We start from the raw sequence: 72,089 nt of genomic DNA on the forward strand, positions 1-72,089 counted from the left end.
ACACAGGGAAAGAGAAAAACACTGGATAGACACAAAGGGAAATACTCAGCTCTGACTCTGCTGCTAAGCTCCAAAGCAGCAGAGATAACAGCAACAGGATAGCAGAACTCCCACAGCAGCAACATCACCATCACACACAAGCTCCACACACCAAGTTGGTCGTTATACACAAAAACTCTATAACCAACAATCAGCTGATGGGTCATGTGACTATTTAAAGGGAGATGGGAGTGGTTATCAACCAACATCAGCTGACCAACCTAAAAGAGCAGCCAGCAAGATACTGACATTAACTCTTGCTGGACCAAAAGGAAAAAACAACATTTAAATTTCACAAATCCCTTAATGATACACCCCTTTTTATAAGGGGCCTCTGGACCCTTAAGACCAGACTTCACTGGAAATGACGTATGGCAAGAACGCATCATTAACAATTCAAACGATTAGAGAGGTATATATAATGAAAAAAATACAATGACATCTTTTATATTTCTAAACAATAGTTCCAAATTTGCAGCATTTAGGAGGAGAAAAAAAAAAGAGCTCTACTTAAATGGACAAGAACCTGTAAGAAAAGGAACTATTCCTGTTCAGAAGCAAATGCCTTACAGATGAACTACCGTGTGGAATCAACAAGCTGCTTTTTCTTATCGAAAATCCATTGGAATCTTTACATTGAATGTGGAATAAAATCATGTTTTATTATTTTACATTAAAAAATATAAATATATAAGAAGATTAATTTGTGGTAGTTTGTGGTAATCTAAAATTACGAAAATTAAAATTAGTGAGTTTAAAATTGCGTCATGTACATAAGAGTAACAATTTAAGCAGCAAACCAGCGCTTAAGGTGAGTGCAGAAACAAAGTGAAAGTAACACTTCACCTGTCCAAGGACCAATGATAGATATCATATGTAACAAGAGACAATTTAGCATTGCCAAGGGAGGGGAATGAATGAATACACAGCACTCAGTGACCACAAAGAACAGCAGAGTAAAGGTACCTTCACACGAAACGACTTTGTAACGATATCGCTAGCGATCCGTGACGTTGCAGCGTCCTGGCTAGCGATATCGTTTAGTTTGACACGCAGCAGCGATCAGGATCCTGCTGTGATGTCGCTGGTCGCTGAATAAAGTTCAGAACTTTATTTGGTCGTCCGATCGCCGTGTATCGCTGTGTTTGACAACAAAAGCAACGATACCAGCGATATTTTACACTGGTAACCAGGGTAAACATCGGGTTACTAAGCGCAGGGCCGCGCTTAGTAACCCGATGTTTACCCTGGTTACCAGCGTAAAATGTAAAAAAAACAAACAGTACATACTCACATGCGTCCCCCGGCGTCCGCTTCCCACACTGACTGAGCGCCGCAAAGTGAAAGTGAAAGCACAGCACAGCGGTGACGTCACCGCTGTGCCCTGCTACTGCCGGCGCTCAGTCAGTGCAGGAAGCGGACGCCGGAGGACGCATGTGAGTATGTACTGTTTGTTTTTTTACATTTTACGCTGGTAAACAGGGTAAACATCAGGTTACTAAGCGCGGCCCTGCGCTTAGCAACCCGATGTTTACCCTGGTTACCCGGGGACCTCGGCATCGTTGGTCGCTGGAGAGCGGTCTGTGTGACAGCTCTCCAGCGACCAAACAGCGACGCTGCAGCGATCAGCATCGTTGTCGCTATCGCTGCAGCGTCGCTTCATGTGAAGGTATACCTTAAGGCAGGTTTCACACATCAGTGGCTCCGGTAAGTGTGGTGTCAGTTTTCTCACGTACCGGAGACACTGACTCACGTAGACACATTAAAATCAATGTGTCTCTGCACATGTCAGCGTGTTTTCGCAGACCGTGTGTCAATTTGGAAAACACGGAGACATGTCAGTGTTCGTGGGAGCGCACGGATTACACGGACCCATTAAAGTCAATGGGTCCGTGTAAAACACGTACCACACACGGATGTTGTCCATGTGCCGTCCGTGTGCCGTGCTGGAGACAGCGCTTACAGTAAGCGCTGTCCCCCCTGTGTGGTGCTGAAGGCTTAATTCATCTCTTCTCCCCCGCAGCGTTTGCTGGAGAGAAGAGATGAAAGATCAATTTTTTCTAATTTTTTGTGAAAAATAAACTTTGCTGGTGTCCTCCCATCCCCAGTGAGCCGCCCGGCCCCTTGCAGATGCAGAGAAATACTCACCTAGCTCCCGCGATGTCTCCTCTCTCCTCTCCGTGCCGCTGCTTCTCCTGTATGAGCGGTCACGTGGTGCCGCCCATTACAGTGATGAATATGCGACTCCACCTCCCATAGGGGTGGAGCCGCATATTCATCAACTGTAATGAGCGGCACCACGTGACTGCTCATACAGGAAGAAGCTGCGGTGCGGAGAGGAGAGAGGAGACATCGTGGGAGCTAGGTGAGTATTTCTCTGCATCTGCAAGGGGCCGGGCGACGCACTGGGGATGGGAGGACACCAGCAAAGTTTATTTTTAACAAATAATTAGAAAAAAATTTATCTTTCATCTCTTCTCACCAGCGAACGCTGCGGGGGAGAAGAGATGAATGCAGCCTTCAGCACCACACAGGGGGGACAGCGCTTACTGTAGCACTGTCTCTCCTGCATGGTTCTTGTGGTACCTGGGCGGCACACGGCTGCCGCACGTGTGCCGCACATGTGCCACATGGATGGCCTATGTGAGCTCACGGACACACGGACACGGATAACTCCGGTACCGATTTTTCCGGTACCGGAATTATCTGGACGTGTGGGACAGGCCTAAAGGAGGATTGAGTTACTCCTGTGGGGAGGGGTCATTACACCCTGTGAAGTTGCCACAATTAGCACTATCTCCCAGGATTTGATCCCAATAGTAAATAAACCATTGTTCAGGACACAGTTGTGATGGAGACAATTTGTATGGATTAAAAGAGTGAAAGCTCAGACTATGCAGACATGAGGGCAGAAGAAAAATAATTTTCTTTTAAAAAATATAAAAAAAATAAAAAAAAGGAATTACATGGATTAAAGGCAGAAATTACAACTAAACATATCAATGAATGACTCCAAGATAATCCTAAATGTAAATATATATTTAAATCTTAAATGGCTCAAAGCACAAAGGATTAAAAAATCAATTATAACTATACAAATAAAAATATAAATATAGAAATATCAAATTCATAGAAAAAGGGGGGGAGGGCTGCGCATTCAGATAAAACCTTGGTAGTTTCTCAATATATATATATATATATATATATATACACTCACCGGCCACTTTATTAGGTACACCTGTCCAACTTCTTGTTAACACTTAATTTCTAATCAGCCAATCACATGGCGGCAACTCAGTGCATTTAGGCATGTAGACATGGTCAAGACAATCTCCTGCAGTTCAAACCGAGCATCAGTATGGGGAAGAAAGGTGATTTGAGTGCCTTTGAATGTGGCATGGTTGTTGGTGCCAGAAGGGCTGGTCTGAGTATTTCAGAAACTGCTGATCTACTGGGATTTTCACGCACAACCATCTCTAGGGTTTACAGAGAATGGTCCGAAAAAGAAAAAAAATCCAGTGAGCGGCAGTTCTGTGGGCGGAAATGCCTTGTTGATGCCAGAGGTCAGAGGAGAATGGGCAGACTGGTTCGAGCTGATAGAAAGGCAACAGTGACTCAAATCGCCACCCGTTACAACCAAGGTAGGCCTAAGAGCATCTCTGAACGCACAGTGCGTCGAACTTTGAGGCAGATGGGCTACAGCAGCAGAAGACCACACCGGGTACCACTCCTTTCAGCTAAGAACAGGAAACTGAGGCTACAATTTGTACAAGCTCATCGAAATTGGACAGTAGAAGATTGGAAAAACGTTGCTTGGTCTGATGAGTCTCGATTTCTGCTGCGACATTCGGATGGTAGGGTCAGAATTTGGCGTAAACAACATGAAAGCATGGATCCATCCTGCCTTGTATGGAGCATCTTTGGGATGTGCAGCCGACAAATCTGCGGCAACTGTGTGATGCCATCATGTCAATATGGACCAAAATCTCTGAGGAATGCTTCCAGCACCTTGTTGAATCTATGCCACGAAGAATTGAGGCAGTTCTGAAGGCAAAAGGGGGTCCAACCCGTTACTAGCATGGTGTACCTATTAAAGTGGCCGGTGAGTGTATATATATATATATATATATATATATATATATATATATATATATATATATATATATATATATATATATATAAAAATAGGGGAAAAAAAATTGCACTATTCAGATAAAAACCTCAGTTATTTCATTTAAGCCTTGTGGTTTTAGGCTACCTAATTTGTAGATCCGATATACTTCTTTCCTATTTAATTTAATGGATCTATTAGGTACATGCTTAGGTATATGATCGATAGGGCTGATTTTTAATAGTTTAAAGTCCTTATTATGCAACAGGGCATAATGTCTGGACAGACCATGAGTGAGTAAGCCTTTTTTTATATTGTGACGATGGGAATTCAGTCTGAGGTGTAGGGACTGTGTAGTTCTCCCCACATACTGTTTACCGCAGGGACATTCAATAACATATATTACAAAGTCAGAATTGCAATTCAGAAAAAAAGGAATCATAAATTTTTCTTTAGTTGAGCAGGAGATTATACAATCAGATTTATGATTTATGCTGGAACAGCATAAGCAATTTTTTGTGCCACATTTAAAAATTCCTTTGGTGGAATTACTGGTGAGAAACCCATTGGCCCCTGTATGGGATCTCAGGCGGCTAGGGGCTATTAAGTCCTTAATTGTGGGGGCTCTTCGAAATGTGATCCCCGGATTTCTCGGAAGAATTCTATTTAAAATAGGATCATTTAGCAGTATGTGCCAATTCTTGTGGAACATTTTACGGATTTCCTTGTGTTCGGTGGAGAATTGTGTTATGAAGTTCAGTGCATAATTATTATTAGCTAGTCTTTTTTTTAATTTAATAGAGTTTTTGAAGGCGTTTTTAATTAAATGTGAAGGATAGTTCTGGGCACAAAATATTTTCTTTAAAACATTAGACTGCTCTTTGAAGTCTGTGTCTAATGAACAGTTCTTTCTGATACAGTTAAATTGGTTGCTGGGGATATTATTTAACCATTTGTTGTAGTGTCCACTGCTGTAATGGATGTAACCATTGGTATCTACTTTTTAAAAAAATGTTTTGCTACAAATCTTTTCTTCTTTAACAAAAAGGGTGACATCTAAAAATTGTTTGAAAAATTATTATGGACTACTGTAAAAGAATATGATAGGGGTGGAGCCGCATATTCATCACTGTAATGAGCGGCACCACGTGACCGCTCATACAGGAGAAGCTGCGGCGTGGAGAGGATGCATCGAGGGAGCTGGGTGAGTATTTTATTTCCAGCGAGCGGGCGCACAGGGGGTGGGAGGGGGGTGGTGACAAAGATCTTTATTTCAACCGCAAAAAAAAACAAAAAACAATGATTTTTCATTTATTCTCTCCAGCAAACGCTGCTGGAGAGAAGAAATGAATGGCGGCTTCAACACCCAAAGCAGGGGACAGCGCTTACTGTAGCGCTGTCTCCTGCACGGTCCGTGTGGTACCCAGTCGGCACACGGGCGGCACACGGCTGCCGCACGTGTGCCACACTGATGTGCCACGTGAGCTCACGGACACACGGACACGGATAAGTCCGGTACCGGAATTATCTGGACGTGTGGGACAGGCCTAAAGGTACATTTACACTAAGCGACTTACTAACGATCACGACCAGCGATCGTGATGGTTGGTAAGTCGTTGTGTGGTCGCTGGGGAGCTGTCACACAGACAGCTCTCTCCAGCGACCAACGATCAGGGGAATGACTTCGGCATCATTAAAACTGTCTTCAACGATGCCGAAGTCCCCCTGCAGCACCCGAGTAACCAGGGTAAACATCGGGTTACTAAGTGCAGGGCCGCGCTTAGTAACCCGATATTTACCCTGGTTACCATTGTAAAAGTAAAAAAAAACAGTACATACTCACCTTCTGATGTCTGTCACGTCCCCCGGCGTCCACGCGCTGCTGCAGGGAGCTTTCCCTGCACTGAATGTGTCAGCGGCGCCGTCAGTAACAGCGGTGACATCACTGCTGTGCTCCGCTTTATGGCTGGTGCTCATAGTCAGTGCAGGGAAAGCTCCCTGCAGCAGCGCGTGGACGCCGGGGGACGTGACAGACATCAGAAGGTGAGTATGTAGTGTTTTTTTTTACTTTTACAATGGTAACCAGGGTAAATATCGGGTTACTAAGCGTGGCCCTGCACTTAGTAACCCGATATTTACCCTGGTTACAAGTGAACACATCACTGGATCGGTGTCACACACGCCGATCCAGCGATGACATCGGGTGAGCAGTGACGAAATAAAGGTCTGGACTTCTAGCTCCGACCAATGATATCACAGCAGGATCCAGATCGCTGCTGCGTGTCAAACACAACGAGTTCGCTATCCAGGACGCTGCAACGTCACTGCAACGTCACGGATCGTTGTCGTTCTCGTTGAGTGTGATGGTACCTTTACTCTGCTGTTCTTTGTGATCACTGAGTGCTGTGTATACATTCATTCCCCTCCCTTGGCAATGCTAAATTGTCTCTTGTTACATATAATATCTATCATTGGTCCTTGGACAGGTGAAGTGTTACTTTCACTTTGTTTCTGCACTCACCTTAAGCGCTGGTTTTCTGCTTAAATTGTGACTCTTATGTACATGACGCAATTTTAAACTCACGAATTATAATTTTCGTAATTTTAGATTACCACAAACTACCACAAATTAATCTTCTTATATATTTATATTTTTTAATGTAAAATAATAAAACATGATTTTATTCCACATTCAATGTAAAGATTCCAATGGATTTTCGATAAGAAAAAGCAGCTTGTTGATTCCACACGGTAGTTCATCTGTAAGGCATTTGCTTCTGAACAGGAATAGTTCCTTTTCTTACAGGTTCTTGTCCATTTAAGTAGAGCTCTTTTTTTTTTCTCCTCCTAAATGCTGCAAATTTTGAACTATTGTCTAGAAATATAAAAGATGTCAGTGTATTTTTTTCATTATATATACCTCTCTAATCGTTTGAATTGTTAATTGTGTGTTATCATTGAACTTTGACACTGAGTCATCTGGCCTGTTGGCGCCCTTTTTTTTGTAATCTAGCAAAACTATTTATACCTGTGATGCCTGTATATTCTGTGTGGTATTTCCTGATGAAGGGGGCATGAGACCCCTGAAACGCGTTGAATAAAACCACTGTGAATCAACTATACTCTCCTGAAGTTCATCTTAGCGGCAGCGCAGAATTTTAACTACAAATCTCCCTTTGAAGACATTATTTTCTCTGGTCGGTGAAGACCTGAGGATCTGCAGCAGCCGCTATCTATATGCTCTAATCTCATCCTAACCAGGTGAGCAAATTTGGTGTATATTCTCCTCTATGTAACGTGGATAAGACCCTATTGCGCTCTTTGTCTCCCCATTGTTTTGCAATAGTTACCTACTAGCAGGATCTGGAAAATCCTTCTGGCTCAAGACTTTACAGCAGCAGAGGGTTCGTTACATTCTCATCTCCTTCTACTATGGAATACTTTCAAAATCGCTTGGTTTCTAGAGAACGCCTGATTAAACAGACAATTGGTTTTGTTGAACCCAGCTCCACTGTGGAACTAAATCAACAAGTTTTCTCTGATGAAGAAACAAAAAATATCTGAAAAATCTTTTACAATTTTAAAGAATCACTTAAAGAAGAACTCCATTTTAATCTGGACGCCCAGTTTCTTGATATCTATTTGAGGGAAAATATTTGCCCCAGGGGGCTTAGAATAACACATGACTCTCCCTTTCCTGGGGATCCGGCATTTACAAGTGACTGGTATAATATTTTAAATAATTGCATGACAGAGATGTTGACATGCCTTTTTAAAAAGAGATCTCAGCTGTGTGATATAGCAACAATTAAGATCAGACAAATTCATAATGATCTGTTACCGTTTTTAGCACACCCTGAATATAAGAAAATAAACTCTAATGTCACGACATTTATAATGCAGCTAGAAAATGATACTATAACGAGAAAATAAAAAAAATTACAGAGGGACAGGGAAGACTATAAACTGAAAATTAATACCAAAAATAAAAATAAAAATGTTAACAATACAAACACACCTACTATAGATAATCCTGTTTCATGTAAGTCCACTACAAAGCAGCTGGACACTGATCCTCATATAAAACGATCCCTCTCAGTCAAGACTCACATTACAAACGTGAATAATAATTCTATCTCCACTATCCCTCCAGACAATATGAGCACTCCCAAAACCTCTTCTAAAACGCTTAATAAGAGTTTTATTAATCACTCCCAAACCCTGCTTGAGGCTAGGGAACATCTTGAAAAAATTAAAATACAGATTAACCAAATAAATGGCGATACATACCTTCAGATGATCTGTGTTGTCCCACGAAGTAAATCCATCTGAAGGGGTTAAATCATTTGACAGCCAGGAGCTGTGTTAAAGCACTCGCTCGTGCCTGTAAACCCCGGGTACTGAAAGGAAAGCTGGGTGATCTGTACTTACCTTGAGTTGCGGTGATGCGCCCTCTGCTGGATGTCCTCATGAACTGGAGCCTTGGAAAAGTTCCCACGCTCGAGTTCATATGAGGACATCCAGCAGAGGGTGCATCACCGCAACTCAAGGTAAGTACAGATCATCCTGCTTTCCTTTCAGCACCCGGGGTTTACAGGCACGAGCGAGTGCTTTAGCCCAGCTCCTGGCTGTGAAATGATTTAACCCCTTCAGATGGATTTACTTCGTGGGATGTGACAGATCATCTGAAGGTATGTATATTGATGGTTTATTATTTTTCAGAGCGAGGGTCTTCAGGTGGATTGAGAGCAATAAAATATTAAAACAACCTGTGTGTTTATTTCATTAAAATACTTTTTAATAATGTGTGTGTGTTTTTTTAACCCTTTCATACAATTGGATTAATAATGGATAGGTGTCATAATTGACGCCTCTCCATTATTAACCTGGCTTAATGTCACCTTACAATAGCAAGGTGACATTAACCCTTCATTACCCCATATCCCACCGCTACACGGGAGTGGGAAGAGAGTGGCGAAGTGTCAGAATAAGCGCATCTTTCAGATGTGCCTTTTCTGGGGTGGCTGGGGGCAGATGTTTGTAGCCAGGGGGGGCCAATAACCATGGACCCTCTCTAGGCTATTAACCCCTTCCCGACCCATGACGCCACGTAGGCGTCATGAAAACCCGTGCCAATCCGACCCATGACGCCTATGTGGCGTCATGGAATGATCGCGTCCCTGCAGATCGGGTGAAGGGGTTAACTCCTATTTTACCCGATCTGCAGGGAGAGGGGGAGTGGTACTTCAGCCCAGGGGGGGTGGCTTCACCCCCCCGTGGCTACGATCGCTCTGATTGGCTGTTGAAAGTGAAACTGCCAATCAGAGCGATTTGTAATATTTCACCTAAAAAAATGGTGAAATATTACAATCCAGCCATGGCCGATGCTGCAATATCATCGGCCATGGCTGGAAATACTGAAGTACCCCCCCCCACGCCCACCGATCGCCCCCCCCGTCCTCTGTTATGGGGTCCGGTCCCCTCCGTCCGCCTGCCGGCTCCCCCGTCCTCCTGTCCGCTCCCTCCTTGCCCAGACCCACCCCCCCTGTGCTCCGTTCCCCCCCCCCGTGCTCCGATCCACCCCCCCACCACCCCTTCATACTTACCGATCCTCCCGGTGTCCGTCCGTCTCCTCGCTGGGCGCCGCCATGTTGGAAAATGGCGGGCGCATGCTCAGTGCGCCCGCCGAATCTGCCAGTCGGCAGATTCCTTACAGGTACATTTTGATCGCTGTGGTAGGTTCTATCACAGCGATCAAAATAAAAAAATAATAAATAACCCCCCCCCCCCTTTATCACCCCCATAGGGACAATAATAAAATAAAGAATTTTTTTTTTTTTTTTTTTTTCCTCTAGGGTTAGGATTAGAACTAGGGTTAGAACTAGGGGTAGGGTTAGGGGTAGGGTTAGGGTTACGGGTAGGGTAATTAGGGGTAGGGTTATGGCATGTGCACACAGAGCGGATCGGCCGTGGATCCGCAGCGGATCGGCCGCGGATCCGCAGCGGATCGGCAGCGGATCGGACGCGGATCCGCAGCGGATCGGCCGCGGATCCGCAGCGGATTGGCAGCGGATCCGCAGCGGATTGGCAGCGGATCCGCAGCGGATGGGCCGCGGATCGGCAGCGGATCCGCAGCGGATTGGCAGCGGATCCGCAGCGGATCCGCAGCGGATCGGCAGCGGATCGGCAGCGGATCCGCAGCGGATCGGCCGCGGATCCGCAGCGGATCGGCAGCGGATTGGCAGCGGATCCGCAGCGGATCGGCCGCGGATCCGCAGCGGATCCGCAGCGGATTGGCAGCGGATCCGCAGCGGATGGGCCGCGGATCGGCAGCGGATCCGCAGCAGATTGGCAGCGGATCCGCAGCGGATTCGCCGCGGATCCGCAGCGGATTGGCCGCGGATCCGCAGCGGATTGGCCGCGGATCCGCAGCGGATTGGCCGCTGCGAATTCGAAGCAGTTTTCCATCAGGTTTACAGTACCATGTACACCTAAGGAAAACCAAATCCGCTGTGCCCATGGTGCGGAAAATTCCGTGCAGAAACGCTGCGTTGTATTTTCCGCAGCATGTCAATTCTTTGTGCGGATTCCGCAACGTTTTACACCTGTTCCTCAATAGGAATCCGCAGGTGAAATCCGCACAAAAAAACACTGGAAATCTGCTGTAAATCCGCAGGTAAAACGCAGTGCCTTTTACCTGCAGATTTTTCAAAAATCGTGCGGAAAAATCTCACACGAATTCGCAACGTGGGCACATAGCCTTAGGGTTAGGGTTGGAATTAGAGTTAGGGTTGGAATTAGGGCTAGGGTTTGAAATAGGGTTAAGATTAGGCTTGTGGTTAGGGTTACGGATAGGGTTAGGGGTGTGTTGGGGTTACAGTTGTGGTTAGGGTTGGGATTAGGGCTACGGTTGGGATTAGGGTTAGGATTAGGGTTGGAATTAGGGTTACGGGTGTGTTGCGGTTAGGGTTGTGGTTAGGGGTGTGTTGGGGTTAGGTTTGTGATTAGGGTTATGGCTACAGTTGGGATTAGGATTAGGGGTGTGTTGGGGTTAGTGTTGAAGTTAGAATTGAGGGGTTTCCACTGTTTAGGCACATCAGGGGTCTCCAAACGCAACATGGCGCCACCATTGATTCCAGCCAATCTTGCATTCAAAAAGTCAAATGGTGCTCCCTCCCTTCCAAGCCCCGACGTGCGCCCAAACAGTGGTTTACCCCCACATTTGGGGTACCAGCGTACTCAGGACAAACTGGGCAACAACTGTTGGGGTCCAATTTCTCCTGTTACCCTTGCAAAAATAAAAAATTACTTGCTAAAACATAATTTTTGAGGAAAGAACAATTATTTTTTATTTTCACGGCTCTGCGTTATAAACTTCTGTGAAGCACTTGGGGGTTGAAAGTGCTCACCACACATCTAGATAAGTTCCTTCGGGGGTCTAGTTTCCAAAATGGGGTCACTTGTGGGGTGTTTCTACTGTTTAGGCACATCAGGGGCTCTGCAAATGCAATGTGACGCCCGCAGACCATTCCATCAAAGTCTGCATTTCAAATGTCACTACTTCCCTTCCGAGCCCTGACGTGCGCCCAAACAGTGGTTTACCCCCACATATGGGGTATCAGCATACTCACAACAAACTGGGCAACAAATATTGGGGTCCAAATTCTCCTGTTACCCTTGTGAAAATAAAAAATTGCTTGCTAAAACATCTTTTTTGAGGAAAGAAAAATGATTTTTTATTTTCACGGATCTGCGTTGTAAACTTCTGTGAAGCACTTGGGGGTTGAACGTGCTCACCACACATCTAGATAAGTTCCTTCGGGGGTCTAGTTTCCAAAATGGGGTCACTTGTGGGGTGTTTCTACTGTTTAGGCACATCAGGGGCTCTGCAAATGCAATGTGACGCCCGCAGACCATTCCATCAAAGTCTGCATTTCAAATGTCACTACTTCCCTTCCGAGCCCTGACGTGCGCCCAAACAGTGGTTTACCCCCACATATGGGGTATCAGCATACTCACAACAAACTGGGCAACAAATATTGGGGTCCAAATTCTCCTGTTACCCTTGTGAAAATAAAAAATTGCTTGCTAAAACATCTTTTTTGAGGAAAGAAAAATGATTTTTTATTTTCACGGCTCTGCGTTGTAAACTTCTGTGAAGCACTTGGGGGTTGAACGTGCTCACCACACATCTAGATAAGTTCCTTGGGGCGTCTAGTTTCCAAAATGGGGTCACTTGTGGGGGGTTTCTACTGTTTAGGCATATCAGGGGCTCTGCAAACGTAACATGAGGCCCGCAGACCATTCCATCAAAGTCTGCATTCCAAAACGTCACTACTTCCCTTCCGAGCCCCGGCATGTGCCCAAACAGTGGTTTACCCCCACATATGGGGTATCAGCGTACTCAGGAGAAACTGGACAACAACTTTTGGGGTCCAATTTCTCCTGTTAGTCTTGCAAAAATAAAAAATTCTGGGCTAAAAAAATATTTTTGAGGAAAGGAAACACATTTATTATTTTCACGGCTCTGCGTTATAAACTTCTGTGAAGCATTTGGGGGTTCAAAGTGCTCACCACACATCTAGATAAGTTCCCTTGGGGGTCTAGTTTCCAAAATGGAGTCACTTGTGGGGAGTTCCTACTGTTTAGGCACATCAGGGGCTCTGCAAACGCAACCTGATGCCCGCAGAGCATTCCATCAAAGTCTGCATTTCAAAACGTCACTACTTCCCTTCCGAACCCCGACGTGTGCCAAAACAGTGGTTTACCCCCACATATGGGGTATCAGCGTACTCAGGAGAAACTGGTCAACAACTTTTGGGGTCCAATTTCTCCTGTTACTCTTGCAAAAATAAAAAAATTCTGGGCTAAAAAATATTTTTGAGGAAAGGAAACACATTTTTTATTTTCACGGCTCTGCGTTATAAACTTCTGTGAAGCACTTGGGGGTTCAAAGTGCTCACCACACATCTAGATTAGTTCCTTGGGAGGTCTAGTTTCCAAAATGGGGTCACTTGTGCGGGAGCTCCAATGTTTAGGCACACAGGGGCTCTCCAAACGCGACATGGTGTCCGCTAATGATTGGAGCTAATTTTCCATTCAAAAAGCCAAATGGCGTGCCTTCCCTTCCGAGCCCTGCCGTGCGCCCAAACAGTGGTTTACCCCCACATATGGGGTATCACCGTACTCAGGACAAACTGGACAACAAAATTTGGGGTCCAATTTCTCCTATTACCCTTGGGAAAATAAAAAATTCTGGGCTAAAAATCATTTTTGAGGAAAGAAAAATTATTTTTTTATTTTCACGGCTCTGCGTTATAAACTTCTGTGAAGCACCTGGGGGTTCTAAGTGCTCACTATGCATCTAGATAAGTTCCTTGGGGGGTCTAGTTTCCAAAATGGGGTCACTTGTAGGGGAGCTCCAATGTTTAGGCACACAGGGGCTCTCCAAACGCGACATGGTGTCCGCTAACGATTGGAGCTAATTTTCCATTCAAAAAGTCAAATGGCACGCCTCCCCTTCCGAGCCTTGCCATGCACCCAAACAGTGGTTTACCCCCACATATGAGGTATCGGCATACTCAGGAGAAATTGCCCAACAAATTTTAGGATCCATTTTATCCTGTTGCCCATGTGAAAATGAAAGAATTGAGGCTAAAAGAAATTTTGTGTGAAAAAAAAGTACTTTTTCATTTTTGCGGATCAATTTGTGAAGCACCTGGGGGTTTAAAGTGCTCACTATGCCTCTAGATGAGTTCCTTGGGGGGTCTAGTTTCCAAAATGGGGTCACTTGTGGAGGAGCTCCAATGTTTAGGCACACAGGGGCTTTCCAAACGCGACATGGTGTCCGCTAACGATGGAGATAATTTTTCATTCAAAAAGTCAAATGGCGCTCCTTCCCTTCCGAGCCTTACCATGTGCCCAAACAGTGGTTTACCCCCACATGTGAGGTATTTGTGTACTCAGGAGAAATTGCCCAACAAAATTTAGGATCCATTTTATCCTGTTGCCCATGTGAAAATGAAAAAATTGAGGCTAAAATAATTTTTTTGTGAAAAAAAAGTACTTTTTCATTTTTACGGATCAATTTGTGAAGCACCTGGGGGTTTAAAGTGCTCACTATGCTTCTAGATAAGTTCCTTGGGGGGTCTAGTTTCCAAAATGGGGTCACTTGTGGGGGAGCTCCAATGTTTAGGCACACGGGGGCTCTCCAAACATGACATGGTGTCCGCTAAAGATTGGAGCCAATTTTTCATTCAAAAAGTCAAATGGCGCTCCTTCCCTTCCAAGCCCTGCCGTGCGCCCAAACAGTGGTTTACCCCCACATATGAGGTATCAGCGTACTCAGGACAAATTGGACAACAACGTTCGTGGTCCAGTTTCTCCTTTTACCGCTGGGAAAATAAAAAAATTGTTGCTAAAAGATCATTTTTGTGACTAAAAAGTTAAATGTTCATTTTTTACTTCCATGTTGCTTCTGCTGCTGTGAAACACCTGAAGGGTTAATAAACTTCTTGAATGTGGTTTTGAGCACCTTGAGGGGTGCAGTTTTTAGAATGGTGTCACTTTTGGGTATTTTCAGCCATATAGAACCCTCAAAATGACTTCAAATGTGAGGTGGTCCCTAAAAAAAATGGTTTTGTAAATTTTGTTGTAAAAATGAGAAATCACTGGTCAAATTTTAACCCTTATAACTTCCTAGCAAAAAAAAAAATTGTTTCCAAAATTGTGCTGATGTAAAGTAGACATGTGGGAAACGTTATTTATTAACTATTTTGTGTCACATAACTCTCTGGTTTAACAGAATAAAAATTCAAAATGTGAAAATTGCGAAATTTTCAAATTTTTTGCCAAATTTCCGTTTTTTTCACAAATAAACTCAGAAATTATCGACCTAAATTTACCACTAACATGAAGCCCAATATGTCACGAAAAAACAATCTCAGAATCGCTAGGATCCGTTGAAGCGTTCCTGAGTTATTACCTCATAAAGGGACACTGGTCAGAATTTCAAAAAACGGCAAGGTCATTAAGGCCAAAATAGGCTGGGTCATGAAGGGGTTAATATCTGCCCTCAGTCACTGGCTTTACCACTCTGGCGGAGAAAATTGCGCGGGAGCCCACGCCAATTTTTCCGCCATTTAACCCTTTATTTTAGCAGCTACAGCGCCCAAATTTTGCACATACACACTACTAACATTAGTAGTGTGGAATATGCAAAAAAAAAGGGGATATGAGATGGTTTACTGTTATGAACTGGTGGTTTAGGAGCAACATGGGATGTGCTCTGGAGGAGGTGGTACCTGTACTGACCGCAGTTCCTGAGCTTAACACAACACAAGAAGTAGCCGTGGGATGTTCCTGTCACTCCCTAGACACCTCGTCACAGCCGGAGGACTAACTACCCCTAAAGATAGAAACAGGAAAGCTATCTTGCCTCAGAGAAAATTCCCAAAGGACAGACAGCCCCCCACAAATATTGACTGTGAGTGGAGAGGGAAATGACATACACAGAATGAAACCAGGATGTAGCAAAGGAGGCCAATCTAGCTAGACAGATAGTACAGGACAGAATACTGTGCGGTCAGTATTAAAAACTAGAAAAATCCACCACAGAGTTTACAAAAATCTCCACACCTCACTAAAGGTGCGGAGGGTAAATCTGCTTTCCAGAGCTTCCAGCTTAACTGAACAAAACATACTGACAAGCTGGACTAGAAAAAACATAGAAGGTGCTGAACGATTAAGTCCACAACAAGTGAACTGCAAAAGAACAAAGCAAGGACTTATCTTTGGTGAACTGGACAGAATATCAGGGAAATCCAAGAGAGATGTAAATCCAACCAGGAACCATTGATAACTGGCACAGGCTGAAGGACAGAGCCAGGATAAATAGCCGAGCCAGAATAGACGATCAGTGGAAGCAGCTGCTGAATGCTAAATCCAAGAAGCAGCAGTTCCCGCACGGGGCTGTGCCCACCATGTGGGAAGTAAGCGGAGACTCTCCTCCACGGACTGGGCACCATATATTTGGTAAAAAAAAAAGAATTAAAATAAAAAATAGTGATATACTCACCTTCTATGGCCCCCGCAGTCTTCCCGCCTCTCAGGTGCATGCTGCCACTTCGGTTCCTATAGCTGGTGTGTGGTGAAGGACCTGCGATGATGTCGCGGTCTTGTGATTGGTCGCGAGACCGGTCACGTGACCGCTCACGTGACTGCGACGTCATCGAAGGTCCTGCACACACACACCATCTATAGGAAAGGACGCCGCTGAGGAGATCAGCTGTCTGCAGGTGAGTATAATCATTTTTTAAATTTTTTTATTACTTTTAAACATTCTATCTTTTTCTATTGATGCTGCATAGGCAGCATCTATAGTAAAAAGTTGGTCACACTTGTCAAACACTATGTTTGACAAGTGTGACCAATCTGTCAGTCAGTTTTCCAAGCGATGCTACAGATCGCTTGGAAAACTTTAGCATTCTGCAAGCTAATTTCGCTTGCAAAATGCTAAAAAAAACGCGAAAAAAACGGGAAAAAAACACACAAAAAAAATGCGTATTTCTTGCAGAAAATTTCCGGTTTTCTTCAGGAAATTTCTGCAAGAAATCCTGACGTGTGCACATACCCTTACTCTGCTGTTCTTTGTGGTCACTGAGTGCTGTGTATTCATTCATTCCCCTCCCTTGGCAATGCTAAATTGTCTCTTGGTATATATGATATCTATCATTGGTCCTTGGACAGGTGAAGTGTTACTTTCACTTTGTTTCTGCACTCACCTTAAGCGCTGGTTTGCTGCTTAAATTGTTACTCTTATGTACGTGACGCAATTTTAAACTCACTAATTATAATTTTCGTAATTTTAGATCACCACAAACTACCACAAATTAATCTTCATATATATATTTATATTTTTTAATGTAAAATAATAAAACATGATTTTATTCCACATTCAATGTAAAGATTCCAATGGATTTTCGATAAGAAAAAGCAGCTTGTTGATTCCACACGGTAGTTCATCTGTAAAGGCTGAGTCACACATAATGATATTGTTAACGATATCGTTGCAATGTCACGCTTTTGGTGACGTAGCAACGATCCCGCTAACGATCTCGTTATGTGTGACAGCGACCAACGATCAGGCCCCTGCTGGGAGATCGTTGGTCGTTGGGGAATGATCAGGACCATTTTTTGGTCGCTGATCACCCACTGTCATCGCTGGATCGGCGTGTGTGATGCCTATCCAGCAATGTGTTCACTTGTAACCAGGGCAATAAAAAGTCCTGTGCTGACTACAGATTGCCACCTGCAGTAAATGTTCCAGATGAAATACTGGACCAACTGAATTATGCTGTAATAAAGCCGGAGGCTGAGCAATTGAAAGCTATGCTTAATGAAGCTCAGAAATCAGCTTTCGATGCAATTATGCAAGCAGTCAATGCTGCATCGCAGCCGGACGACACTAGATCACACTATTTTTTTCTGGATAGCCCAGGAGGCAGTGGGAAGACATTTTTGTACAACTGCTTGCACAAGACACTACAAGCAGAAAATAATTATTTGCTCAGTAGCCTCCATTGGATTGGAGGCTACATTACTACAAAACGGTAGCACCTACCATTCCAAGTTTGGCCTTCGAATGACAACAAATGAGTGTCAAAAATTAAGCCAACCTCACTTCAAGCAAAGGAGCTTAGGGGGTCATCTGTCTTTATTTGGGATGAAGTAACAATGACCCCCTGCTTTAATATGAATGCTGTGGATAATTTGTTCCAAGACATATGTGGAAAAAAAAGACCATTTGGTGGAAACATTTTCATAAAAGGTGTTGACTTTCGTCAAACCCTACCAATAGTGGAATTTGGAAAAAGAGCCCAAATTGTACAGTCCACCATTAAATACTGAAAATCCTGTAATGGAATCAGTTTTCATGGTTCCAGTTACAACAGAATATGAGAACATCTCAGGACGAAGTTGAGTACAACTCATGGTTTCTGAAACTTGGCAATGGAGAGTTGTCAAATGTATATGGTCTACCAGAAGACAGAATTGAAATCCCGAATTCTGTTATTGAAGAGGGTGATTTAATTACAACTATTTTTGGCAACTCAATTGAGATTACCGATGCAACTGTAGAAGCAATTGCCAATAAAGCAATTCTTACGCCATTGAATGATGACGTTCACGCCTTGAATGACAAAATTCTTAGTCAAGTTCAAGATGAACACTTAACATATCGCTCCATCGACACAATTGTGGAAGAGGAGGGTGTGATTCTCACACATTACCCTCTAGAGTTTCTTAACTCTTTGAATCCCACTGGGCTGCCTCCTCATGAACTAAAGCTGTAACCAGGAGCTGTAATTATGCTCCGGCATAATCTTAACAGAAAGCGTGGCCTTTGTAATGGCACAAGGCTTTATGTGAGAAGCTTAAAAGCAAACGTTATTCATGCCATTGCTTTAAATGGAAAAGCAAAGGGTCAGACAGTTCTTATTCAAAGAATTAGGCCATGTTCACACTTTGCGGTTTTTACCGCGGACCTGCAGCGATTTTGATGCTGCGGGTCCGCAGCAGTTTCCATAGCGTTTCCATTTACATGTAAACCCTATGGAAACCGCAAACCGCTGTGCACATGCTGCGGGAAAAACCGCGCAGAAACGCAGCAGTTTAAAACCCGCAGCATGTCACTTCTTTGTGCAGAATCGCTGCGATTCTGCACCCATAGGAATGCATTGAACCGCTTACTTCCCGCATGGGGCTGTGCCCACGTTGCAGGAAGTAAGCGGTTAATGTGCGGGTGGTACCCAGGGTGGAGGAGAGGAAACTCTCCTCCAGGCCCTGGGAACCATATTTGGGGTAAAAAAAAGAATAAAAATAAAAAATCATGTTGTACTCACCTCTCAGCGCTGCACGCGGCCGGCCAGTCAGAGTTGCTGTGCGAACAGGACCTGTGGTGACGTCGCGGTCACATGACCGTGATGACGCCCGGGTCACATCTTTGGAACCGGAGCGCCGCGTGCAGCGCCGAGGATATCCGGACATCGGAGGGTGAGTATAACCAATTTTTATTATTTTTAACATTACTATTGATGCTGCATATTGCTGCATATGCAGCATCAATAGTATAGGAGTAATCCCGCAGCGGAAACCGCGGAACAAACCGTGATAAATCTGCAGATTTATCAATTCCGCTGTGGGAGAACCCGCAGAGGGACGCCGCAAAGTGTGAACATGGCCTTAACCTGATTTCCAAAGATAAAAACTTGCCAGTCCAGATGAGACGGCATCAGTTTCCTGTCATCTTGGCTTTTGAAATGACCATCAATAAATCTCAGAGACAGTCCTTGGATACTTGGATATTGTAGGAATTTATTTGCCTCTCCCAGTGTTTTCACATGGCAGTTATATGTGGCTTTCTCCAGAGGAAGGAAAAGCCAACAAATAAGGGTTAAAGTATTTGAGACACAGAAGCAAGGTAAACTTATTCCTAACATTGACAAATGGTTTACTGTCAACTGTGTGTACAAATAAGTCTTTTATTAAGCTTTTTAACAATTGTAAAAGCAAAAAAAGTTGTACACAAAAGCGGAACTAACTCCTACTCGCGGTCAGCTGACCAAACATTGCGCATGGGCAGGGCATAAGGGGCAGGGCATTAGGGGCAGATCCCAAGTGCGCTCAACCACGTGAAATAACTTACGCTCAGGAACATTGAGGAATAGCGCTATGGGATAGCTCTACCTGTTCATTTCCTTTAGGAATAGAGCTATGGGATAGCTCTACCTGTTCACTTTCTTCATGGATAGCGCTATTGGATAGCTCTACCCAAACAATATTAACTACAGAGCTTTTTCATACACAAGGTAGGAGTGGCAGGAGAGGTTTACCAGGTATTTATGTTTGCTATTAGTCTGCACATATGTCAGTCTGGTGCGTGGGTACACCCCATTGCGAGATCAGTCTGCTGCGTGGTTACACCCCATTGGGTGGTTCGTAATCACAGCGCACGCCCAAAGGGCACGCAATCACTCGTGTGTTACTAATCATTTACTTACTGCAGTCAGCCTATGCATTGTTCTTATACTTAGTACAATATTTGAGCTCCAGAGTTGTAGCTAGGGGTTAAGCTCAGTGGGCCCCTAACCAGGTTTTAAACTATAGTAGAGCACTCTATTCGTGAATATAGGGGAACCTCAGCAGATGACCATACTGTTACTAAATTTAAAAATCTCTGGATAACAACCAACCCAACCCTATATTGCCATGGGACTGTGTCATGCAGGAGACTGGATGCAACACACAGATAACGCAAGGCAAGAACTCTGGATCTTCTTGAAAATAGTCTGAACCTTGATTGTGCTACTGGTGGCGCAGACTTCTCGTTGAGGCCTGTCATGCTGGCCTCAGTGCCATCCCCGATTTGCTTTTGTTCCTCTCTCTTTCTTGATGCTAAATCTGCCTGCGGTTTGGCACTCTGGGCTTTTATATACCAGAACTCTGTCCTGCGAGTCACTTGACCAGGTCCAACACACAAATCTGCTCCCCCCTGCAATTCTTCTGGTACAGATTGGTTCCCCCTGATTGCAACCGTCCAGCAGGGGGCATGTTTTCCAAACTATGGTCCTGCAAGGGCTCTCCAGGGGTATCACTGCTTCCTCTTACAACTGTACTGTTTTACAGTGGTAAATACCAGTTCTGCAGAACATATTAAGAGTCTACAGTACAGTTAAGCTAAGTGACTTACAGCTGACATTCATTCTGAAGTTGCTCACTTTTTACATCTTTCTACCCTGCTCATGCAGTGGCATGTAAAAGTTTGGGCTTCCCTGGTCAAAATTCCTGTTATTGTGAACAGATAAGCAAGTTTAAGATGAAATGATCTCTAAAAGAAAGTTAAAGATGACACATTTCCTTTTACATTTTAAAAAGTAGAAAATGGAAAATGGGCCAATGCATGGTTAATACCTAGTAGTACTACCTTTTGCACATATAAAAGCTTGTAAAAAAAAATTTGTAGCCAGCCTAGAGTCTTTCAATTCTTGTTTGAAAGATTTTTATTAATTCTTCCTTGGAAAATTCTTCCAGTTCTGTGAGATTCCTGGGTCATCTTCCATGCACTGTTATTTTGAGGTCTAGCCTTAGATTTTCAATGATGTTTAGATCAGGGGACATTGAGGGTCATTGTAAAACCTTTAGCTTACACCTTTTGAGGTAGTCTATTCTGGATTGTGTTTAGGATCATTATTCCTTTTTAGAAGCCATCCGATTTTCAACTTCAGCTTTTTTACAGATGGTGTTACCGTTGCATCAATAATTTGCTGAAATGTCATTGTAACCATTCTTCCCTCTACCTATGAAATGATCCCCATGCCACTGGATGCAACACATCCCCAAAGCGTGATTGATCCACTCCCATGCTTAATGGTTGGCGAGATGTTCTTTTCCTGAAATTCTGTGCTCTTTTTTCTCCAGACATACCTTTGATCATTGTGGCCAAAAAGTTCTATTTTAATTTCATCAGTCTACAGGACTTGTTTCCAAAATGGATCAGGCTTGTTTAGATGTTCTTTTGCATACTTCTGACACTGGATGTACCCCAACTCCAGAGTCTGCTAAATCTTTCTGAAGGTCTTTTGCTGTAAAACGTGGATTCTGATTTGCCTCTCTAGCAATTCCACGAGCAGCTCTAACTGAAATATTGCTTGGTCTTCCTGACCTTATCAATGACCTTATATCTAACTGAGGAAAGGGTAGCTTGAAAACATTTTGCTACCTTCTTATAGTTTTCTCCTGCTTTGTGGGCCTCCTCCATTTTACTTTTCAGAGTGCTAGGCAGCTGCTTAGAAAAACCCATTAGAAGAGGCTGGGTTTTTCTAAAGCTGGTAAATTTGCATCACATTTCCTAATGACGATAGTGAACAATCCATAACATAATAATTAAGGTCTGAAACCTTGGACAAAGTAATCTGATTAATTTCCAAGGGTGCCCTTTGCATCGGACCATTTTTCTTTTTGTAATATTTAAAATGTAAAACATTAATATACATATTAATCTTATTATTATATTATATATATATACAGTATATACACTCACCGGCCACTTTATTAGGTACACCATGCTAGTAACGGGTTGGACCCCCTTTTGCCTTCAGAACTGCCTCAATTCTTCGTGGCATAGATTCAACAAGGTGCTGGAAGCATTCCTCAGAGATTTTGGTCCATATTGACATGATGGCATCACACAGTTGCCGCAGATTTGTCGGCTGCACATCCCAAAGATGCTCCATACAAGGCAGGATGGATCCATGCTTTCATGTTGTTTACGCCAAATTCTGACCCTACCATCCGAATGTCGCAGCAGAAATCGAGACTCATCAGACCAAGCAACGTTTTTCCAATCTTCTACTGTCCAATTTCGATGAGCTTGTACAAATTGTAGCCTCAGTTTCCTGTTCTTAGCTGAAAGGAGTGGTACCCGGTGTGGTCTTCTACTGCTGTAGCCCATCTGCCTCAAAGTTCGACGCACTGTGCGTTCAGAGATGCTCTTAGGCCTACCTTGGTTGTAACGGGTGGCGATTTGAGTCACTGTTGCCTTTCTATCAGCTCGAACCAGTCTGCCCATTCTCCTCTGACCTCTGGCATCAACAAGGCATTTCCGCCCACAGAACTGCCGCTCACTGGATTTTTTTTCTTTTTTGGACCATTCTCTGTAAACCCTAGAGATGGTTGTGCGTGAAAATCCCAGTAGATCAGCAGTTTCTGAAATACTCAGACCAGCCCTTCTGGCACCAACAACCATGCCACGTTCAAAGGCACTCAAATCACCTTTCTTCCCCATACTGATGCTCGGTTTGAACTGCAGGAGATTGTCTTGACCATGTCTACATGCCTAAATGCACTGAGTTGCCGCCATGTGATTGGCTGATTAGAAATTAAGTGTTAACAAGAAGTTGGACAGGTGTACCTAATAAAGTGGCCGGTGAGTGTATATATAGTAGCATTTTGCCTACTACAGGTGGGAGTTGTGTGTGGGAGTTGTGTGTGTGGCTAGTTTGACCCACCCATCTCTCATAACTAGCCCTGTCAGTCTCCCTTGTTAAGCAACACAATTTACTTGTAGGACTACAGGTCCCAGAACATCCTTACTTCAGGTTGACCGTGCAGAGTATCTACCTCTGTGACACACACACCGGCCATTCACAATAGCGCCAGACTTTGTCATATCACCACAGTTATGCCAGTGACTGCCATGCATTCCTATGGCCTCAATACACCTCCATGCATATTCTGGGGAGACCATACAGCGCCCCCTACCTGTAACAGGGGTCACTGCGCTACATATTCCCCCCTCTCTGTTCAATCTTGTGGGGCTGAACATTTATCACACAGCCGGGATCTCGAGACCGGGTACCCAAGTCACCTTGCCCAGTCGAGAGGTCCCTCTCAGTCGGGTTTGAGCATCCTTCATCACCATACCCTTGTTAGGCCTCCCCTGCCCCCAATGGTCAGTATGTAAGTCTTGAGTTTTGGTCCTCAAGTCACAGTCCTTCTGCGTTACCAGACCCTTAGTCACCACATTTTTGCAGTACTCCCCTTTACCCGACCTTTCTCTCCATGGCTGCCACCCATGGTTGGTGCCGTCATGAGACCCACTTACAGTTGAGCATGCTGTCTGGTCTGGGTCTGAGTCTGGCCCATCTATCATTTGACAGAGGCTAGTGTCCAGGTCTCTGTCTCGTACTGGGAATAGAACTGCCACTTGCAGATTCTCAGCCTCCTAGTCTTGCTGAGCATCTTTGGCTGTCAACATTTCCATCAATTGGGTGCAACAGTCCTGTAAGGCACCGTTTTTCAAGCCTTAAGTGCTTCATCTCTCTTAAATACACCACACGATACTCCAGCAGAGTCCGTACTTCGCTAAGACTCTCCTCTGTTCCCACAACGAAGAAGGGAAACATACCCTTTTCCCGGGGTAACTGGACTTCGTGGACACCAGATATTCTCAACCTCACCACTCCAGATTTATCCACCATCTCTTGCATGGCTTGACCATTCCTTCCAATTACTTTCTTCACCATAGAGATGGGTAACTGTATTACATCTTCCTGAAGATTTCACGCTTTGCTCACATGCTCCAGCCACCTAGCAGCATCAGTACTATGGAGCCTTCCCCACACTCCGCTACTTTATCCCTCTTTGTCACTGCAGACGTGGGTCTGCAACAGGTCAGTCCCCCATGACCTCTGTGGATTCTCACTCCACCAGTGCTCTCCAGTTTTTCTTCGCCTCCAGCGCTATCATCTCGTCGGTCATCCAACTCCAACCTAGCGGTAGCTACAAGCAACATGAATGCATCCTTCTTCTTGGTACAGTCTGGAAGAGAATCCACATCCCGAAAAAAAGCACAAGATAATGTTTTTCCTTCATTCACTTCTTCACAAGGTGCAACTGGTACAACTTCTTTGCACCCTTTACGTCTCCGGCGACGGGAGGACTTTCCCTTCTTTTAGGGCTCTTTTTTACTGTACTCCCTTATGTCCTCAGAGTCATGGTCACCCCCGGAGTCTGTGTCACACCCCACAGTAAGGTGAACCCCCAAGTCACCCTCTATCTGGGTGTCAGCTCCGTTCTTCTTCTACCGCATCATTTTCAGTCACATTGTGGTACCCTTCAGGTGACGTCAGGTCTGTAAGATGGGCAGGCGAATCCTTATCAGTCACCCCCCTTTCCTCCCACAAGTCCCGAAACTTTTCAAAGTCCTGGCCTATTACTACAGGGAATGGCAAGTCTGGGACTACAGGGACATCATGGCTGGAAATAATAGTGGGCATCTCAATGATTACCCTGGACATCGGATAATCCCTAGCGACCCCATGAACGCAGTGAACTTCCATCTTCCTTCCGGGAATCAGATAGACAAGGAGTGTGGCGCTCACCAGTGTCACCAGGCTCCCCGAGTCCAGAAGTCCAGTCACACACTTTCCATTAATTTCTACAGAACAGCTCTGTGAAATCTTGTCAGAGGAAAAGTCAGTACAACATCCTGGACATGCGCTGTTCGAACACTGAACCCGGCAACAGTCCATTGTTGCATTTGCCGCAGCCCCTTTTTTGACCACCACCCCTGTTTGGGTCACCACCCCCTTTTGGGTCACCACTCCTTTTTGAGCAACTACTCCCTTTTGGGATACCGCCCCTTTTTTGGCAACCATCCCTATTTCGGTCACCGCTCACTGTTAGGGACACCACCCCTTCGCTGGGGTACACCCCATGGACTCCCCCACGGTATTTTCAGGCCCCAGTTCGCACAGTACACAAAATATATACATATATATATATATATATATATATATATATATATATATATATATATATATATATATATATATATATGTCTCTGTGCTTGCACTGGCCCTTTAAGAGTCTGCACGACCTGGAGCACAATGTCTTTGCAAAACCTCACCAATTCATGCTGGTACTGCCACAGCTCCCGCTGCAGTCACAAACCACTGGCACCTCCGGCTGCCGATCCCCAGCCGCGGCTGCTGCAGAACCTCTTGCTGAACCTGCAGCTACACTCCACAATGCTCTGTATGGCTCCACCGCAGACTTTGTGGACCCGCCGATCCTCAGCAAGACACTTGTCACCTTCATGGACCTGCCGATCCACAGCAAGATGCTTGTCACCTTCGTGGACCCACCGATCCACAGCAAGTTTGTTTGAGGGACGAAAAAAAAACACACTCTCACTCTCTCTCTCTGTCCCCGGTCAGTATAACACAGATCTCTTTCCGTTACCTGTTGGTGCCGACTACACAGGTTCCCAGATACCTCTTATCCTCAGAGGTATCCCACAGACATCTCTCACTGACCCCGGTCAGTATAACAGACTCCTGTCTGTTACACACTCGGCTTTACAGTGTAAACACAGTTTCTCACTGACCCCGGTCAGAATAACACAGACTCCTGTCTGTTACACATTCGGCTTTACAGCACAAGCACAATTTTTCACTGACCCCGGTCAGAATAACATGGACTCCTGTCCGTTACCTGTTGGTGTCAGCCAAACAGGTTCCTGGATCCCTCTTCTCCTCAGAGGTATCACACAAACAGTTCTCACTGACCCCGGTGAGCATAACACACAGTTGTCAGACCGTCGACTCTGCTGGCTCATACCAGCCAGCACTGCAATATGTGCTTCTTGGACCATTGCCCGTAGTCTAGCACCAATTGTAGCATTTTGCCTACTATGTGTCTTGGGGACACTCGCTTGGCACGGGATTCAAGCACTCAGGCATGGTTTCCTCATATAAAATCAGTCTCTTAGGTTTGTTAACCATCATAAACCACATAACATAAAATTCATTTCAATACATCCACGAATATGTCATGACCCCCAGTCTGTTCATGTAGCAGATAAACTTCTCTTAGGTATATCACAATCACTAGAATAAATTATAAATCAGATACCAATCTGTACGAGGTAGAAACCATCAAAATCCTATGAAAAACCTCAATACTAAAAACACTTTTATTGATTAAAAACAAGGCAACCAACACCACTTAAACGTGATAAAAAAAACACAAACAAAAAACAACATGTGCTCAACTTAAAATATATAAAAAGAAACTAATGGGGAAAACTATAGGACCCTAATCAAGGCACCTATACTGCCCCTACCTGGCTGCGGAGGTAGACGCCCTAGGGGGGAACGTGTTGACGCCCCCGCTCCATGACGGCTGACCCTATATGGATAGCTATCCATTATCGTATGTGACACAGAACATCATGATATCTGGCCTCCTGATGAGCCTATACAGGCGAAACGCGTTGAGGCGTACATTGTTAGATGGCGGTTGGTGAAGCGTGGTGGCACAGATGAGTATAAATGGCTTTAATACACTGCTATACGTGGTAAATTGCCCCACAGCTGGGGGTGCTCATAGAAATTGGAGTGTGGTAGAAAGGGACACATGATTAGATATGTGCCCATGTTATCTATATAGTTCACCCGACCAGCATTACTATTGATGACAATATCCACGTTGTATAATGAGTTAAATATGTCTTCTGTTGCAAAGTGAGCATTATCCAGCTTACGCCTGCTGCCATCTGTGTTCATATTTATATGCATATCAGCAAGTTTCTTTTGGGGAAGTAGGTCATCCCTAGTATAGTGACTCATTGTCTAGTGTAGTGGAACCTTTAGTGTGTGGGTAGAGGTTCTCACTAGTGGCTGCAGGGCGTATCAGGACCTATAGGGTCAGCCATCGTGGAGCGGGGGCGCCAACATGTTCCCCCCTAGGGCGTCTACCTCCACAGCCAGGTAGGGGCAGTATAGGTGCCTTGATTAGGGTCCTATAGTTTTCTCCATTAGTTTCTTTTTATATATTTTTGGTTGAGCACATGTTGTTTTTTGTTTGTGTTTTTTTTATCACGTTTAAGTGGTGTTGGTTGCCTTGTTTTTAATCAATAAAAGCGTTTTTAGTATATCACAATCACCTTGTCCAGGGTTACCTTCCAGGAGCTCCTGCTCCACAGGCTGACTCCTCGTCAGTCCAAGGTCCTCAACAGGATGGTGTCTTTCTCAGCTTAGGGCCATCCCAGGCTCTACACACACATGTGGCCTGTCCTGGTGATATTCAGGACGCTCATCCAACACCCAGGCCACCAGGTCCGAAGCCCCACCACGTGCTATTCAGGGAGACGGCACTCCCAACACATAGGCCTTTCCAGGACCTACAGCACAGACCATTCAGGTCCAAACACTCTCAACTATGTGACCCACACCCTGGTCACATTACATACTTGTAACCACTCCCATAGGTGGGAGTTGTGTGCGTGGCTAGTTTGACCCGCCCATCTCTCATAACTAGCCCTGTCAGTCTCCCTTGTTAAGCAACACAATTTACTTGTAGGACTACAGGTCCCAGAACATCCTTACTTCAGGCTGACAGTGCAGAGTATCTTCCTCTGTGACACACATATCGACCATTCACAATAACGCCAGACTTTGTCATATCACCATGTTATGCCTGTATAAAAAAGTAGGAGACAAAAAAAGCGCAAATAGGGTCTTATCCTCAGGATTGCTTCTAATCAATTATGAGAGAACTGCTCACCTGGTGGTACACAGTAAAGGCGTGTAGTTAGCTGCTGCAGATCCACAGGTCGGCGCGGATTTTATCCACATTTATCTATCTATTATAACATGTTATGCCTGTGACAGACTGCCATGCATTCCTATGGCCTCAATACGCCTCCATGCATATTCTGGGGAGACCATACAGCGCCCCCTACCTGTAACAGGGGTCACTGCACCACAATATATACAGTATATATATATATATATATATATATATATATATATAACAAGCCTACAACCTGCAGTAACCACCGACCCACCAAACCGCTACACGACCATCTCTGCCCTCACCTATTGTATCCTCACCCATCCCTTGTAGATTGTGAGCCCTCACAAGCAGGGTCCTCTCTCCTTCTGTACCAGTCATGACTTGCATTGATTAAGATTATTGTATTTGTTCTTTATTATGTATACCCCTCCTCACAGGTAAAGCGCCATGGAATAAATGGCGCTATAATAAATAATAATATATATATATATATATATATATATATATATATATATATAGTACCTAAGATGCAAAAGAAATGTGACATCTCTAACTTTGGACCTTTTAGAAATAATTTCATCTATAATTTGCTGCTCATAATAACAGTAATTTTGACCAGGGGTGCCCAAAAATATACATGCCACTGTACCTCCATTACAACTTCTTCCAGGAAAGTTTACAACAAAGGCACATTAAACTTATCACCTTTCTAGCACTGTCCCCATCTATTCCAAAACCCCAGAAACACTGTCTTACACTCTCCCCAATGCTGAGCCTACTGCTGCGATTTGTGTCCTTATAACTGCACATATTGTGTGGCACAGAATCAGTGACAGTACTCCTCCTAATGTCCCACATTATAATGTCCACCAATGTGCCCCTTACAAGGCAAAACATATCTTTTATGCCTACTTTATGGTAAAATACATAGAAAATATTACTATCCTGTGCAACTGCTCTTGAAAACAGTGCACACATTTTGCCCCCTAGAAAGTATTAATTCCCCCTCTGCGTAATTTATACAGTCACACTACCTCGAGGGCTACTATAGCAATAATGGTTCATAAGTGACCACTTAACATTTAATAATCTCCCCTGAATTTCCCCATTTATGGTAATGATGTCCTCTCTGTCCTCCCTATAGCTCCCTATACACAGTATGATGGGCTCACATCTTCCTCATGTACAATATAATGCCCCTAGAGCTCCCTTATATAAAGTGTGATGCCCCCATAGCATGGTAGGCCCATAGCTCCCCTATGAACAGGGAGAAAGGCCCACATTTTCCCTCTACACAGTATAATACCCCCACAGTTTCCTATATACAGTTTAATGCCCACAGTATGTATGATGCCCCCCACATTGTATGACGGCCTGAACAGTAGCCCCATACTGTATCATGGCCTCCACACTGTATATTGTCCCTCACACTATATACTGCCCCCCATAGTAGTTCCCACACTGCATTATGATCCCCTCGGCAGCTCTACCACTGTATAATGGCCTGCATAATAGTCCACGCACTGTATGATGGCTCCCACACTGATGCTCCTACAGTAGCCCCCCACTCTATAATGGCCCCCATATTAGTGCCCTCACTATCATGAACCTACAGCTGACCTCTCACTGCATGATGATCCCATGGTAGCCACCACACTGAATGATGACACACAGTAGTCTCCACACAGCATTGTGTCCAACACACAGTAGCCCCCACATTGTATATGGCCCCAACAAATTATGATGTTCCCCTCACTAGTCCCCACAATGTGTTTAGGTCACTACACTGTATTGATGCCTCCATAGGCCTGTTACATGTATTATTAACAAAAATATGCATCATATACAGTGGGGGAAATAAATATTTGATCCCTTGCCGATTTTGTAAATTTGCCCCCTGACAAAGACATGAACAGTCTATAATTTTAAGGGTAGGTTAATTTTAACATTGAGAGATAGAATATCAAAAAAAAATCCAGAAAATCACATTGTATAAATTTAAAATTAAATTTATTTGCGTTTTGCAGTGAGAAATAAGTATTTGATCCCTTACCAACCATTAAGAGTTCTGGCTCCTACAGACCAGTTAAAAGCTCCTAATCAACTCATTACCTGCACTAAAGACAGCTGTCTTACATAGTCACCTTTATAAAAGACCCTTGTCCACAGATTCAATTAATCAGTCAGACTAACCTCTACAACATGGGCAAGACCAAAGAGCTCTATAAGGATGTCAGGGACAAGATCATAGACCTGCACAAAGCTGAAGTGGGCAACAAAACCATAAGTAAGACGCTGGGTGAGAAGGAGACAACTGTTGGTGCAATAGTAAGAAAATGGAAGAAATTCAAAATGACTGTCAACTGACACCTTGTGGGGTATCCTTTATCATGAGGAAGGTGAGAGATCAGCCTAAAACTACACGGGGCCACAGTCACCAAGAAAATCATTCGTAACACATTACGCAATAAAGGTTTAAAATCCTGCAGTTCCCACAAGGTCCCCATACTCAAGAAGGCACATGCGCAGGTCCATCTGAAGTTTGCCAATGAGCACCTCCCAGGTGCGAAGATCAAGGATGTGACTGATAGGATACCAAACTCATCAGTTCCAAGTACATCCACCCATTTCTTCTGATACATGTTGGCACCAATAACACGGCAAGGGAGGACCTACCAACAATCTGCAAGGACCTTGAAGAGGTGGGGAAGAAAGTAAAGGAATTGGACGCACAGGTAGTTTTTTCTTCTTTCCTTCCAGTAGTCGGGCATGGCACCAGGAGATGGAACAGGATCCTTGATGCAAACAACTGGCTTAGGGTACCGTTACACAAAACGATTTACCAACGATCACGACCAGCGATACGACCTGGCCGTGATCGTTGGTAAGTCGTTGTGTGGTCGCTGGGGAGCTGTCACACAGACAGCTCTCCAGCGACCAACGATGCCGAAGTCCCCGGGTAACCAGGGTAAACATCGGGTTACTAAGCGCAGGGCCGCGCTTAGTAACCCGATGTTTACCCTGGTTACCATCGTAAATGTAAAAAAAAAAAAACGTACATACTCACATTCCGGTGTCCGTCAGGTCCCTCGCCGTCTGCTTCCCGCACTGACTGAGTGCCGACCGTAAAGTGAAAGCAGAGCACAGCGGTGACGTCACCGCTGTGCTCTGCTTTTACTTTCCGGCCGGCAGTCAGTCAGTCAGTGCGGGAAGTGTTGTGAGTTTGGTTTTTGGGCTCCCCCGGTGGTCACTGGTGGTACTGGACTTGTGTGCTTCACTTTCTCTGTTCACCTGTTTCCATCAGGATATGGGTGTATCCTATTTAGCCTTGCTGCTCAGTTATTCTAGTGCCGGCCATCAATGTAACCAGAGCCTTTCTGTTGCATGTTCCTGCTTCTAGACTACTATCAGCTAAGTTGGACTCTTAGTCCTAAGTTTGTTTTGCATTTTTGTTCCAGTTCACAGTTATGTTATTTTTCTGTAGCTGGAAGCTCTTGTGGGCCGAAATTGCCACTCCGGTGTCATGAGTTGACACATGAGTCTTAAAGTAATTTCGGGATGGTATTTTAATAGGGTTTTCAGCTGACCGTGAAGTTCCCTATTGTATCTTCTTGCTATCTAGTAAGCGGACCTCGCTTTGCTGAACCTACCTTCATACTGCGTATGTCTTTTCCTCTGAACTCACCGTCAATATATGTGGGGGGCTTCTGTCTCCTTTTTGGGGGAATTTCCCTAGAGGTAAGCCAGGTCTGTCTTTTCCTCTATTAGGGTTAGTTAGTCCTCCGGCTGGCGCTAGGCGTCTAGGGATAAAACGTAGGTACGCCACCCGGCCACTGTTAGTTGTGTGGTAGGTTTAGCTCACGGTCAGCTCGAGATTCCATCACCCAAGAGCTGTTCTGTTATTTATGTTCTCTGACGTTCCCTTGCCATTGGGAACCATGACAGGGAAGCAGACGGCGAGGGACCTGACGGACATCAGAATGTGAGTATGTACGGTTTGTTTTTTGTTACATTTACGATGGTAACCAGGGTAAATATCGGGTTACTAAGCGCGGCCCTGCGCTAAGTAACCCGATGTTTACCCTGGTTACAAGCGAACGCATCGCTGGATCGGTGTCACACACACCGATCCAGCGATGACAGCGGGAGATCCAGCGACGAAATAAAGTTCCAAACGATCTGCTACAACGTACGATTCTCAGCAGGGTCCCTGATCGCTGCTGCGTGTCAGACACAGCGATATCGTATGGATATCGCTGGAACGTCACGGATCGTACCATCGTAGCGACAAAAGTGCCACTGTGAGACGGTACCCTAAGACGATGCTGCAGATAACATGGATTTGAATTGCTGGACCACGGTGTGAAGTACCTGTACAACGGACTCCTCACCAGAGACGGACTACAACTCAACAAACCTGGGAAACACACATTTGTCAGAAGACTCGCTACACTCATCAGAAGGCAGCTAAACTAGAAGAAGAGGGGATGGGAAGAAAAACGTTAGACACGAACATGAAGGAGGAGTATAACTTCCAAAATGGGATGACTTGAGGGGGGATTCTGTTCTCTAGCACTTAGGGTTTCTGTATATGGAGTCCGCAAACTATTCTAGGAAAATCTGCGCTCCAGGAGGCAAACAGCGCTCCATCCCTACCGAGACTCTCCGTATGGCTAAGCAGTACTGTACACATATGCTGCATTCCTAAATTCAGCAGAAATTTTGGGACAAATTCTGGTGCCAATCTTACCCACTTTGTGTGAAAATACAAAATCTGGGGCTAAAACAAAATTTTTGTGGTAAAAATGTAATTATTTTTTCTTCCCTTGAGAATGGTATAAACTTCTGTGACCCAACGATGGTGACAAAATGATCACTTCACCCCTAGATTAATTCATCAAAAGGTGTATTTTGTAAAATTGAGTCACTTATGAGGAGTCTTGCTGTTCATGCAAATCAGGGGTTTTCCCAGTGGGTCATGGCACTCTCAAACCAGAATAGTAAAATCTGCAGTATAATATGGTACTCCTTCCCTTTTAAGTTTTACACTGTGCCTCAAAAGTAGTTTTTACCCACACATGGGGTATTGGCACACTCATGAGAAATTGCACAACAAATTTTGGGGTCCATTTTCTCCTGTTACCCTTGAGAAAATAAAAAATTTGGTGCTATATATGATTTTTGTGGAGAAAATGTCATTTTTAATTTTTACGGTTGTACATTATAAACTTATATGAAGCACCTGGGGGTTCAAGGTGCTCATCAAACATCTAGATAAGTCCCATGAGGGGTCCAGTTTCCAAAATAGGGTCAATTGTGGAGGGTTTCCACTGTTTAGGCCTATCAGAGGCTCTCCAAATGCAACATCGCGTCCGCTCTCGATTCCAGCCAATTTTGCGTTCAAAACATGAAACGGTGCCCCTTCCCTTCTGAGCCCTGCCGTGTGCCCAAACAGTGGTCTTCCTCCACAAATGGGGTGTCGGCATGCTCAGGAAAAATTTCACAACAATTTTTTGTATCCATTTTCTCCTGCTACCTTTGTTAAAATAAAAAATTTGGTGCTAAAGATGATTTTTGTGGAAAAAATTTGATTTTTAATTTTCTTGGCTCTACGTTATAAGCTTATATGAAGCACCTGGGGGTTCAAGGTAGTCATCAAACATCTAGATAAGTACTAGAGTGGTCTAGTTTGCAAAATTGGGTCACTTGTGGGAGGTTTCCACTCTTTAGGCACATCAGGGGCTCTCCAAAAATCCAGGGGCTCTCCATGGCATCCTCTCTTGAATCCAGCCAATTTTACGTTCAAAACCTCAAATGGTGCTCGTTCCCTTCAGAGTCCTGCAGTGCGCCCAAACAGTGGTTTTCCTCCACACATGGGGTATCGGCATACTCAGGAGAAATTGCTCAACAAATATTGTGGTTCATTTTTTCCTTACACCCTTGAGAAATGTAAAAAAATTGTGCCCGAAGTAAAATGTTTGTGAAAAAAAGTTAAATGTTCATTTTTTTTCCTTCAACACTGCTTCAGTTCTTGTGAAGCACTTGAAGGGGTAATAAATAGGGTTGAGCGAAACGGGTCGATCATTTTCAAAAGTCGCCGACTTTTGGCTAAGTCGGCGTCTCATGAAACCCGATCCGACCCCTGTGCTTGTCGGCCATGCGGTACGCGACTTTCGCGCCAAAGTCGCGTTTCAATGACGCGAAAAGCGCCATTTCTCAGCCAATGAAGGTGAACGCAGAGTGTGGGCAGCGTGATGACATAGATCCTGGTCCCCACCATCTTAGAGAAGGGCATTGCAGTGATTGGCTTGCTGTCTGCGGCGTCACAGGGGCTATAAAGGGGCGTTCCCGCCGACCGCCATCTTACTGCTGCTGATCTGAGCTTAGGGACAGGTTGCTGCCGCTTCATCAGAAGCAGGGAGAGCGTTAGGCAGGGTCCACTAACCACCAAACCGCTTGTGCTGCAGCGATTTCCACTGTCCAACACCACCTTCGGTGTGCAGGAACAGTGGAAGCTATTTTTTTTTTTTTTTCCCCTCAGCGCTGTAGCTCATTGGGCTGCCCTAGAAGGCTCCGTGATAGCTGTATTGCTGTGTGTACGCCACTGTGGAAACCAACTGCTTTTTTCAAAGCACATATCCTCTTGTTCCTTCCTTTCTGCACAGCTATCTTTTTTGTTTGTCCACACTTTTTATTTAATTTGTGCATCAGTCCACTCCTATTGCTGCCTGCCATACCTGGCTTACATTACTGCAGGGAGATAGTAATTGTAGGACAGTTTTTTTTTTTTTTTTGTTTTTTTTTTGTGGGAGATTAAGATTGGCATTTCTGCTACAGTGCCATCCCTGTGTGTGCCATCTCTCACTGAGTGGGCCATAGAAAGCCTATTTATTTTTTCCGTGATTTGTGTTCTAAAATCTACCTCAACACAGAAACACTACATCAATCAGTGGGAGAAAAATATTGGCCTCAGTCAGGGCTTGTGTGCCACTGCTGTGTGTGCGCTATCTCTCATTCAGTGGGCTATAGCAAGCCTATATTTTTTTTTTTTTTTTTTTTTTAATATTATTTGGTTTCAAAAGTCTCCCTGAAAAAAAAAAAAAACCTAAAAAAACAGTGGGAGAGTAATATTGCCCTTTCAGCTTGTGTGCCAGTCTTGACTCCTGGGTGTGCCACCTCTCTCCCTCTCATTCAGTGGGCCATAGAAAGCCTATTTATTTTTTTTTTTAAATATTATTGGGTTTCTAAAGTCTCCCTGAAAAAACAAAAAATACATAAAAAAACAGTGGGAGAGTAATATTGCCCTTTCAGCTTGTGTGCCAGTCTTGACTCCTGGGTGTGCCACCTCTCTCCCTTTCATTCAGTGGGCCATAGAAAGCCTATTTATTTTTTCCGTGATTTGTGTTCTAAATTCTACCTCAACACAAAAACACTACATCAATCAGTGGGAGAAAAATATTGGCCTCAGTAAGGGCTTGTGTGCCACTGCTGTGTGTGCTATCTCTCATTCAGTGGGCTATAGCAAGCCTATTTTTTTTTTTTTTTTTTTTTTTTTAATATTATTTGGTTTCTAAAGTCTCCCTGAAAAAAAAAAAAAACCTAAAAAAACAGTGGGAGAGTAATATTGCCCTTTCAGCTTGTGTGCCAGTCTTGACTCCTGGGTGTGCCACCTCTCTCCCTCTCATTCAGTGGGCCATAGAAAGCCTATTTATTTTTTTTTTTAAATATTATTGGGTTTCTAAAGTCTCCCTGAAAAAACAAAAAATACATAAAAAAACAGTGGGAGAGTAATATTGCCCTTTCAGCTTGTGTGCCAGTCTTGACTCCTGGGTGTGCCACCTCTCTCCCTTTCATTCAGTGGGCCATAGAAAGCCTATTTTTTTTTTTTTTAATATTATTTGGTTTCTAATTCTCCCTGAAAAAAAAAAAAAAACCTAAAAAAACAGTGGGAGAGTAATATTGCCCTTTCAGCTTGTGTGCCAGTCTTGACTCCTGGGTGTGCCACCTCTCTCCCTCTCATTCAGTGGGCCATAGAAAGCCTATTTATTTTTTTTTTTAAATATTATTGGGTTTCTAAAGTCTCCCTGAAAAAACAAAAAATACATAAAAAAACAGTGGGAGAGTAATATTGCCCTTTCAGCTTGTGTGCCAGTCTTGACTCCTGGGTGTGCCACCTCTCTCCCTTTCATTCAGTGGGCCATAGAAAGCCTATTTTTTTTTTTTTTAATATTATTTGGTTTCTAATTCTCCCTGAAAAAAAAAAAAAAACCTAAAAAAACAGTGGGAGAGTAATATTGCCCTTTCAGCTTGTGTGCCAGTCTTGACTCCTGGGTGTGCCACCTCTCTCCCTCTCATTCAGTGGGCCATAGAAAGCCTATTTATTTTTTTTTTTAAATATTATTGGGTTTCTAAAGTCTCCCTGAAAAAACAAAAAATACATAAAAAAACAGTGGGAGAGTAATATTGCCCTTTCAGCTTGTGTGCCAGTCTTGACTCCTGGGTGTGCCACCTCTCTCCCTTTCATTCAGTGGGCCATAGAAAGCCTATTTATTTTTTCCGTGATTTGTGTTCTAAATTCTACCTCAACACAAAAACACTACATCAATCAGTGGGAGAAAAATATTGGCCTCAGTAAGGGCTTGTGTGCCACTGCTGTGTGTGCTATCTCTCATTCAGTGGGCTATAGCAAGCCTATTTTTTTTTTTTTTTTTTTTTTTTTAATATTATTTGGTTTCTAAAGTCTCCCTGAAAAAAAAAAAAAACCTAAAAAAACAGTGGGAGAGTAATATTGCCCTTTCAGCTTGTGTGCCAGTCTTGACTCCTGGGTGTGCCACCTCTCTCCCTCTCATTCAGTGGGCCATAGAAAGCCTATTTATTTTTTTTTTTAAATATTATTGGGTTTCTAAAGTCTCCCTGAAAAAACAAAAAATACATAAAAAAACAGTGGGAGAGTAATATTGCCCTTTCAGCTTGTGTGCCAGTCTTGACTCCTGGGTGTGCCACCTCTCTCCCTTTCATTCAGTGGGCCATAGAAAGCCTATTTTTTTTTTTTTTTTAATATTATTTGGTTTCTAATTCTCCCTGAAAAAAAAAAAAAAACCTAAAAAAACAGTGGGAGAGTAATATTGCCCTTTCAGCTTGTGTGCCAGTCTTGACTCCTGGGTGTGCCACCTCTCTCCCTTTCATTCAGTGGGCCATAGAAAGCCTATTTTTTTTTTTTTTAATATTATTTGGTTTCTAATTCTCCCTGAAAAAAAAAAAAAAACCTAAAAAAACAGTGGGAGAGTAATATTGCCCTTTCAGCTTGTGTGCCAGTCTTGACTCCTGGGTGTGCCACCTCTCTCCCTCTCATTCAGTGGGCCATAGAAAGCCTATTTATTTTTTTTTTTAAATATTATTGGGTTTCTAAAGTCTCCCTGAAAAAACAAAAAATACATAAAAAAACAGTGGGAGAGTAATATTGCCCTTTCAGCTTGTGTGCCAGTCTTGACTCCTGGGTGTGCCACCTCTCTCCCTTTCATTCAGTGGGCCATAGAAAGCCTATTTTTTTTTTTTTTTTAATATTATTTGGTTTCTAATTCTCCCTGAAAAAAAAAAAAAAACCTAAAAAAACAGTGGGAGAGTAATATTGCCCTTTCAGCTTGTGTGCCAGTCTTGACTCCTGGGTGTGTCACCTCTCTCCCTCTCATTCAGTGGGCCATAGAAAGCCTATTTATTTTTTTTTTTAAATATTATTGGGTTTCTAAAGTCTCCCTGAAAAAACAAAAAATACATAAAAAAACAGTGGGAGAGTAATATTGCCCTTTCAGCTTGTGTGCCAGTCTTGACTCCTGGGTGTGCCACCTCTCTCCCTCTCATTCAGTGGGCCATAGAAAGCCTTTTTTTTTTTTGGTTTTTTTAATATTATTTGGTTTCTAAAGTCTCCCTGAAAAAAACAAAAAAAACATAAAAAACAGTGGGAGAGTAATATTGCCCTTTCAGCTTGTGCGCCAGTCTTGACTCCTGGTTGTGCCACCTCTCTCTCTCTAATTGTGGGCCATAGAAAGCCTTTTTTTTTTTTTTTTTTAATATTATTTGGTTTCTAAAGTCTCCCTGAGAAAAAAAAATAAATAAATTAGGTGGGAGATTAATATTGACATTAGTGCTTGAGTGACAGTCCTGCGTGTGTGTCATCTCTGTGATTTTGTGCCACAGAAAACAGAGTGTGTAACATTGTGCCTGATTTTCCTTGTGGTCTCACCAACCTGTTAAGGGATATTGAAATCATACTGAAGTTATAGCTCACCGTGTAAGTTGTTTGATAGCAACAAATAAAGTTACTTTGGTTAAGATTTTAAAACAATGAGGAAGTCTGGTGCAAGAGGTCGTCGTGGGCGTTCATTGTCAGCTGGTAATGATGGTAGTGGTAGTGGAGCATCAGGTGGTCGTGGGGATAAAAATATTCCACCTAAGTCTGGAGCTGTGGAGCCAGTTTCGTCGTCAGGCTACACAAGGCCTCGAACGCTCTCTTTTCTGGGAGTAGGAAAACCGCTTTTAAAGGCGGAGCAGCAACAGCAAGTTTTGGCTTACATTGCAGACTCAGCCTCTAGCTCTTTTGCCTCCTCTTCCGAAACTGGTAAATGTAAAAGCAGCGCGTCGCTTGTGGATGTTCACGGTCAGGGACAAGTCGCTTCCTTGTCCTCCTCAGCAAAAACTACAACAAGAGAGAAGGATGCAGCAGGCGACACAACGGGTCACTCCATGGAGCTCTTTACACATACCGTCCCTGGCTTAGAAAGTGAAACATTTAACAGGCCATGCCCATTACAAGTATATTCTGACATGGAGTGCACTGATGCACAGCCACAGCCAGAGTACTATGCTGCTCCTTTGACTCAGACCACCACATTGCCCTCTCAGGGTACAGATCCACAATCAGACCCTGATGAGACTATGTTGCCCCGCCACGAACGCTATACCACCGACCGACACAGTGACACAGACGAAGTTGCACACGAGCTCGAAGAGGAGGTAATAGATGACCCAGTTATTGACCCCGATTGGCAGCCATTGGGGGAACAGGGTGCAGGCGGCAGTAGTTCAGAAGCGGAGGTGGAGGAGGGGCCGCAGCAGGCATCAACATCGCAACAGGTTCCATCTGCCGGGCCCGTATCTGGACCAAAACGCGTGTCAAAGCCAAAACCTGTTGGAGCACAGCGTTGCCATCCGGTTAAAGCTCAGTCTGCAATCCCTGAAAAGGGATCAGAGTCTAGGAAGAGTGCAGTCTGGCATTTTTTTAAACAACATCCAACTGATCAGCGCAAAGTCATCTGTCAAAAATGTTCAACTAGCTTAAGCAGAGGTCAGAATCTGAAAAGTCTAAATACTAGTTGCATGCATAGACACTTAACCACCATGCATTCTCAAGCCTGGACTAACTACCAAACGTCCCTCAAGGTTGTAGCACCCTCGGCCAATGAAGCTAGTCAGCAACGCAACATCCCTTCCGTCACTGTAAGGCCACCATTTTCCGCACCACCGGCAGTATCTGTGCAGGTTTCTTTGCCAGCCAAAAGCAGTCAGGGTCAGGGAATCACCAGTTTTGTAGGAGGAAATATTGCATGTAGGGCACCGGCGGAAACAATACCGTCTCCAACCGTCTCTCAGTCTGCCATGTCCACCGGCACACCCGAAAGTTCCACGATCTACAGCTCTCCAGTCCAGCTCACCCTACATGAGACTCTGGTTAGAAAAAGGAAGTACTTATCCTCGCATCCGCGTACACAGGGTTTTAACGCCCACATAGCTAGACTAATCTCGTTAGAGATGATGCCCTACCGGTTAGTTGAAAGCGAAGCTTTCAAAGCCCTGATGGAGTACGCTGAACCACGATACGAGCTACCCAGTCGACACTTTTTTTCCAGAAAAGCCATCCCAGCCCTGCACCAGCATGTTAAACAGCGCATCGTCCATGCACTCAGGCAATCTGTGAGTACAAAGGTGCACCTGACTACAGATGCATGGACCAGTAGGCATGGCCAGGGACGTTATGTGTCCATCACGGCACACTGGGTGAATGTGGTGGATGCAGGGTCCACAGGCGACATCAATTTAGGGACAGTTGTGCCTAGCCCACGGTCTAGGAAACAGTTGGCTGTAGGCGTTCGCACCCCCTCCTCCTCCTCCTCGTCCTCCTGCAGAAGCTACAGCTCTTCCACAGAACGCAGTCGGCCAACCACTCCATCGGCAGATGACACTGTTGCACACCAGTTGTCCCATTATGGGCCAGCTACTGCCAAGCGTCAGCAGGCTGTATTGGCTATGAAGTGTTTGGGCGACAACAGACACACCGCGGAAGTTCTGTCCGAGTTCTTGCAACAAGAAACGCAGTCGTGGCTGGGCACAGTAGATCTTGAGGCAGGCAAGGTAGTGAGTGATAACGGAAGGAATTTCATGGCTGCCATCTCCCTTTCCCAACTGAAACACATTCCTTGCCTGGCTCACACCTTAAACCTGGTGGTGCAGTGCTTATTGAAAACTTATCCTGGGTTCTCCGACCTGCTCCTCAAAGTGCGTGCACTTTGCTCACATATCCGACGTTCGCCTGTACACGCCAGCCGTATGCAGACCTATCAGCGGTCTTTGAACCTTCCCCAGCATCGCCTAATCATAGACGTTGCAACAAGGTGGAACTCAACACTGCACATGCTTCAGAGACTGTGCGAACAGAGGCGTGCTGTTATTTATTTGTGGGAGGATACACGGGCAGGCAGTAGGATGGCAGACATGGAGTTGTCAGGTGTGCAGTGGTCGAAGATACAAGACATGTGTCAAGTCCTTCAGTGTTTTGAGGAATGCACACGGCTGGTTAGTGCAGACAACGCCGTAATAAGCATGAGCATCCCCCTAATGCGTCTGCTGATGCAAAGTTTGACGCACATAAAGGAGCAGGCGTCTGCACCAGAGGAAGAGGGAAGCCTTGATGACAGTCAGCCATTGTCTGGTCAGGGCAGTGTACAGGACGAGGTAGCGGGCGAAGAGGAGGTGGAGGACGAGGAGGATGATGGGGATGAGTATATTTTTAATGCGGAAACTTTCACGGGGGCACAGGAAATTGGTTGCGTGTCACGGCCGGGTTCTGGTTTTTTGAGGGACACAAGTGACGTAGATTTGCCTGCAACTGCCCCTCAACCAATCACAACCGGAGATTTGACAAGTGGAACTTTGGCCCACATGGCGGATTATGCCTTACGTATCCTACAAAGTGACACACGCATTACGAAAATGATGAACGATGACGATTACTGGTTGGCCTGCCTCCTTGATCCACGCTATAAAGGCAAATTGCAAAATATTATGCCACATGAGAACTTGGAACTAATATTAGCAACCAAACAATCAACTCTTGTTGACCGTTTGCTTCAGGCATTCCCAGCACACAGCGCACGTGATCGTTCTCACACGAGCTCCAGGGGGCAGCAGACTAGGAGTGTTAGGGGTGCACACATCAGAAGTGGCGTTGGACAGAGGGGTTTTCTGACCAGGTTGTGGAGTGATTTTGCTATGACCGCAGACAGGACAGGTACTGCTGCATCAATTGAAAGTGACAGGAGACAACATTTGTCCAGTATGGTTACTAACTATTTTTCATCCCTTATCGATGTTCTCCCTCAACCGTCATTCCCATTTGATTACTGGGCCTCCAAATTAGACACCTGGCCAGAATTGGCAGAATATGCATTGCAGGAGCTTGCTTGCCCGGCAGCAAGTGTCCTATCAGAAAGAGTATTCAGTGCTGCAGGGTCAATATTAACCGAAAAAAGGACTCGTCTGGCTACCCAAAATGTTGACGATCTAACATTCATTAAAATGAACCACAACTGGATTTCAAAATCTTTTGCCCCACCTTGCCCGGCCGACACCTAGCTTTCCTATGAAAAGCTCTTGCCTGTGAATTACTTTTCTAATGTCTAATTTGCTGCTGCAGATTGTACAGCATACGACATGTTTACACCTCCCTAAATGGCCAAACTCCCCACACGGGGCCGTGGTATCGCGACTTGGCGCAAGCACCCGTGAGACTGCTGTTTGTCTGAAGAGGTGGGTGTGCTCGCTTTTGGTTGACGGCATTGCTACTGGGTCCCTCATAGTACAATGTAGTGTCTCTGGCGGTGGTGGTGCGCACCCAACGTCAGACACACCGTTGTAACATGAGTGGCCCTGGGGCGGTCCCGCCGGCCTCAAGAGAGTTCCCCCCTACCCCAGCTCAAACTGGGCTCTACTACGTGCAAAATTATGTCGCACAGCTCCACCAATCTTTAGTCTATTCGCTGACATCATTCAATGTCTGGCACTGACAATACAAATTTGTAGACATCTATGATGCAACTTAAAGTAGTCTGTGTCTGTGTCCTATATTGGCACCATTAAATAGTTACTGCCAAATTACTATGTCAGAAACACAGCAGATGAGCCCACCCCTGTACCTAAGTATGCCATCTTTTTTTTTGTTTTGGTTGTTTTGCGAGACATTAACATCTATTTATATTTTGGGAGTACTGGGACAGACACTCCTTGCACTACTCCTCCACTCAGCACCAAGCTGCCTGCCCGTGTATCCATGTAACCGCTGTAAAACTGCCATGAGCCTATTGTTTGTTATTTTAGGCCTTTGATAGCCTGTCTGCGGTCCCTACTCCTCCACTGACCACCAAGCTGCCTGCCCGTGTATCCATGTAACCGCTGTAAAACTGCCATGAGCCTATTGTTTGTTATTTTAGGCCTTTGAAGCCTTTCTGCGCTCCCTCCTTCCACTAGTCCTCCACTGACCAGACCACTGCTGCCCGTGTACCCCTGGAACCAATTTTAAAGTGCCTACAGCCAGCCCATTTTATTGTGTTAGGCCTTCGAAGCCTGTCTGCGGTCCATACTTCCACTAGTCCTCCACTGACCAGACCACTGCTGCCCGTGTACCCCTGGAACCAATTTTAAAGTGCCTACAGTCAGCCCATTTTATTGTGTTAGGCCTTCGAAGCCTGTCTGCGGTCCATACTTTAAATACTCCTCCACTCAGCACCAAGCTGCCTGCCCGTGTATCCATGTAACCGCTGTAAAACTGCCATGAGCCTATTGTTTGTTATTTTAGGCCTTTGATAGCCTGTCTGCGGTCCCTACTCCTCCACTGACCACCAAGCTGCCTGCCCGTGTATCCATGTAACCGCTGTAAAACTGCCATGAGCCTATTGTTTGTTATTTTAGGCCTTTGAAGCCTTTCTGCGCTCCCTCCTTCCACTAGTCCTCCACTGACCAGACCACTGCTGCCCGTGTACCCCTGGAACCAATTTTAAAGTGCCTACAGCCAGCCCATTTTATTGTGTTAGGCCTTCGAAGCCTGTCTGCGGTCCCTCCTTCCACTAGGCCTCCACTGACCAGACCACTGCTGCCCGTGTACCCCTGGAACCAATTTTAAAGTGCCTACAGCCAGCCCATTTTATTGTGTTAGGCCTTCGAAGCCTGTCTGCGGTCCATACTTCCACTAGTCCTCCACTGACCAGACCACTGCTGCCCGTGTACCCCTGGAACCAATTTTAAAGTGCCTACAGCCAGCCCATTTTATTGTGTTAGGCCTTCGAAGCCTGTCTGCGGTCCCTCCTTCCACTAGGCCTCCACTGACCAGACCACTGCTGCCCGTGTACCCCTGGAACCAATTTTAAAGTGCCTACAGCCAGCCCATTTTATTGTGTTAGGCCTTCGAAGCCTGTCTGCGGTCCATACTTCCACTAGGCCTCCACTGACCAGACCACTGCTGCCCGTGTACCCCTGGAACCAATTTTAAAGTGCCTACAGCCAGCCCATTTTATTGTGTTAGGCCTTCGAAGCCTGTCTGCGGTCCATACTTCCACTAGTCCTCCACTGACCAGACCACTGCTGCCCGTGTACCCCTGGAACCAATTTTAAAGTGCCTACAGTCAGCCCATTTTATTGTGTTAGGCCTTCGAAGCCTGTCTGCGGTCCATACTTCCACTAGGCCTCCACTGACCAGACCACTGCTGCCCGTGTACCCCTGGAACCAATTTTAAAGTGCCTACAGCCAGCCCATTTTATTGTGTTAGGCCTTCGAAGCCTGTCTGCGGTCCCTCCTTCCACTAGGCCTCCACTGACCAGACCACTGCTGCCCGTGTACCCCTGGAACCAATTTTAAAGTGCCTACAGCCAGCCCATTTTATTGTGTTAGGCCTTCGAAGCCTGTCTGCGGTCCATACTTTAAATACTCCTCCACTCAGCACCAAGCTGCCTGCCCGTGTATCCATGTAACCGCTGTAAAACTGCCATGAGCCTATTGTTTGTTATGTTAGGCCTTTGATAGCCTGTCTGCGGTCCTTACTTTAAATACTCCTCCACTCACCACCTAGCTGCCTGTGTATCCATGTAACCGATGTAAAACTGCCATGACTGCCTACTGTTTGTTATTTTAGGCCTTTGATAGCCTGTCTGCGGCCCCTACTTGCAATACTCCTCCACTGACCACAATGCTGCCTGGAGTGCCTGCCTGTGTATCCATGTAACCGATGTAAAACTGCCATGACTGCCTACTGTTTGTTATTTTAGGCCTTTGATAGCCTGTCTGCGGCCCCTACTTGCAATACTCCTCCACTGAGCACAATGCTGCCTGGAGTGCCTGCCTGTGTATCCATGTAACCGATGTAAAACTGCCATGACTGCCTACTGTTTGTTATTTTAGGCCTTTGATAGCCTGTCTGCAGCCCCTACTTGCAATACTCCTCCACTGACCACACCAATGCTGCCCGTGTACCCCTGGAACCTATTTAAAAGTTCATAGAGCCTAGTTATATATTTTATTTACTATTAATAAGGCCATGATGGACTACGCTGTACCACGCTACAAGCTAACCAGTCGACACTTCTTTTGCGAGAAAAGCCATCCCAACCCTCCACCAGCATGTAGAAGACCGCATTGTCCATGCACTCTGGCAATCTGTGAGTACAAAGGTGCACCTGACAACAGACGCATGGACCTGTAGGCATGGCCACGGAAGATTACGTGTCCATTACGGCGCAATGGGTTAATGTGGTGGATGCATGGTCCACAGGGGACAGCCTACTAAGTCTGTCTGCAGTCCCTAATTCAAATTGTCCTCCACTGTCTAAATCGGAACTTCCACCTTCTGGCTTTCGGCCTATAGTATCAGAAATTAAACTGCATTTGGCCTTCAACTTTGGTTAGGGCCTACTAACGGCTTCTGCCCCTCCCTGGTGTTGCCCTCAACTAAATAAAGCTGAGCTTCAACCTTCCGGCTCTCATTATGTGGTTTTAAAAAAAAAAATGGTGGTTAGGGCCTACTAACGGCTTCTGCCCCTCCCTGGTGTTGTCCTCAACTAAATAAAGCTGAGCTTCAACCTTCCGGCTCTCATTATGTGGTTTAAAAAAAAAAAATGGTGGTTAGGGCCTACTAACGGCTTCTGCCCCTCCCTGGTGTTGTCCTCAACTAAATAAAGCTGAGCTTCAACCTTCCGGCTCTCATTAAGTGGTTTTAAAAAAAAAAAAAATGGTGGTTAGGGCCTACTAACGGCTTCTGCCCCTCCCTGGTGTTGTCCTCAACTAAATAAAGCTGAGCTTCAACCTTCCGGCTCTCATTATGTGGTTTTAAAAAAAAAAATGGTGGTTAGGGCCTACTAACGGCTTCTGCCCCTCCCTGGTGTTGTCCTCAACTAAATAAAGCTGAGCTTCAACCTTCCGGCTCTCATTATGTGGTTTTAAAAAAAAAAAAAATGGTGGTTAGGGCCTACTAACGGCTTCTGCCCCTCCCTGGTGTTGTCCTCAACTAAATAAAGCTGAGCTTCAACCTTCCGGCTCTCATTAAGTGGTTTTAAAAAAAAAATGGTGGTTAGGGCCTACTAACGGCTTCTGCCCCTCCCTGGTGTTGTCCTCAACTAAATAAAGCTGAGCTTCAACCTTCCGGCTCTCATTAAGTGGTTTTAAAAAAAAAAAAAATGGTGGTTAGGGCCTACTAACGGCTTCTGCCCCTCCCTGGTGTTGCCCTCAACTAAATAAAGCTGAGCTTCAACCTTCTGCTCCAAATTACCATTTTAAAAAATGCAATAGGCTTTTCCGGCCTACTAAAGGTGTCTGCCCCTCCCTGGTGTTGTCCTCAACTGAACAAAGCTGAGCTTCCACATTCTGGCTTTCGCCCTATACTATCAGATATTAAACTGCATTTGGCCTACTAGTGTGGTTAGGCCCTTGAAACAGTGTCTGCTGCTCTTGGGTTTGCTACTCCACTGAACAAAGCAATGCCGCCTGTTTAGTCCTGTTACCAATTTTGAACTGCATGTAGCCTACTTTATTCTTTGGCCCTATATCTGTTTCCTCCTCATCCTGCCCATTGCCCAGCCACTGCTAAATGAGTCTGCTGGTACATTGACCTAGACCACTACATTCCCCTTGTACTCTACACAGCCAGAATCTGTCCCTGCTGAAAGTAAGGTTCCCCTTCCCGCATGTTATACCACCTTACACAGGGACAAAGAGGAAGGTGCAGATGAAAGTGCAGGTTCCTTCATCAGGTGGGGGGGCATACTCGTTGGCGACGTCACTGGCACAGGGCCCCTCAGAGTACGCAAAAGTGTCGCTGCTGGTGGGAGGCGCCCCCGCCATGCAAACACACCGCCGTACTTTGAGGGGCCCTGTGCCAGTGGCAATGCGAACGAGTGGGCCCCCCCTGCTTGCTCAGGATCACAGCACTTGCAACTTTTAAATACTTACCTTTCCCTGCAACACCGCCGTGACGTAGTCCGCATTTCCTGGGCCCACGAAAAACTTGAGCCAGCCCTACTCCCCCCACAACTTTCCCCCAATTCCCTATGCCCAACTATTATTATACAGTTAATTAAGATTGGCAAGCTTCAGAAACAAGAATGGATGTTTTTGGCATTAAAATGGGCACTGTAGGTGTTTTCCTGGCCTCCACTCACTGCCGACTATGCTTCCCCATTGACTTGCATTGGGTTTCGTGTTTCGGTCGATCCCCGACTTTTAGCGATAATCGGCCGACTGCACTCGACTCGACTCTGGACAAAATCGGGTTTCCCAAAACCCTACTCGATCTTAAAAAAATGAAAGTCGCTCAACCCTAGTAATAAACTTTTTGAATGTGGATTTGAGCACCTTGAGGAGTGCAGCTTTTAGAATGGTGTCGCTTTTGGGTATTTTCTATCATATAGGCCCCCAAAGTCACTTCAAATTTGAAGTGATCCCTAAAAAAATGGTTTTGTAAATTTAGTTGTAAAAATGAGAAATCGTTGATCAACTTTTAACCCTTATAACTTCTTAACGAAAAAAATGTTGTTTCAAAAATTGTGCTGATGTAAAGTAGACATGTGGGAAATGTTATTTATTAACTATTTTGCATGACATAAGGCTTTGATTTCGGGGCATAAAAATTTAAAGTTTGAAAAGTTAAATTTTCAAAATTTTTGCCAAATTTATATTTTTTTCACAAATAAACAGAAGTCATATCAAAGAAATTTTACTACTCTCATAAAGTACAATATGCCATGAAAAAATAATCTCAGAATCACCGGAATCCATTGAAGCGTTCCAGAGTTATACCCACATGAAGTGACAGTGATCAGATTTCAAAATTAAGGCCTGGTCATTAACCTACAAAGTGGCTTGGTCCGTAAGGGTTTGAGAGACAAAAATAGGTTAGAAATTTAAAAGAAAAAAACCCTACAAAGCTACCGCAAGTATTTATGTAAAAAAGCAGGGAATTAGTGCATTTGCACATTTCTGTTAAAATGCCACCCTCTAGTGGAACAAACTGTTTTCAACAGTAACAGAAAATGCCTTGAAAATAACATTATTTATAACTGTTATTATTTATTCTTACAGTGCCATTTATTCCATGATGCATTGCATGTGAAAAGGGGTATACATAATACATACACCACTGATTTTGCAAGTTTTCGCACCTACAAAGAATGGAGAGGTCTGTAATTTTTATCTTAGGTACACTTCAACTATGAGAGATAGAATCTATAAATAAAAAAAAACAGAAAATCCGATTGTATGATTATTAAATATTTCATGCTAGAAAATGCATTTTAATATTTGTTCACCTACCATCCAGCAAGAATTCTGGCTCTCACAGAACTGTTAGTTTTTTTTTAAGAAGACCTCCTACTCTGCACTCATTACCTGTACTAATTGCACCAGTTTAAAATCATTACCTGTATAAAATGCACCTGTCCACACTCTCAATCAATCACACTCCAACATCTCCACCATGGCCAAAACCAAAGAGCTGTCTAAGGCTTGTTTACCTGCACAAGGCTGGGATGGGGTAGAGGTCAATAGGGAAGCAGTTTGGTGAGATGCAAACAACTGTTGGAACAATTATTAGAAAATGGAAGAAACACAAGATGACTGTCAATCTTCCTCAGTCTGGGGCTCCATGCAATATCCCGCCTTGTGGGATAAGGATGATTCTAAGAAAGGTCAGGAATCAGCCCAGAACTACATGGGAGGACCTGGCCCATGACCTGAAGAGAGCTGGACTACAATTTCAAATATTACAGTTAGTAACAAGCTATGTCGTCATGTATTCGAATCATGCAGGGCACACAAAGTCACTCATCTCATGCCAGCACATGTCTAGACCCGTTTTAAGTTCGCCAATGACCATCTGGATGATGAAGAGGAGGCATGGGAGAAGGTCATGTGGTCAGAAGAGACAAAAATAGAATTTTTTGGTATCAACTATACTCGCTGTGTTTGGAGGAAGAAGGATGAGTACAACCCCAAGTACACCTTCTCAACCATGAAACATGGTGGGGGAAATATCATACTTTGGGAGTGTTTTTTTTTTGTAAAGGCGACAGAACAACTGCCCTGTATTGAAGTATTGAAGGGAGCATGGATGGGGTCATGTATCACAAGATTTTGGCCAACAACCTCCTTCCCTCAGTAAGAGCATTGAAGATGAGCCGTGGCTGGGTCTTTCTGCATGACAATGACCCGTAACACAAAGTTAGGGCAACTAAGGAGTGGTTACCTGAGAAGGTGGCTTAGCCAGCCTCCAGACCGGAACCCAATAGAAAATCTTTTTAGGGAGCTGAAATTCAATGTTGCCCAGAGACAGCCCTGAAACATGAAAGATCTGGAGAAGTTCTGTATGGATTAGTGGGTCAAACTCCTTGCTGCAGTGTGTGCAAACTTGGTCAAGAACTTCAGGAAGCATCTGACCACTGTAATTGCAAACAAAGTTTTCTGTACCGAATATTAAGTTCTATTTTTCTATTCTATCAAATACTTATTTCATGCAATAAAATGCTAATTAATCACGTGAAAACCATATAATGTGATTTTCTGGATTTTTTTTATTCTTTCTCTCACAGTTGAATAGTACCTACAATAAAAATTACAGACCTCTCTATTCTTTGTAGGTGGGAAAACTTGCAAAATCTGCAGTGTATCAAATACTTACTTCCCCCACTGTTTATGCTTTAGATTTGTTTTACCACATGTACTGTCTACATTAGTGAATGTTACACATCATGTTGATGATTTGTACATATATAACCCCATAAAAGGTTTCCTGAAGTGTATTATCATGTAACCTCTTAAGAATGCAGCCAATTATATTTTTGTGCATTCATCTTTTCCTCCTCTTCTTCCCTTGTTAGCGCTTATTTTTTTTGCAAAAGGAGTTGCAGTTTTAAATTACAGCATTCATTTTACCATGTTAATTACGGAAAACAGAAAAAAAAAAAAGGTTTGTAACGTAAATAAGTATGATGTTATTGAATGTTAAAGGGATTATCCAAAACTGGACAATCTCTTCTTAACTGATTAAGGGGCGCACATAAAATAAAAGTAGGGATCATATGAAAAAATATGTGCAATTATGACCATAATAACAGGGATTGTAAGGCATTAGCACCGAAAAGTGCTTCGGGGGCCTGGCAGACACCTCCAATATTGGTAACTTTCTACCTTACTATGCTGCAAAATGCAAATAAGAACCTAATTTATAATGTCCAGACTTATTGCTTATTCATGATGTGCACATTGTTTCCTTGGGCCATATTACTATGTCTTTCTAATCCTGAATACTAAGGTCTGTTCAGCTGTTACCTTTATGTGTATTGTTACACATGCTTTGCTATTGGAGTGTGATGCCATTTTATTAATTGGCTTAACTGTGTGTCCCATATATTTTTTAATTATTTCTCAATAAAGATTTATCTCTTTTATACTACCTGTTATTATGGTCATAATTGCAGATATTTTATATACTAAAGTCCTACTGGCTAATTTTTTACTTACTGACTTTGCATGTACTTATGCAAGTTGCCTATATTTGATTGATAAAATAAAAGTAGTAGTCAACGCCAGAGCTGGACTGGCAATCAGTCCGGCCGTGGGTCACATTGCCTGCACATTGTTAACAGTATAAGCATCCTCAGGACACCGATACTGTTAACAGTTGTGACGAAACACAGAGTCACTGCCTCGTGGCTCTGTTAGTTACTCCAGTGAGCCGCAGGGCTTCTTCTATGCCTGTGGCAGCGGCACACAGGGGTCGTCGGATGTAGCGATTATGTCACTGCAACTTGCTGCCCGCATCTGTTGCAAGACAGGATAGAAGAGGAAACAGAGGTTGCAGAGGACAGGGATCCTGGATTAAGTGTGTATAAGTTTTTTTTTATTTAGGGGGCTGTGGGAGGCCATCACACAATATAGGGTGTTGTGGGAGGAGCATTATACTGTATAGGGGACTGTGGAGAACCATCATACTGTGTAGGGGCTGTCGTGGCACCATAATACTGTATGGGAAGCTGCGGGGGCAATCATACTGTGTGGGGTGCCTGTGGTAAACATTGTACTGAATGGAGCAGTTGTGGTGGACACCATACTGTACAGGGGCTGTGGTTGATATACTGAAGCGATGGCTGGGGGACCACCACGGTGCAGGAAGACTACTGTACACAAGATGAGGTGCAAACAACAAAGGGTAGATTTATTGGAAGGCAAGGAACGAAGTGAATGAGGAAGATGCAAACAGGGGTATACAATGGTAAAAGACAATTTACAAGAGTTATAAACGTTATCTTGCCCATAAAATAGCACGGTGCTCCAACTATTACAGACTCAAAATATGTCTAACCAGCAAATGTAAACAATAAACAAGTGATGATGCTACTCTACATATAACCTCCCTGGCCTTTACTAAGCAGGCCACACGGCTCCCATGTACTGACTATTGAAGCCTACACTAGGCCCTAACATGTGCACCAAACAGGAACAAACTCACGGTGATGTTGGAGAATCAGCGGGCCCCCAGCAGTCTAATATGGTGGTGCGCACGGCTTTCTGTCAGCTCTGTGAAACGTGGTCTTCTCCTTGCTTCTGGATCCTAGGGATGCTCCTGGAAACTGTAAATCCCTTTCTCTGTATCTTCGTGGCTCTCTTGAAGCTATATCAGGGCACAGTTCTTCTCTCTTTCAGCTATCAGCACAAGAAGTCCTCTCTGCTGCAGCCTCAGCTCACACACGCTACTCCAGCTCCACACCTGCACTCTGCACAGACTAGTTCATCACACCGACTATTGCAGGGGAGAATCAGAACATTCCATCACGCCAGACAAGGGGGTGCAGCCTCTTAAAGTGACAGCGTGTTCCTTACTGTCCATAACAGCACCACCCTCTTACAATACTGTAATGAGGTCAGTGGGGCACATCATAATGGGTTTGTGAGGCCATCATACTGTGTGGAGGCCACTTACTCTGTGGATGCCATGATAGGGTTATTGTGGGTAAGAACACTAAGGGGTGTCAGTAGGCATAAAATAAGTGTGTATGTGCCGCAATACATATCCCTCTCTGTTTCATAAAAAGTATTTCTGTGGCTGCGCTCTATGTGCTGTGAAAGGACTTTTGCTATGGGGGTCACGATTTCTATGTAAAATGCATTAAAAATGCTCTGAGGCTCATAATTATAAGGAGGTATGTTTGGGGATTATCATTATAGGGGAAGCAAAGTAGACATTAATTTTATTATTATAAGGCGGTATGGGTTTGTTATTATAAGCTGTCAATAGGGAGTAGTATTAAAGGAAGCATAGGGGAATTAATATAAGGCAGCTATAAGACATTACTACTATGATGCCCAAGGTGTGAGTATTCAGAAGTCTTCAGTCACATAGAGTAACTGAAGACTTTAACCTCAAGCCTGGACAACCCCTTTAATAATTAGTATGGTGGATTTATCCTTACTTTATATGCTGGTAATATTTGGTTATATTATGGTGACATTTGTCTGTTATATTGCAGTATTATTATTAAATAGTATATAGCAGTATTAATAGAAATATAGGTCTTGTAGTAAATTGTGTTTTTTTTTCAGACAGCATAATATTAGTAACAAAGATCCCCATCTGGGATTTGGGGATGGAGATAGCATGGGCTTTTGTGCTTTTCTGTGCAGATTCTGCATTTCCTGGCAGAAACCGCAGGTCAGAATCTGCACCTTTTTTGGTATTTGCACACATTGCAGATTTTTGTGCAGATTTCTTCCTTTTTTTTACCCCTGCAGATTTCTGTTATGAAGTGGGTGCAGAAACACAGCAGATCTGCACAAAGAATTGACATGGTCCTTTTTTGAATCTGCTGCGTTTTCCATGCAGATTTTTCCGCACCATCAGCACAGCATTTTTTTGCCATTGATTTACATTGTACTGTAAATCACTTGCAGATCTGCAGTGTTTCTGCACGGAAAAAAAGCTGCAGTTCTGCAGGAAATCCGCAACGTGTGCACATAGCCTTAATACCAGCTCTGAATTTCAGTCCCAGTCCATCCCTGGTCATACTTTTAAGAACTTGATTTAGAAGGATAACAGGTCTTTCACCTGCAAAACCTCATGCCCATTTGTAATTAGATAATATGACTGTTCTCTTGCAGAATCAAGATACTATTATCAGTAGATATCAGCATTATACAGACCATATATATATACAAAATCAGCAAGGGATCAAATACTTATTTCCCCTACTGTATGTATGTATATATATATATATATATATATATATATATATATATATATATACACGCACACACATATGTTTGGCAACACCTCTTTCACAAAAAATATAACTTAAGTTAATCTGATTAGTAAATGGCCTAACAACAATTATAAAATCAAAACATGGTTAAAGGTTTTTGGTCACTGCAATATTGCAAAAAAATACAGTTAAAGGCGATCTAAACATCATATCTACCCCAAAATGATATCAGTAAAACCGTCATGTCAGGGAGCAAAAATTAAGCCCTTACACAACCCCAAATCCCCAAAAATGAGAACATTACAGGTCTCAGAAAATGGCAACAAAAGCACATTTCTTTTTACAAATTTCTGAATTTTCTTTAATCACTTACCGTAAAAAAACCCAAACTATACATTTGATACCTACGTATTCGTTCTGACCCGAGGAATTATATTGCCAGATCAGGTCAGTTTTACCAGTTATATTGAACATGGTAAATAAAAAATCCCCAAATCATTGTGGAATTGCACTTTTTAGCAATTAAACTGCACATGGAATTTTGTCCTGGTTTCCCGCACACTATGTAGCAGAATCAATGTGTCATTGCAAAGCATAACTCATCCCACAAAAAAAAAGGCCTCATATGGCTATATAGCTGGAGAACTATAGCTGGAGTTAGATCCAGAATTATTTAGACAGTGATAGAATCTCTGTGATTTAAGCTCCGCATGACACTATTTTGTATTTAAAATGAATCAACTAAGATGCAATTTTAGTGTAGACTTTCAGGTTTAATTAAAGCGGTTGAACAAAATTATCCTGTGAAACGTTTAGGAATTGCAACAATTTTTCTACAAAGCCTCCTCATTTCAGGGGCTCAAAAGTAATTGTATAAATTACAGTAACTTAACTATAAATAAAATTCATTTTTAATACTCTGTAGAGAATACTTTGTAGGTAATGACTGCCTGAAGTCTGGAATCCATGGACGTCACCAAACGTTGAGTTTCCTTCTTTGTGATACTTTGCCAGGCCTGTAGTGCAGCTGACTTCAGTAGCTACTTTTTTGTGGTTCTTTCTGCCTTAAGTTTTGTCTTAACTCCTTCACCCAGAAGCCTGTTTTCACCTTCCTGACCTAGCCAAACTTTTCAATTCTAACCAGTGTCCCTTTATGCGGTAATAACTCTGGAATGCTTGAACAGATCACAAAGATTCCGATCAGATGCATAGCAAGGGTTTTGGTTCGGGGGGGGGGGGGGGGACGGGACGAAGCTTCTGAGTTGGCCCCTAAACTTCATTACAATTCAGTGACGCGTCCTAATAGTGGAGGAGAACCTCAGCAGATGACCACGCTGTTACTGAAGATAATCTTTTTATAACGACCAACATGGATATTACCGCCATATGGTCAGTGGTAGATACCAGTCCTACAGAACATATAAGAGATCACAGCACAGTTACAGATAGATGGTGACTTACCGCTGATGTTCTCTGATGGAATTGTTCACTTTTCCCGTCTTTTCCATCTGGCACAGACCGACATGACAACTTCTTCCAGCCAGTACTCGTCTGCAGAGAATACAACAAAGACACATTTCACTTCTCATATTCCAACCCCATCACCATCTTTTCCCAACCTGCACAAACTCCTCATCCTGCTGATACCCCAATACTGAGCCGCTGCTGCCGTATGTGTTCCTATTATTGCACCTGATACCCCAATATTGAGCCGCTGCTGCCATGTGTCCCTATTACTGCACCTGCTGTGCGGTTCTCTGTGCCTTCTAAATTCTAAAGCACCCCTCTATAATATAGTAATGCCGGGTGCAAGTGCCCAAGAAAACAGTGCCCACATTTTGCTCCCTAGAAAGTAATATTGCCATGTGTGCCCCTTTGATAGTCACAGTAACCTGAGATCTCCTATAACAAGTGCCCACTTTACATTTAATAATGTCCCAAGTCTGCCCCCCTATACAGCTCCCCTATACAGTATAATGCCACCTCACTGTATAGTACCATCCACACAGTATACTGACCCCTTAGTAGCCCGCAAACTGTTTGATGGCTCCAACACTGTATGATGGCCCCTTCACTGTAATCTCCACACTGTATGATGACCCACTAGATGGCCTCCATATAGTATAATGCACCAGATCATCCTAAAGATAGTATAATGCACTCCCCATAGGTCTCCATACAGTATAATGCACTCCCCATAAGCCTCCATATAGTATATTGCACTATCCATAGGACTCCATATAGTATAATGCACTCCCCTCAGGACTCCATGCAGTATAATGCACTCTCCATAGGCCTACTCTATAGCACAAGGCAGCACCCATAGGCAGACTCTATAGCACAAGACAGCACCCCCATAGGCAGACCCTGTAGTATAAGACAGCACCCCATAGGTAGACCCTGTAGTATAAGACAGCACCCCATAGGCAGACCCTGTAGTATAAGGCAGCACCCCATAGGCAGACTCTAGTAAAAGGCAGCACCGCATAGGCAGACCCTGTAGTATAAGACAGCACCCCGTAGGCAAACCCTGTAGTAAAAGACAGTACCCCATAGGCAGATTCTGAAGTATAAGGCAGCACCCATATAGGCAGATCCTGAAGTATAAGGCAGCCCCCCTATAGGCAGATCCTGAAGTATAAGGCAGCCCCCATAAAAGAATACTCACCTCTCTTCCTCCTTGTTCCAGCAGTGCTCCGACCTCCCGCTCATCTTCTGACAGCGGGTGACATCATCGCGCCCACTGTCAGCGTCGGTGACGCCAGACGCTGACAGGGGGATGATGGGAGAAGGAGCGGAGCGCAGAGCAGCGCTCCTTCCCTCATCAGTGCAGTGATGGGCGGGGGGCCCACTACTGGCACCGATTCCCCGGCCTGCTCAGGGGCCCCATAGCGGGCGGCAGATCAGGGAGATCGATTCTCCCTGTTCTGCCGCAGAAGGTAACTGTATTGTAGCTCCATGTGGGCCACCTCTGAGCACCAGGCCCAGAACGATGGCCCCCTCTGCCCCTCCGGTAGCTACGCTACTGATTCTGATATAGTTGTATTGCGATACTTCATGATAGTGGTAAAATTTCTTCGATATGACTTGCATTTATTTGTGAAAATATTGGAAATTTGGCAAAAATTTGGACCATTTTGCAGTTTTCAAACTTTTAATCTGTATGCACATAATAAGAGAATTGTGTCACACAAAATAGTATTTTATAGCATTTACCACAAGTCTACTTTACATCAGCCTAAATTTTGAAACATTATTTTTTTATTAGGAAGTTATACGGGTTATAAGTTTACCAACGATTTCTCAATTTTTCAACAAAATGTACAAAATCATTTTTTTTAGGTACCACCTCACATTTGCAGTGAATTTGAAGGGTCTATAAAGCAGAAAATACCCAAAAGCCGAACACAGACATCCACGGGTTCTCTCATTTCTCAGTTCATAGTCACCGGGGCTCCTGGCAGCTATGAGGCCCAGAATCCTTAATGTAGCCTTTAAGAGAGAATTTAAGATTTCAGCTTCTGGAACACCTGGAGGCTGTGAACTCTGGTAACCTTAGCCTCCAGGTGTTCCAATAGCTAGAAACACCAGTAACCTTAATGTCTCCCTTACAGGCTAACTTTATGTTTCTGGATTATCTGAGATGAAAATCGACAGATCTTGCAGTCGCTTATTAGTCTGGCAGTCGCACTGACCTCGTGAGAACTGGCCACTGTGAATTAAGGTGACGTCAGTAAAGTTTCCTCAGTTCACAGCAGCGCTGCCCTCAAGAACCAGCAGCTGTGAACTGAGATAACCTTGCTGACGTCACCTCAGTTCACAGCAGCTAGGAGCATGAGACCTAGCAGTGGCTGCTTCCCCAGTCCATGGACCTGCATTCTCTGAATGCCGCTTTATAGACTGGATGAAGAAGACTGGGATCGGTGTGGGACCCCCATATTATGTATTAAGGCTGACCCTGTGGATTATTATTATTTTTTTTTTTTACTTTTTTAATAAATGGAAAGAGGGAAATTGTTGGGGAATTTTTTTTCAAATAAATATTTGTTTTCTGTTTATTTTCTCTTTTTACTTACAATTAGTAATGGGCGTCTTTGATGGATGACTGTCCATCACTAACCTGTGGGCTTGATTTCAGCACACATTACACAGCTCACTTCAACCCCACAATCCCATTACCCGGATTGCCACTGCACCAGGCAATTCAGAAGAGCCGAGGCTAGGCACCAATACTTGGCATGGTTGTGATGGTGCCGGAAGTACCCGCACTGAAGAAACTTGCGGATGGGCTGTGGCTGCGCTGCAGACTTTCAACAAGCTTTATTAGTCTTCCGAACACAAACAGTAAACCAGATGTACAGAAAGAAGTCCATGTCAGGGTTCGGTATCGGACACTAGATGTCCAGTACAAACCCTGAACTTTCCAGTTTGAGTTCACTCATCCCTACTTGTGATTGACTCAGCCATTGAAAAATATTTCACTTCTTTGCCATAAAAACTACCGGGTTGCTTTCACAGCATGTTGAGTCATTTCCTTCTGTAGTGTGAAGCACCATCAAATCAATATTGATGCATTTTGCTGAATGTGAGCAAGCTCTGCACACATCGAAATTAACCTGGCTGCTTCGGTCTTCATCACATCATCAATAAATACTTGTGGGCCCATGCCATTGGAAGTCATGCATGCCCATGTCACCACACTGTCTAAATAATGTGTTACAGAGGATATGGCATGCTTTGGATCTTGAGCCATTTCAAGCCTTCTCCATACTTTCTTCTTCACATCATTCTGGTACAGGTTGATCTTTATTTTCTCTGAACAATGCAATGAATGCTCTACCAGAACTTGGCTGGCTTCTTTAAATGTTTTTTGGCAAAGTCTAAGTAATGGGGTCTTTTTATTTTTAAGGCTGATTAATGGTTTGCACCTTGTGGTGAATGCTCTGTATTTGCTTTCATAAAGTCTTAGCTTCAGGCCACGTTCTCACATTTAATATTTGTTGAGTATTTTATATCAGTATTTGCAAGTCAAAACCAAGAGTGGAACAATCAGAGGAAAAGACTAATAGAAACAAGTGCACCACCTTTGCATTTCTCACCCACTCCTGGTTTTGGCTTACAAATACTGATGTAAAATGCTGACCAAATACTGAACTTTTGAAAGTGGACTTATGGTAGATTTAGATACTGAAACACCTACTTCCTGGAGAGTGTTCTTCACTTGGGTGGATGCTGTGTATGGATTTTTCTAGACCATGGAAAGAAATCGGCGATCATCCACTATTGCTGTCTTTCATTGAAGTCCAGGCGTTTTTGAGTTCCAAAGCTCACCAGTGCGCTCTTTTATTTGCAGAATGTATTTGTTGTGTTTGCCGCTCCTAATATTTCTGCTATCTCTTTGATGAACTTCTTTTTTGCAGCCTAATGATGGTCTGTTTCTCCCGTAGGGGTGGAGCCGCATATTCATCACTGTAATGAGCGGTACCACGTGACCGCTCATACAGGAAGAAGCTGCAGCGCTGAGAGGAAGCATCGAGGGAGCTGGGTATTTTATTTCCAGCGGGCGGGTGCACAGGGGGTGGGAGGGGTGTGGTGACAAGGATCTTTATTTTAAACACAAAAAAAAATTAAAAAAATGATGTTTCATTCCTTTTCTCCAGCGAACACTGCTGGAGAGAAGAAATGAATGGCGGCTTCAGCACCACAAGCTGGGGGGACAGCGCTTACTGTAGCACTGTCTCCTGCATGGCACACGGATGGCACACGGACAGCATCCGTGTGCGGTACGTGTTTTACACGGACCCATTGACTTTAATGGGTCCGTGTGATACGTGCGCTCCCACGAACACTGACATGTCTCCGTGTTTTTCAAACGGACACACGGTCCGTGAAAACAAGCTGACATGTGCAGAGACACATTGATTTTAATGTGTCTACGTGAGTCAGTGTCTCCGGTACGTGAGAAAACTGTCACCACACGTACCGGAGCCACTGGCGTGTGAAACAGGCCTAAGAATTAATTTCTAGATACCTAGTATAGGAGAAACATGGCACAATATGGAGCTAAATCATCCAATATACTGTATATTGTAGCATTCAAATGTCATGCTAAACAATGATCCCCAATAGGTAACTCAAGCAACAATAGATTATTTCATCTATTGTGTGGTGATCACCCTTTTTATGGCCCTAGCTTTTTCTCTCGTGTTTACATGGTTGTTTTTTGGGCCTTGGGTCGATCCCCTTAATTATTGTCCTTTGGTGCCCTCCAATTTCTGTTCTTACATACAGCACAATATGTCATGAAAAAAACGTTCTCAAAATCAATTGGATGTGTTGAAGCATCTTAGAGTTATTACCGCATAAAGAGACACTGGTCAGATTTCAAAACTTTGGCTTGGTCACTAAGATGTAGCATGTAGCAGAGCTTAGAAGCTAAACCCGCCCACGCAACAGCTTTATTTACACATTATCTATTTACAGTAATCTGCTAATCAGTGCTTGGGCCGTAGTCAGACAAAGGCTCACAAAACTGTAGTCCATGCAGTGATAATCTGCTGGTGATATAACATTTATTGTATTGAAACAACAGCACACTGTCTAATAAGTGACACATCAGAGAAATCAGTATCTCAGCCCCTATGCCATGGTGTCCTCAGATTACACAGTAAAAATCTGCTGACACATTACATTTAACACATCCAGTAGGCATCAAAAAGAGTGAGGCTCACAAACACTGGAGATCTCTGCCATCAGAGCCCCCACCTCCATCCCACTTGCGCCCCCCAGCACTCCTTTCAATTAGTGACGTAGTGGAGATATGAGTTGACTGTTCTGACAACTTTGAAATTGAAGGCGAGAATGTGGGTTGCAATTTTTTTCATTACTAAAGGGGTACAGATTTTTGCAAACCAAACACAAATGAGTGCAGCATGCTCTGTATATATTTCCATGGACACACGATGAAAATTCAGTCAACATTTCCATAAAGTCTACAGATTATTCTATTGGGAAGTTCAGGTTATGTATGCATTGAGCTGTGCGGTGGGCTCCAGGATTAATTTTACTAATGGGCCCTATGCACCGCGGACCGACACTGTCCCTACCCCCGCCTCATCCCCCGCTTCCCTCTCCAGTTATATGATTTGCCTTCTTTGAAGACTTTGATCCTTTTCCCCATCGTCACACTCTGATCTATCATGTACATCCTCCTCCCCATCTCTGCTGTATTTTTGATACTAAACTGCATTTGCCAGGATTGTGTTTGAAAATCAGGACAGTCCTGGGAAATTCATGTATGTTGTCAACATTAATACCAGTAGTACCAGAAGATATGTTTGGGGAAAACCAAAGAAAGCACTTCATCAGAAGATCTCAATGGCAAATTTAAAGAACGGTGAACATGTTAGTTTAGGGTTGTGTAGCTGGATCCGGATCTGGGCAACTGACCATCATAGAATTGATTATGAATTTTTCATTCACTAATGAGTACAAGAGGATAATACGCGACCATTTGTCAGGAGACTATAGATCTTGCAATATGACAATAACCCTAAACATAAATGTAGTTTAAAAAAGAAATAGAGAGTATGATTCAAATCAATGAAGTCAAAACCAATATCTATATCCGAAATGTTGTAGGAGGATTTAATATGGTTTGTGCATCAATGAAATCCCTTAAACCAGTAAAAAATAGTCCATGAACATTTCTTCTAGTCGCTTAGTCTACCCAGGTAGACAGAAACAGAGCATGACATGTCCATAAGTTTTTGCTTGATTCATTATAGCAAATTGCTATTTATTCTATTCCCTCTTCTATATTACGTGTTAATGTAAAATATTAATATGTCCTCATATTGTGAAAATAGTATTAAAAAAACACAATCTTTATGTCGATGTCTCCTTATTATGTTCCATAAACTAAAGCTCATCATGATAATGAAAAATGGACACTAGGTGGTGCTCCAAGCTTTACGTTAGGCATACAGTACTTCTGTATAAATTAAAAAAATTCTGTTTATGTCTTGTAATATAACATTCAAAATATGTAAAGCTCTCCTTGGTTACTAATAATTAGTATGTTCATTAAATGTAAAGGGTTTTGTCATGTAGGTAAGAAATGAAAATTATTTCAGGTGAAAGTTTATAGTGTGTGATCAGCAAAATATTGTTAAACAGGGAAAAAAAAAACACAAGGTAGCGCTTTGTTATTCAACTATCTGTTATTAGTGCCATAGAGCAATACCCTAAAAGAAGCCCCAAAAAAGAGTATTTGCTGCATACTACTCGTATAGTGCATGGTCACTACTCGCTATTTCACATAGCATTATTTCCCTTATTCTAACACATATAATATTTATAGTATAAAAAGTTATTTTGTGAATATATTCTCTGTGCATATGTCCAATTATAGCCATTCTAATCACCCATCGTCCTTTCCGTGACAAATTCATGGTGTTCTATTTGGTCATCATGAAAACCATGGGGCTGCTGAAGACCCCCGTGTCTATCATAGTGGTACGGTACGGTACTCCTATAAAAACCAGCCTGTGGCTGGGCTTCATAAAAGGCTGTCATTTTTGCTATGCAAAGAAATACTGTGGTAATGCTGTATATAATACCAGCAATATGCCATTCATAGTTTCTAGTTCCTTTAAGTGGCATCCTTGCGTGTCCACCTTTTGTAAGGTTGGGATCACACATGTGAGAAATACGGCCGAGTCTCGCATGTTAATACACGGCATTGCCGTCGTCACTCAAGAGTGGAAAGTGCAGCTGCATGTCTTGCTATGCACCACATGCTCCGCTCCTGAGTGATGGCGGCAATGCCGGGAATAAACATGCGAGACTCGGCCGTATTTCTCGCATGTGTGATCCCGGCCTAACACTCTCGGCACCTATTTTGATACCTTACTTTCTTTGTGGTTTGAGCGATTTCCCCTGGGAAATATTGGCCTGGTACGACACGAGCACCTTCAGTTCTGGAAGTACTGGGGCCCGCTCCTTCCTGATCTCCAAAGATTAGGGCCTTGATCACTACCTCCTGGAACTGAAGGAACAACGTAGCGGTCTGGCCTACACATCATAGTATAGCATGAAAGCTTTGTACATAGCCATCTATATAATATGCAGTGCCACCTTCTTGTACCACACCTCGGCTTTCCTCAATGCACTGTACGACTGGATGACTTGATCAGAGGGATCAACCTCCCTCATGTTCTTGTTGTACCCCAGTAAACACTGTGGTTTGTGGACCTGTGTAGAGGTACCTTGTACAGTGGAGGGGGTGCTGCCATCATCATGTACGTGGTCAAGAAAACGACATCCCTTTTTTAAAAAAAAAATAATAATAATCATCTTTATTTTTTTATATAGCGCTAACATATTACGCAGCGCTTTAGAGTTTATGCGGCGCCCCAGGATCCTGGTCGTCGCAGTGGTATTGCTTTCCTGTCGGGGAGAGTGATGCTACGTTTGGAGGCAATGAAGGATAACTGCATTCAGGTACCACAAACAAGCAACACAGTTTACATTCCAGGCCAACAGGGGGAGCTTCTGCTCCTATTTATTAGGTCACTGCCCATATATATATAACTGGTAGTCTGTAGGGAAAGTTAGAATGTTCCAGACCAGAGTCTGAGGAAAATGGAGGGTGAAGGAGCTGTGCATGCCCTCAGAGCTGCAGCTCCCAGAAAGAGACATTGAAGGCAGAATTGTATTGCAGAGAGCGTGTAAGGAGAGGAAGCAAAGGAGAGTATACTAGAAGGGGACCAGCCCTACACATGCTGCCTCCCTCTGAGGCGAAGGATGCCGGTAGGCGGAACACCGAGGGAGTAAGGACCTTTATGCTTTACTTCAGAGACCAGCAGGACAGCTAATTTCACGTTACCTGTCCGCCCCTACACCCAGGAGGCACAGTGGCACCCCTTAGAGGCTGGGGCATGAGAGAGTCCCTATAAACCGCCTCAAGCCACCAGTCATACGGGGTTGTCCTATCCTATCCGGGGGACAGAGAGAGACATAACATCTACAACAGTTGTGAGGACCTTATGAGAAGCTTAGCAGTAAGGGACTACAACACCACGGCACTAGAGGAAGGCTTTTATTTCCACCTGGACAAGGGGACTCTGGACTTGCCTCCAAACTGGCCGGACTCTGCCTGCCCTGTGATCTGGTGCCCTGGACTGTGGATGCTGAAGTCTTCAGTAAAGGTAAAGAGACTGCAACCTTGTGTCCCCGTTCTTCACTGAGCCATTCATCATTCACCATCTGCACACCGGGAAGCCCAGGGGATATACTTCACCTGTGGGAAGGTATATCATCTAGCTGCTATAACATCACCCCAGCAGACCCCTTAAAGCAGCGTCGGTCACCCTGAGCGAATACCACAGGTGGCATCACGAACACAAACTTTATCCCTTTAAAGAACTTTCCATTTTACACGGATGTCCCAGGGCCATGGACTGGGTCAGCCACTGTGATATCCCCCTGTGAACCGCAGGACCCGGTACCGAGTACCCCACGGCCCCATGGGGGCGATCCATTTACACAAATTATTATCACTGTCCCCGATGGGGCTCACAATCTAAATTCCCTATCAATATGACATTGGAATGTGAGAGGAAACCAGAGAAGCCGGAGGAAACCCACACAAACATGGGGAGAGCATACAAACTCCTTGTAGATGTTGTCATTGGTGGGATTTGAACCCAGGACTTCAGCGCTGCAAGGCTGCAGTGCTAACCACTGAGCCACCGTGCTGCCCTTTTGCCCTTGTACTTGACCACTAGCATGTTGTCGCTACATTGGGCTTTGCTCTCACCCTTTTTGAGCAGCTGCCCAATTAGCGTCTTAGGTTGGCCTCTCAGATTTTTGTGGACAGTATCGCAGGCTGTGTTAGCTTGCGCACAGAGGGATTTGAATAGTGGGATGTTGGTATAAAACATATCTACGTATTGGTGATAACTAGTGTTGAGCATTCCGATGCTGCAAGTATCGGGTATCGGCCGATACTTGCTGTATCGGAATTCCGATACCGGGATTCCGATACTCTTGTGGTATCGGGTATCGGGTATCGGAACAACATTAATGTTAAAATGTGTAAAATAGAGAATTAAAATAAAAAATATCGCTATACTCACCTGTCCGACGCAGCCGGGACCTCAGCGCAGGAACCGGCAGCGTTGTTTGTTTAAAATTCCCGCTTTTACATGGTTACGCGAAGTCCCGGCTTGTGATTGGTCAGGGCGGCCATGTTGCCGGGCCGCGGACCAATCACAGCAAGCCGTGACGAAAATACGTCACGGCTTGCTGTGATTGGTCCGCGTCCCGGCAACATGGCCGCCATTAACCAATCACAAGCCGTGACGTCACGGGAGGCTGGAAACGCGCTCATTTTAAAAAGGGCGCGTGTCCAGCCTCCCGTGACGTCACGGCTTGTGATTGGTTGCGTCGCGGTCAACCAATCACAAGCCGGGAGGCTGGACACGCGCCCATTTCAAAATGAGCGCGTCCAGCCTCCCGGCTTGTGATTGGTTGATCGCGGCGCAACCAATCACAAGCCGTGACGTCACGGGAGGCTGGACACGCGCCCATTTCAAAATGAGCGCGTCCAGCCTCCCGGCTTGTGATTGGTTGATCGCGGCGCAACCAATCACAAGCCGTGACGTCACGGGAGGCTGGACACGCGCCCATTTTAAAATGAGCGCGTGTCCAGCCTCCCGTGACGTCCCGGCTTGTGATTGGTCAGGGCGGCCATATTGCCGGGACGCGGACCAATCACAGCAAGCCGTGACGTAATTTCGTCACGGCTTGCTGTGATTGGTCCGCGTCCCGGCAACATGGCCGACCTGACCAATCACAAGCCGGGAATTCACGTAACCAAGTAATAGCGTGATTTTTAAACAAACAACGCTGCCGGTTCCCTCGCTGAAGTCCCGGCTGCGTCGGACAGGTGAGTATAGCGATATTTTTTATTTTAATTCTTTCTTTTACACATTTATATGGTTCCCAGGGCCTGAAGGAGAGTTTCCTCTCCTTCAGACCCTGGGAACCATCAGGGATACCGTCCGATACTTGAGTCCCATTGACTTGTATTGGTATCGGGTATCGGTATCGGATTGGATCCGATATTTTGCCGGTATCGGCCGATACTTTCCGATACCGATACTTTCAAGTATCGGACGGTATCGCTCAACACTAGTGATAACCTTAATCTGGCAGTGGGTGCACCAAATCCCACACAATTTTCCCACCCTCTCCCTGGACAGAGGGGAATTTAGGGGGTTCAATCCAGTAGTGCTTCCCTTCATAAACCCTAAACTTTTGGGTGTACCCTGAGATAGTCTCACAGTTATAGAGCTTAATTCCATACCTGGCCCTTTTACTGGGCAGATATTGCTGAAATTTGAGCCTCCCCTTGAAATGGATTAGGGACTCATCCACACGGATTTCCTTTTGTTGCTGAAGTGATCAATAACCGACCGAACTTTGAAAATACGGTAAAACTTGGGGTGATCTTGGGGACGACATTCTGCATTAGCATTGTAATGCAAAAATTTTTGGATGGCCTTAAAAAGTTTAAGGGTTATGGTCATGCGGAATAGTGGAGTGTTGTATAAAAGATTAACACTCCAGTATTGCCGAAGATCTGGCTTCTTCACTATCCCCAATGTGAAGGACTAGGCCCAAAAACATCATCATTTTTACTGTATCTACAGGAGTCCAGTTAGAAAATGACGAAGGGCAGTTTTGAGCCCAAAAATTGCTGGGTGTACAAATTTGTTTTGGCCACCATGGGGTTTACAATATTCTCAGAGAAAAAGACTTTGTAAAAGTCCATTTCTGTGAGGTCTGTGGAGTCAAATTTAATTCCTGATTATGCCACCAAATCAACAATCAGCTACTCATAATGTTCAAGGGTGAGGTCTATACGGGTTCAGTAAGGCTATTTTCACATTTGCGGATGAGGGCTTTGCGGAGGACTGCATAGTTCCTTTCTTAAGCCCCACCCACTGCCGCGTCTCTTCCTTCAGTTCCGCCTATGCTGGCATGCGTCCCCTATCTTTAACATTGGGTATGCAGGCCATGTGGATGTATGCGGATGCCTCCGCATGCGTCGTATTCACGCTGCGCCGACCTGTGTCGAACGCAACATGTTGCATTTTGTTGCGATCGGCGCAGCGTTAAAATGACGCATGCGGAGGCATCCGCATACATCCGCATGTACTGCGTACCCAATGTTAAAGATAGGGTACACAGGATGCATGCCAATGTAGACAGAGCTGAAGGAAGAAGTGCAGCAGTGGATGGGGCTTAACTACGCAGTCCTCCGCAAAGCCCTCGTCCACAAATGTGAAACTAGCCTAACAGTGGTTCAGCTTCTGTCCTGGGGCACCTGTGTGGCAGTTCAGCATAGCTTGAGGAAAAGGAGGAGGAGAAAAAATATAAGAAGGTGGGATCCTCTCCCTCACTATCAGTGTCGGTGGCAAGAAAGGCGTATGCCTCCTTCTCTGAATACAATGATTGGGATGAGTGGGACATTTTTTTACGTGAATGTGTGTGTGCACCAAATTTTATTCAGGTTTGTGTGAGTGTATGTGTGCTTAGTGTAACCTTTTTTTTTTATTTAGAAAGAAAAAGATAAAAATAAAAAAGCAACAACCGTAGGTTGATCACTAATGTGCGTCAGTGATCAGTGCTCGATGGCTATAGGATAGGCACACAGATTACCTTTTTTTCCGCTCTGACACCAACTCAACCCAGTAAAAAAAATACTGTAGTAGAGAATGATTACTACAATATATTTTACTATCCATAATCTAAATTATTTTTTTATTCTCTTTTCACAAAAATAAAGTGATCAGCGCTTGATGGCTGTAGGATGGACTCACGGATTAATATTTTTTTCCGAACTGACATTAACTCAATTCAGTAAAAAATACAGTAGTAGATGATGACTACGACAGTAGCTTTTACTGTCCCTAATCCAAATTGTTATTTTCTTTTATGCTTAAACAGCTGCCAAAAGAATGTTATTTTGTAATAGTAGCTCCTCTCTCCGTTTCATTGATGTAGCAATGCCACATGCAATTAACCCTCCTCTTTGGGACAGGCGAAACATCAGGTTCTTCCACTCCTTTAAGAAAATACCTGGAGTTAAGTCCTCTCCTTGTAATTTTTTAGTCACTGTAAATGGGTGCTCTAGCAATTTTTCCAGCTCAGTCACCTGATTCCACTGACTTTCATTTAGTGTCAGTTGAGGGTTAGCCATGTCTACAAGAAAGGTTTTCAGTTCAACCAAGCGCTGAATCATTAAGTAAGTACTGCCCCATCGCGTGGCTTGATCAATAATTGCCCCTTTTCCAGCACGTCTCTTCAAAATTGAGTCAACTTTAGGGGTTCTGGCAACAGTAGCCAATTTTCTCACCTTGCCAATCAGTGCAGCAGCATGTCCTTCTTGCAGACTGTCTCTTATAGCCAGCTGTAGCGTATGCCCAACACAGCGCATGTGATGAATGAAAGAACGTATTGACACAGTTTCAACAAGATCATCTAAACTATCATGTTGCTGTTCATCTGAAGCAACTTCAGTTTGCTTCTCAGTTACAATACTGTGTTCCTCTATTTCAAACATTTCTGTGTCTGTGGACCCAGAATGTTCTTTTAGCTGCTGGTCACCATCATTACTCTCATTCATTAGCTTAATAGTACTTATCATATTTGAAGTATTGTCAGTTACGACAGAAAGAACTTGCTCTTTTTTAAGTTCATAGTCTTGCAGAACCTTTTCCACCAAGACCTGGAGAAACTCACTGGTGTGATGAGCTTTGGTGTCTTTTACTGCCAATGTCTTGGTAACTATTTCATTTTTGTCACAAACAAATTGGACATTGATGGCAAAACAGTTCACTCTGTGACGTGTGCAGGCATCCATTGTAAGAAACGGAAAGCATCCCTTGAGAGTTTTTTTAAGTTCTTCCTTTTGTTTAAAAGCTTCTTCGCTTACTAATTTTCTAATACTCTCTCCAGAGAAACACCAAGCTTGCGGGCCATTTCCCCATTCAGACACATAAAAGCTGGTCATGAAAATAATGAAATAGGCACACTATCCTTTACAACAAGCTCTATGATCTGTTTTTTAAATGTATCTACTGTCATTGTCACAGTAACTTTGTCACTGACAAAGTATCTTGCAACTCATGGCTGCAAAAGTTCTCTGCTCCTTTGTTTGGCTGGAAGAGATGGGCACTGGTTCATTGGTTTGGATGCAGTCTTTCTCATCCACTGCTTTCAGTACTTCTGGATGAAAGCGCTGTAAATGTCTCTTTAGATTAGAAGCTCTGGTAGGAGCATTTTTATCTTTGCCTGAATATGCACTGATCTTGGCTTCACAGCATTTGTTTTCATCTGGATCATTTGTCATACACTGACAGACATAATGTTTTCTATCTTGAGTGATGGTGAAATGTTCAAATACAGCTGATTTAGGCCATGTTCACACTTTGCGGCGTCCCTCTGCGGGTTCTCCCGCAGCGGAATTGATAAATCTGCAGGGCAAAACCGCTGCGGTTATCCCTGCAGATTTATCGCGGTTTGTTTTGCGATTTCCGCTGCGGGATTACTCCTATACTATTGATGCTGCATATGCAGCGATATGCAGCATCAATAGTAATGTTAAAAATAATAAAAATTGGTTATACTCACCCTCCGATGTCCGGATCTGCTGGGCGCTGCACGCGGCGCTCCGGTTCCAAAGATACTGTGCCGAGAAGGACCTTTGTGACGTCACGTTCATGTGACCCGGGCGTCATCACGGTCATGTGACCGCGACGTCACCGCAGGTCCTGTTCGCACAGCAACTCTGACCGGACGGCCGCGTGCAGCGCTGAGAGGTGAGTATAACATGATTTTTTATTTTTATTCTTTTTTTTTACCCCAAATATGGTTCCCAGGTCCTGGAGGAGAGTCTCCTCTCCTCCACCCCGGGTACCACCCGCACATTAACCGCTTACTTCTCGCAACGTGGGCACAGCCCCATGCGGGAAGTAAGCGGTTCAATGCATTCCTATGGGTGCAGAATCGCAGCGATTCTGCACAAAGAAGTGACATGCTGCGGGTTTTAAACCGCTGCGTTTCTGCACGTTTTTTTCCCGCAGCATGTGCACAGCGGTTTGCGGTTTCCATAGGGTTTACATGTAAATGGAAACGCTATGGAAACTGCTGCGGACCCGCAGCATCAAAATCGCCGCGGTTCCGCGGTAAAAACCGCAAAGTGTGAACATGGCCTTAATGTGACGCTTCTTTGACATTCTCAGGTTTTTAATTCTGCATTCACAATCCAGATGACAATTGTTTTTCCTAAAAACAATTGTACAAAACTATTGCCACGTCATACAACTGATATAGTGGTCAGTAATACTGTTATTCCTCATGTACTCACAGTTAACTGATGCAAAGTTTGTTGAAAGGATAATACTTCTTACAGTCTTCCTCTTCTGAGTAGCAGCTGTGAGATGCTTGGAAGACGCACACCTAGTAAACATCTAGTCTAGAGGAGGAGCTTTACTACTAAGAATTTGCAACACATTTTCACTTTCATTTTCATACATTGTAAGTAGGGGGGTTGGGGCAGCATGAGGTTAAACAAGTATAAGATTAGATAAGGGCAGTGGAGAACAGTGACACACAAGAAGTAAGAAATGTCTCTATCTCCAGCAGAACTGCTTATCACTGTTGTTCATAGTTTGATAGAGCATATATATTTGAGTAACATTTATAAAATTCATATGAAAGTTCAATTATGAAATATTAATAATTTTTTTTTTAAAGCTGCAGTCTGAGTCAGTACATTTCTACCGACTCTGACTCCAACCAAAACTAACTCCGACTCCGACTCCACCTCTGACTCCACAGCCCTGGTTGCTAGGCTCCAGCCTATGTTTGGTTTACAGTACTGAGCATAGGCCAGTCATCAGTGTTTAAGGCAATATGATTGCCTAAAACACTGAGAAACAGTGCTATTGGTGCACCTAAACAGTGAAAAAACCCAACAAGTGACACCATTTTGGAAACTAGACCCCTTAGGGAACTTATTTAGATGTGCAATAACCAGCTTGGACCCCCAGGTGCTTCACAGAAGAATCTTTTTCAGCTCCATATTTTGTATTTTCACAAGGGTAACAGGAGAAAATGGTCCTCAAAATTTGTTGAGCAATTTCTCCTGAGTTAACCGATATCCAATGTCTTCAAAAACTACTTTTGGGGCACAGTGCAAAGCTCAGAAGGGAACGAAACGCCATATTACAGTGCAGATTTTGCTGCACTTGTTTGAGGGTGCCATGTTACATTGGCAGAGCCCCTGAGGTTACAAACGAAACCTTTCAATGAATTAATCTAGGGGTGCAGTGATTATATTGACACCACAGGTGTGTCACAGACTTTTATACTACTAAGCAGTGAAGAAAATATAATTCACATTTTACCAAGATTGTGTGTCAGCCTCAAGTTTTACATTTTCATCCTGGAAAATGGGTAAAAATGGCATCAAAATTTGTCCCTTAATTTATGCTGAATGTAGAATTACCCCATATGTGTATGTACAGTACTGCTTAGCCATACGGAGACTCGGGAAAGACGGAAAGCTATTTGCCTCTTGGAGCGCAGATTTCCCTAGAATAGTTTGCAGATTCCATATAAAGAGCCATAACAAGTGCTAGAAAAGTAGAACCCCCCCTCAAGTGACCTCATTTTGAAAATTATACCCATTTCGGAATTTAACTTCAGATGTAGTAGTAACGATTTTGACTCCATGGGTGTTTTCCAGAAGCAAGCAGCAGTGGATGTTGCTGAGTGAAAATTGAAAACTGCTGTTGTAGTGACCAGTATGCTGTAGTGACCAGTACATTATGCCGAGCTCATGCTTCTGGAGACAGGCACCTGGAAATTACTACATCACTACAGAAATGCCAAACATGTGGGAAAAGGTGCCACTCCCGTCTAGCGGTGGGATATGGGGTTAATAAAACACACACACATTATTTAAAAGTATTTTAATGAAATAAAGACACAGGGTGTTTTAATATTTTATTATACTGGTAATCCACCTGAAGACCCTCATCCTGTAAAAAAGGTAAAATAAAAAATCAACAAGATCTCATACCTTCCGTCGTTCAGTCAGTCCCACGATGTAAATCCATCTGAAGGGGTTAAATCATTTTACAGCCAGGAGCTGTGCTAATGCAGTCGCTCCTGTCTGTAAAATGTTGTGAATGAATGTAATGCAGGGGAACGTCCTGTAGTTACCTTGAGTCTCGGTGATGCGCCCCCTGCTGGATGTCCTCATATGAACTCGAGCGTGGGAACTTTTCAAAATATTCTCCCACGCTCGAGTTCATATGTGTTCATTCAGCAGAGGGCACATCACCGCAACTCAAGGTAACTACAGGACATTCCCCTGCATTACATTCATTCACAACATTTTACAGACAGGAGCGACTGCATTAGCACAGCTCCTGGCTGTAAAATGATTTAACCCCTTCAGATGGATTTACATCGTGGGACAGACTGAACGACGGAAGGTATGGGATCTTGTTGATTTTTTATTTTACCTTTTTTACAGGACAAGGGTCTTCAGGTGGATTACCAGTATAATAAAATATTAAAACAGCCTGTGTTTTTATTTCATTAAAATACTTTTAAATAATGTGTGTGTGTTTTATTAACCATTTTGTACTAT

This window comes from Ranitomeya variabilis, chromosome 1, assembly GCF_051348905.1.
Source record: "Ranitomeya variabilis isolate aRanVar5 chromosome 1, aRanVar5.hap1, whole genome shotgun sequence".
Lineage (NCBI taxonomy): Eukaryota > Metazoa > Chordata > Amphibia > Anura > Dendrobatidae > Ranitomeya > Ranitomeya variabilis.